General features: G+C 38.7%; 2 protein-coding genes across 2 annotated transcripts; both read right to left on the reverse strand.

Annotated features, from left to right (window-relative positions):
- Nucleotides 1-2451: 2451 nt before the first annotated feature.
- TWIST1 (twist family bHLH transcription factor 1) lies at nucleotides 2452-4434 on the reverse strand. The gene is made up of 2 exons (XM_069586641.1): nucleotides 3660-4434; nucleotides 2452-3135 (listed from the first exon to the last, which is right to left on the reverse strand). Exon 1 carries the CDS (start codon nucleotides 4302-4304, stop codon nucleotides 3702-3704), a length of 603 nt encoding a protein of 200 aa, XP_069442742.1. The 5' UTR covers nucleotides 4305-4434; the 3' UTR covers nucleotides 2452-3135; nucleotides 3660-3701.
- A 34221-nt stretch (nucleotides 4435-38655) lies between these two features.
- Nucleotides 38656-39150, reverse strand: FERD3L (Fer3 like bHLH transcription factor). Its single transcript, XM_069587288.1, has one exon. The coding sequence runs from the start codon at nucleotides 39148-39150 to the stop codon at nucleotides 38656-38658; it is 495 nt and encodes a 164-aa protein (XP_069443389.1).
- Between the last annotated feature and the right edge of the window lie 32939 nt (nucleotides 39151-72089).

The raw sequence follows: 72089 nt of genomic DNA on the forward strand, positions 1-72089 counted from the left end.
TATGAATATGAGCCTGAGGACCGAAGGAGCAAGAAGCTAGTGTCCTTGCTGAGTGTGGGGGGAAAGGACACAGGTTGTAAGAGTTTCTGCTCTTTAACGTTTATTAAAATGTTCCACTTTGGGGAGGGTACCTGCAACTGTGCATGAATTATCATTTGTGCATGTGTTTATTAGCAAGTGTGTGCATAAAGAGGGGAAATGTGTGTAACGGGGAACACAAATGTACTGCTTTCTTATGATTGAAGCCTATCAATCCAACGAAATTAAAACCATGATTAAAAGATCATGTGCACAGCAGAGAAAACATTCTTAGTCAGTTATTTAGAATTCATCCAAGACAATCTAATAGAATACCTTGCCTTCACTGAATATCTTCTGGCTAAAGGGTAAAGACTCCTGGGTCCAGACACCACATTGAATTCTCACTTCTGAAACAGGTAATTCATCTTAAATGCCCTTTAAATAAGAATAGGTAATAAAAATGAAATGAGATGAAAATAGGAAACATGGATAGAAACACAGGTGCTTCACTTCTGTTATGAAGTAGAATTGGCATTGTGGTGTGTAAGGGATGGGGAAAGATGGGTATACAGAAATAGTCTGGCAAGCTGAAAACTGGATTCTTATAGTTAATATTTTCCACTGTGAATCCTTCTCACTCAAAGCAAAACTATTCACCACATTTCTTTCATTCATTTATCTGAAAATCTCAAGAAAAATATTAGCTTGTTTAGTATTTTGTATTACTCAACATAAATGTGACATTTGCTTTTCTCCCAAGTTGAGTACTCTCTCACACACACACACACAAGAAAAAAAGAAAAAAGGCAAATGGAAGGCTACCTTTTTGAAACTTTTAGTTTCTACATCATCAGAGATAAGATCGGAATTACCTTCTCAGCCAGATGGTCAGCTCCATTCTGATGTACATCAAGAAATCTGAAATATCAAATAGTCAGACCAAGCTAGTAACAAGATTCCTCCATGAACAATTTAGAAAATGGAGGTGGTTCGATGACACAAAAGAGAAAATCACCTTCTAGATGCCCTCCCTCATTTTCTAGGGCATCCTCTTTACAATTCTATTTTACACACACATACACACACACACACACATGCACTCCACAAATAATCAGTTTCTGTCCTGTTATTTTATAAAGAACTATAAAAATGTAAAAAAGCATTTCCTGAAGCTTTCACTAATCTTTTGGTATAAGTAAATTCTACAGGCTCCTTATTGCAAAACATGGTCTAAAATACTTACAATAATAAATTTACAATATTGTTATGTCAGCATTCTATGATGATGTGTGAAAAAGAGGGGAAACCTTCAGGTAATACAATAACCTCAACCAGAGCTGAGCAAACACTGTTTCGAGTCATACATTTATTTGCCATAGTCATTATTTGAATTAGGCAGCAAAATTATTTTCCAGTTCGAATACATCCCTAATTATACTTGAAAGCAATAAGCTGGATATAACTTAAGAACTTAGTGATACAAACTCACTATTTCTAATGGTATTCATTATAAAAGCTAGTATTTTTCCGGCCCAGAAATAACTAGAATGAAATAAAAAGTCAAGTGCCATTTGTCCATGTTAACTCTTTTACTTAACTGAATCAGATTTTGTATTCATGTAAGTAACCAGGGAAAAATTCTATGGATAAACTTTACAAAATATAGTTGCTAGTGAACTGACTAGAAAATGAACAGCTATAGCATTTAAAATTGTAACTGTTCCAATAATTACTGAAGATACTGAAAATTCAGCTTCTTTAATTGTTTTCTGTGTAGTTGTATGGAGCAGCTTATAAGCAGCTTGCTTTCCAAATGGAGATCAATATGGGAAAATATTAACTTTGACTTTTTGTTTTAGCAAACAACATTAAATGTCATTCTTGTTCGTGAGAGAAAGTCAAGCAAAGTATAAGTGGAATCCTCTTTCATGTGGAACTAAACTTTATTTTCTATACATTTGTAGTCATTTACATGTGTGTATACACATCTATCTATAGATAGGTAATTTTGATAACACTTTATGCATACTTTCACTGAAATAAACCTATTACTTAAAAATCCTCATAAAGTGTGGAGAGTATGACAAAAACACACAGTAACAAGAGAAAATAGTGCTGACTTCCACTGCTTATTTGCTTAACTGTTTTACAACTGCATTCTCAAAATATAAGCAAGAGAGGTGAATAACTTAAGTTTTTGCTGTCTGGGGACCTGATAAGAGATGAAGGAGAGATGCTAAGTTCACTGAACACCAAATGGGAATAATGACTCTTTCTACATAACATGCCCCACCTGTCAATAACTAGTTTGAGTTTTTCACTGCTTTGTTTATGTTAATGCCCTCTCACCCTCCTGGGTGTCTCCAGAGTTAAACAAGCAGGTATTTACTGCCAACTTAGTCCTTTAAAAATATAGACCAAACTTTAAGGTTCTTACAATTTTCAATCATATTTATTTATTGCAGAAAAATAATGTACAAAGATATTTACAAAACAATCATAAAAATATGAATGCATTTAGACACCGGATCTATTTGCATTTTACCGTGGGTCATCAATAAATAAATAGAATGTTGTTTTTTGTTATTTTAAGTTTTTTTTTTTCCCTCAGAGGAAGAATGAAAAAAGGAATTAACTGACTGTGATTTTGTGAGTCAGTTTGATTCCAGTATTTTTATTTCTAAAGGTGTTCTTAAAATTCCTCTGATCGTTACCATTTTAAAATGGAGAAAGTCCATAATGATGCCTTTCCTTTCAGTGGCTGATTGGCACGACCTCTTGAGAATGCATGCATGAAAAAATAAAAACATTCTTCGTCAAAAAAAAAAAAAACCAAAAAATAAAAAAAAAAAAAGAGGAGGAACACAAACAACTGTTCAAACTTCTATCAGAATGTAGAGGTGTGAGGATGGTGCCGCTGCCCGTCTGGAAATCACTGTCCACGGGCCTGTCTCGCTTTCTCTTTTAAAAGTGCGCCCCACGCCCTGTTTCTTTGAATTTGGGTTCTGCTCTTCTAATTTCCAAGAAAATGTTTGGCAAATATATTTATTTTTAGTTATCCAGCTCCAGAGTCTCTAGACTGTCCATTTTCTCCTTCTCTGGAAACAATGACATCTGCAAAAACCCAGAGGGGGGGGAAAGTTGGTTATTGTTTAGGTCTCTGTGGCTGTTTTGTAAAACTAGTGAGCACGGTTCTTATCACCACCACGGAGAAATTGCGCTGAACAACCTGGAAGGATTTCAGCCCAAGGGCAAGAGGAAGTGGGTGGGCGGAAAGACGGAGGAGGTGGAATTTGGAAACATTTGTTTTAAGGAGAACGAAAACTTAAAAGCCAAAAGAAAGACAGGCGCTGGCAAGGCTGTCCTTACCCGTGACCCTCGAATCTTTTTCAGTCTTCCCTCCTGTCACGCACACTCACGCACACGCACACCCCTCACCAGGGCGCATCCTCCTCTCCCTAGCGGGGACTGAGCTCCCTTCCAGGAACGCGCGGGGGGATGAGGTGGCAGTGCCAGGTTGGGTGTGAAAGGGGAGTGGGAGACGGGGAGGAAGGCCAGGTGGACCGGGAGCCGCACCCCAGCCTTCAATCTGTCTGCCACCTGAGCGGCGACGGGGCGCAGAGGCGCCGGGTCCTTACCTAGGTCTCCGGCCCTGCCGAGGGGGTGGGGAGCTCCGCCTGCTAGTGGGACGCGGACATGGACCAGGCCCCCTCCATCCTCCAGACCGAGAAGGCGTAGCTGAGCCGCTCGTGGGCCACATAGCTGCAGCTTGCCATCTTGGAGTCCAGCTCGTCGCTCTGTAGGACCTGGTAGAGGAAGTCGATGTACCTGGCCGCCAACTTGAGGGTCTGGATCTTGCTCAGCTTGTCAGAGGGCAGCGTGGGGATGATCTTCCGCAGCGCGGCGAACGCCTCGTTCAGTGACTGCGTGCGCTGGCGCTCCCGCACGTTGGCCATGACCCGCTGCGTCTGCAGCTCCTCGTAGGACTGCGGACTCCCGCCGCCGCTGCTGCTGCCGCCGCCGCCCGCGCCGCCGCCGCCGCAGCCCGCAGACTTCTTGCCACGCTTGCCTTGGGCCGGGCTGCCAGGCTCCTCGCCGCCTCCGACGCCCCCGCCCGCGGCCCCGCCGGGCCCCGCGCCGCCCCCCGCGCTGCGCCGGCTGCTGCGCCGCTTGCGCCCCCCGCGCTTGCCGCTCGGGGGCTGCTGCCGGTCCGGCTCCTCCTCGCTGTTGCTCAGGCTGTCGTCGGCCGGCGAGACTGGCGAGCTGGACACGTCCTGCATCATCTCTTGGGCGGCGACGTGCGGCCTCGCGGGCCCGGGGCAGAAGGGCGGCCCGGGGAAGAGGAGGAGAGCGGGGCGCCTCAGCCCGCCAGCTTCCCCCGCGCGCGGCGCCGGCCCGGGCGGTGCGGCCCGCGGAGGAGGGAGCGGGAGGAGGGACAGGGAGGATCTCCGCGGGGAGGGCGCGCGGGGGAGGCGGGGAGGAAGGCGGGAGGGGGAGGGGACGGTGTGGATGGCCCCGAGGTCCAAAAAGAAGGCGCCCAACGGCCGCACGCACACCCCGCTCGGCCTCCTGGAAACGATGCCGGTGTCGGCGAGCCCGCGAGGTGTCTGGGAGCTGGGCGAAAGCTGCAGGCTTGGAGGCTCTTATACCTCCCGTGCAAGCGGAAAGTTTGGGGGCAGCAGTGTCATTGGCCTGACGTGGGGAGGAGGGACTTTTCGAAGTTTTATAGGAAAGTTTCCGCTTTCCAGCCCCCCTTTCTCCGTCCCCACCCCCCTTCCTCGGGGTCTAACAATTCGTCCTCCCAAACCATTCAAAAACGACCTGGCCCAGGCGGCCGGCCCCTCTGCCCGCCTCCTTGCTGCCCTCCCCCTTTCTTCCCCGCCGCCCTCCGCCCGCGGGCGCGGGGCGATTTCCTTCCGCGCCGCAGCGCGCGGGCCGCACCCCCGCACCCGGGCGCAGCCCGGGGAAGCGACCGGAGGGGACGGTCCCCGCCGCCTTGTCGGTCCCTCCTGGAGCGGCTGTGACAGCAGCGGCGACAACAGTTTCTACACAGTGGGTGGAAGTCTCAGCTCGCCCCAGTACGCTTTAGGTCCGTGGCGCGGTTTGGGATTGCTGGGGCGGGGGTTCTGGCAAGAATACCTGCGACGGCTGAGCCCACCCGATGGTCAGGTAAACCAGGCCCTGGAGTCCCAAGGGCCAAAACACCGTGGCTGGTCCTGAGGTCGTGGGCGTTTCTGAAGACGTGGCCGCGCCAGGGACTGTAGATCTGCTCCTCGGCCTGTTCTCTCATCCTTCCTCGAGAAGCAGCTGGGCCTTTCTTTTCCCTCCACAGTGACCCAATCTGACGTTTCCCAACACCCAAAGGACTACACCTCCGAAGGTGCTAGAAAAATGCAGAAGTTCATTCCCCCGAAGAAGGCAGTCCTGTTCTTGGAGAAGGCAGCAGGGCAGGAGGTGGCAGCGCAGTGTCTTCGCCGCGGCCCTGATTGCCTGTGCTGCTAGCCCAAGGTGGAGTGCCTGTGGCCACTTCAGCCTCATCCCCTTCCCAGATAAGGCCCCACGTTATGACTGTAAATGTCGGCTCTGCGAGGGTGAGATGGGAACTCAACATTGCCTGGACACGCGAGGCTGAGGGCAGCGAGGGCCCCCTTCCCCACCCTCCTTCTCCACTCCTAGGAGATTCAGTAAGCAATTCTGTTCCGCGTGCCACAAACGCACCGCAATTATTTGGACACTTTAACATTTTAAGCGTTTCTATTTAATAAGTCACAATGAAGAGGCCCAGAAGAAGGTGTTAATGTAGATTCTGGCAAGTCGGAAGCAACAAAAGTTGGTGAGCTGGCAAGGAAAGGATGCTGCTGTGAAAGAGAAGCCCATTTTTGCAATGCTAGGCTTTTCTTTTCTTTTTTTAACGAGTCGGGAGAGAATAACCGTTCTATGTTCATTTCTTTAAGTTACAAAGCAAACCAGCAGTCAAAAGCAGTAGTTGGTTTTCGGGGCACATTTGGGGGTGCGGAAGTTGCGTGCCCCTGTGTTCTGGTACCCTGCGCAGGCCGAGGTCTGCTCACCCTCTCCATCGTCTGGACTCTAAGCAGCGAATTAACTCAAAGAAGCTTCCTTTTCTGGGCCAGACGGAGGGTCTCGGCCCACAGTGTCCGGAGGAGCAGGCGGGAGCCCAGGCGAGGCGCGGGCAGGCCACGTGGCTGTGCCCCGCTGAGGCTCGCGGCTGCAGTCCGGTCCTAGAAACCCTGGGGTCTGGAGCGCCGGGGACCGGTTGAAGGGTTCAGCCTTCTAGGGAAGTGAGGACAAGAAGGAACCATTCCGCGGAGGGCGAAGGAGGCTAAACTTTCGTGGGAGGGGCGACCTGTAGGGTTCCTCTATCACTATTTTTTACAAATATTCATAGACAATGACCACAGCGTGCCAACATGCCCGCTTCTCGGGTCGCTGACATATTTTTAAATGAATGCCTGTCTGAAAATCAGATTCTACTTGACCTCCACTTAATAGTTTACAGCCGGGTCTTCTTAAAACAAAGCACATTCAGATAAGTCCTGTGAGTGCATCTTCTGCCTACAGTATATGATTTCTTGGAGCAGTTAGAGAATAGGCAGAAATTGTTTTCTTGACTTTTGATCTCTGAGTATTCCGCAGTTCTTATTTGAACATCACCTATGTCTGTGGGTGGTGGTGGTGGTTGTTTTAAGATCAATCTCAAGTGTTATTTTCTCCCCCTTTCAGCAGAATACTCGAAAATAAAGAGATCAAATAATTGGACTCTTTCCTTTGTGGCTATGGGTAAGCAAGACAGGCAAGTGTGGGCAAGGTAAAGGAAACCTTACCTGCCCAAGGGGAGTTGGCTGGGTGGGTTGGGTACTGGGATGAAAATAGGGGGAGAGAAGCCGAAGGAGAAACCAAGTCCACAACAGCGCAGCATTAGCTGGCCCGATTTGCAAAATCATCAATCTCTAAGACTAGTTCCGTTTAAAATGAGCCCAGCCCCTCTCTGGGCACTCAACTTCAGGAGATAAAGAGCTCCTAGCCACTGCCTACAGGGATCCCCGGGAGTGAGGCCATGCTATGGATGCCAGAATGCTTAAAATAGGGTTTAACATGAATGAACTAAACCAGAACTATCCCAGGCACGGAGTCTTCTTGACCGAGTCACACTGAATGACTTTAGTTCTGGGGGGAAAAAAAAGAAACAAAAAACATTCTCTCCTACTCTTCAAAGGAATGAAAAATGAGGATAAAAGTTCTTGAGTGTTTAAAAGTTAGTTTTTAAACAGAAGGTTGTAGCTTGACTAACCAGTTAACCTCTCAAAAGGTCGGAGGCTTGATGCTCCTGCTTTGCAAACTGGAACCTTTCCTGGCCCATTGTCCCATCTGTATTCTACTTAACATTTATGTAACAAATTTCTTATCGACACTTGCTGGGAAAAGAATAAAGGCAAACTCTCTTTTTATGTCCTTAAGAGTTGAATATAATTCTGGATATTTTGTATGTGCAACAATAATGATGACTTCTGCAATATTTGGTTTACCATATGAAAACTTATGTAGTTCTAAAATCCCAATTTCAGGCTCTTTAAAAAGGGTCTTAGGAATTTCCCTTTGGGGCTGAACTCAGTCTGACTTCAAGGATGTCAGTGGAAGACTACCTTCTTTGGGAATTCTGAATGCATTGGAATTAAATCATTTAATCTACTTCTAAAATAAATGCCCTAAAAAATTAACTGAAAACAAAAAGTTTTTCTCTTGCAATTGGATAATTCAAAATGAGCTTTGTTTTCAAACTGCAAACTTGGCATGTTCACAGTCCTTCCTGAGGAATGTGTACTGTGTTAAAATGTGAAAAAAAGAAGTAATAGAGTTACGAATCTCATACTCAGCATCTGCAAAAAATATGTATCTATATTCTTAAAGTTTGAATCTGCACTGGCATTCTCCTAGCAACCTTTATAAATACTTTCAGAGAAGGAAAAGAAACATACATACACTATAACATTAGCAAGATGGTACAGTTTGGAGTTGGGATTTGCACAAAAGGTGAGCACTTGAGTATGGTCCTACTCTTTCCCCTCAGGTTTTGGATGACCTACCTACCACCTGTTTGTTGGCTTAAGAGTTCTGTGAAATAATTTCTCTGGATTGCATGAATGAAGCACAGAAACATTCACACAGAAGGGGGCGCAGATTGGAAAAGCCTGCATTTGAGTACATCTCAGATGAGAATGTACACATTAGATTTCATCTTGTTTTGAATACTTCACAGGGATTGGGATTGCCTGCTTCACTATTTAAGTGAGGAAATTTTAAGTGGAATATAAGGGTCTGTGTCAGCACAAGTGACCTGAATAATTGTGTGAAAGCAGATTCTTTTTCAGTGACACTGGTAGTTTTCAGGATGTTTTACCTTCTCCCAAAGAGGTCATTCTCTTTCTCCTTTAATGATAGTTTAATTCATAAATTTGACCGATTCTACCTCTTTCTCGATCTTCTTTAAGAATAGGATAAAAAAATTATGAAATTTGAAGCTTCCAATTCAGAAATAAAACGGAAAAGTATAAAGCAAAGGAAATTGAGTTGCCAACAGCACCTCAAATGAGCAAATCAAATTTTCAGTAAATATTAATCTTTAAAATATCTGACATTCTGCACTGAAAATTAGGATGGGATTCGGAGACATAATACAACAGACTTGTAGGGAGAGAAGGATCAGTGTGGAAAAGTATAGAATCTTGAGGAGTCTCCCCTCATCCCTTTTATCACCTTACTGTGTTTGCATGCTAGAAAGTTTATGTCCCAGCTTTGCTGCTACTTAAACTGGTTGAAATATGCTCTCACTTATTTCAGAGTTGCTGGAATGACTGAAGAAATAATGTAAGAAATACACAGTTATCCATAGCGGCTTTTATCATGGCCACAATTTTCCTACATAGTAATCATTTTTATCTCTTCTTTTTAATCATCTGATGATCAAATAATTTAAATATAAGTTGAATGATTTACATTCTGTGTTTTTCCTGCTAAAGTTCCCTTTCTGATTACTCACAACTTTCATCTCTCTCTTCACTTCAAGGGATTTCCTTTTTTCACAAGTGGCTTTTCCTGAAGCCTTAAATCCTATTTCCATTGTTTGGATTAATTCTTCCTGCAAAAACATGTTGTTTTTGCCAGTGACCACAAGAGGACACAATTTCCCAGAGAACTTTGTTGAAAAGGAAACTTACAGAAGAGGAAAGCTATCAAAATACTAAAAATATTACACATCAAAGAATGTCATTTGTGGAATGCCTATTTGATTTATGTTACTTTTATTAATTTTTAAAAGCATAAAAATGAGTTGGCATTCAGCTTTTAGATTTTGGAGGAAGATTTTATCTTTTTTCTTTATTGGAGAGCATACAAGAAAAGCATACATTTAGGAAAATACACTATAACCCTATCATTCTAAGGGAAAATACTACAGCAAAATTTTTTATGAAACAATTTTGTTCAAAGGTAAAATTATTTTTATATTAGCAAATTTTGTACAAAATTCTCAGTGACCTGAAATTCTACTTTTTAAAGTTTTACAGCCATGTTTGACAGTGCAAAACAATTTTTTAAATATATTGCTATTCCAAAATGCCTTTGAAAGTTTGAATTTTCTGCCTGGGCACTTGGGATGTCTTTACAAGACAAATTAATGGAAATTGTTTTATGGTTTGTCAGTTATACTTTAATGCACATGTAGCTTAAGACTGAAAATTATTTTTCCAAGGTATGGCAAAACAGGATATTTAAATGTATTGACTTATAACACTTGCAAGTGTTATGCTATATAATGTTTGATGTAATTTAAAATCACCTTGCTCTTTCTTACTACTTTTTAATCAAAACAAGTTTTCAGAGTATTTGATTACTTGCTAAGTTAAGGTAAATTCAAATAAGTTATGTTCTGATATTTTTCTGGATGAATTTTGTATCTGGTGAAGTGCCATGACAACCAGGTGGATAAATCCCTGCTTCGGTTAGAACTCAGTGCTTTTGCTTTTCATTCGTGTCTTTTGGTAGATAATTCCCAGTCACATTCTCTGAGACCCCAGTGGAGGGACTGAGGAATGGACCCAAAGACCTGGAAAAGGAAGAAGAAGGAAACACAAGAGAGAAGGAACAGAGTGAAAATAAGGAGATCAAGAGAGACAGAGCAGAGTGCGGAGAGAGGTGAAAGAGGCACTGGGCCATGTGAATAAGAACGAGAGAGAAAACGAGAGAACCAGGAGCAGCATGTGGGGGCACTAACAGGCTTACAAGACAAGAGAAAGAAAGAAATCAGTGCCCTTCCCGGGAGACAGAAAAACACTGGGATTATTTGCCTTGGTTTCTGCTCAAAGAGACTGTTGCAGGTGGTTGCCTGTCCCTTTGTATAGGCATTTTGTTTTAAAAATCTCTGTCATTTTCAACCCACTAAGGACAAAAAGTAAGAAATAGGGTGGAGGGTGTGACACTTTTAAAGTTGACACAATTAAAGTTGTTGTTCATCTGATAGGTGAATGCTCATCTATTTAGAATGACAATAAAGATAGTAACATCCTGTGACTATGAATCTCAAGATGGTGGCAGGAAGGTGTTTGGGGCAATACTGGAGCTGTTAACTCCTTGAAACATGCTATGAACCTTGACAGGATTTCAGAAATCTTACATGCTTGCTAAGGTTCCTAGCTCTTTAGTTATTTTTCCATTTGACTTTCCACAATGAATATCAAACTGGGTGTTTTCCCCTGTGGTTATCCAGGATCAATGCCTTTGCCCTCCCCACCTCAGATAGCTTAGGGAAAGATATAGCTCTAAGTGATGAAGTCTTATTTTCACTCACCACCACTCAAGACTTTGAGAAATTGTAAGGTTCTGGTTCTGCCTAATAATCCATTTGGGACACTTGAATTCTGGTTTCAACTGACCCTAATTAATTGCAACACATTTATTGATTCTTTCATAATTTAACCAAAATGCATCAGAGGTTCTATTTTAGGTGCGCTGAATAAGAAAATTTTAGTCCTTGACATCAAACATGTTCACAGTCTAATGAGAAATAAAATAGGGATAAATATTGGACATCACCAAATGGAGCCTATTTAAGACCTGAGAGCTTCATGACAATCTGATGCTTAAATAGTCTTTCTGTCCCTTCCTACATCCTTTAGTGATGTCTAAGAAGTCTCTTGGGTTACTTAATTCCATACTTAATATTATCAGTTCTCCTTGTTTCTGTTATTCTTTTTAGCAGAATTGGGTATTCATAAATAATACAGCAAGCATATAGTACACTTTTCCTGAAATGCACTTTATTTTAGCTTTAGTCTTGAAGGATGACGGGGCGAACCAAGGGAGTAGAACGGGTAGGAGGAAAGACACACTGGCATGGGCAAAGCCTGTACACATGGGCATCCATGGCCCTCTCACGGATGCGGAAAGAACTGTGTGTGTTTGGAGGCAGGATACTTGTGGGAGCAGTCAGACATGACACAAAGTTGAGATCACAGCAACATTGTGTGCCATGCTAAGGAATTTGGATTTTATTCTAAATGCAACCCGGAAAACTGAAGAATGTTAAGCAGTGAGAGGATTTGATCAAATGTATATTTTAAGTATCAGTCTGTAGACAATGCAGGGAATGAAATAAACAGTCATGTTATTAGATTTAGAAAGTTCCTGCATCAACTCACAATGTACCTAATGTAAATACATTATTTTATTATGAGAACTTACACCATTGTAGTACCTGGGAGGATGTGGACGGGATATTGAGAGAAAATGACTGGATTTAGGGAGATTTGGAGGCATCAGTTTCCTCATCTGTAAAATGAAGTAATTGGATAGATAATTTGAAAAAGTTGAAAAATATGTAAAGGATATTAGAAATTAGTCTGACTAGTTAGTATCACAGATGAGAAAGTTTTCTCTATGACTGTTTATAACTCTACTATTCAACAGTATCTGGAACTTGAAAGCATTTTCCTAAGTGATGAGAAGGAATTTCCTTCTAGTTCTGGAAACCACTTGTGGCCAACTGTGGGCCTAAATTTTTGTGCCAAAAATGAGTAAAATAGGCAGTGAAGTGGTTTGTAGGGGGCCAGAAGGAGCGCCCTCCAAAAACTACCTTCTGTTTCCCATAGTCATGCTTTAAATCTATCACTGGTAACTCATTAAATTGGGGCCTGGCATTGTCCTCTCCAGGCTCCTCTTTTAATTGGCAAAGTCCCCAAAGTGAGGTAACTCATTAGATCACTAACACTTTCGAGTGAATTATATTGTATGATGTTTTTCTCAAGAAGGGCGAGGTTCAGGGTAGCAGAAGGACACTGGACATACTGGACAGGACAGAATGAAACCAGAGAAAATTGTGAAAAAAGGAAAGTTGTGGCACTAAGGCTTTTGCGATTTTTCCGAGTGTGGGCCTTGGCCTGACACCATGGACTTGCCCTAGCATTCCATGCCTGTTATTCAGTGTGACTGAAGCTATCCACCTCTGTCTTTTGGATTCTACTCCATCTAACTAACTAGAGTACAATGAGATAGTGGGGAAGCCAGAGCCTAAAGGCTTTGACTCATCACCTCCTTTTCTGTCCAGGTCTTGTGTCTATTAAAGGTCTCAGTGCCTTGAACTCTTCTACTTCACTGTCAAATATGTGTTAAGAGCAAACAGTAATCCATGATCTATTTGTTTTAATTACAGATAATCAGTCCATTTAAATATGGTTGTATTCAACAGGAGAAACATTTCCAGGGAATAGGAAATGTATGTAATGACTGAGAAAACAAAAAAATCTAGTAATAGTTAGCAGCAGCCTTAATGACAATGTTAATTTCACAGACTAGTGTTTGGGTCTGAGAAGAAACAATTGTCTATAACACACTGAAAAGGACTTCCCTGGTGGTCCAATGGCTGGGAGTCTGCCTTCCAGTAATACAGGGGACAGGTTCCATCTCTGGTAGGGGAAATAAGATCCTACGTGCCCTGGGGCACCTACAGAGAACTCCTGGCATCAAAACAAAAGATCCCACAATTCAGACCCACTTCAGTCAAAAATTAATTAAATAAATAAATATTAAAACCAATGTTTTAAAATGCACAGAAGAGAAAGACAAAGATGTTTACACTGAAGCATATCAGCAGGCTTGGACCATCTGAAGAGCAAATTAAATTTGATTTAATTTATTTTTAAGTGAATAATTTTTCAAAATAGACTATAGTCTGATATAATTATTAGGAAAAATAAACTGTACTTCTAGATTTATATAACATTTATATTCATTATATTGATTCTTATATGAAAACTTATTTTCATAATATTGAGATATTTTACATAAATTCATTAAAATATTTTACAGTATTTTCTTTAAAATTTAAATGGGAGAGTGAGAGAGAATTTCATCACAAGCTTCAGTAAAACTTCTATGGTGGCTCAGATGGTAAAAGCATCTGCTCTACTTGCAATGCGGGCGATCCAGGTTTGATCCCTGGGTGGGGAAGATCCCCTGGAGACGGAAATGGCAACCCACTCCAGTATTCTTGCCTGGAAAATTCCATGGATGGAGGAGCCTCTTAGGCTACAGTCCATGGGGTTGCACAGAGTCGGACACAAGTGAGTGACTTCACTTTCTTTTCACTTCAGTAAAACAGAATGACTACTGGATTTATCATGTGAATACATCAATGACCGAGACTGAATCACAATGACAAAAGCTAAATCATTCCATTTAGCTTTTGTTATTTCTGTGAGTTAATAGGTATGGCAGAGGATCATGTCAATAGAAATAAATGGAGTAATTTCATAGAATGAAAGTAGAATAAAAATAGAAATCTAGGTAATTTTCCTAGATTAAATTAGTTGATTTTACTTAAATTTATTATAAAATTCTTAAAACAGTACAGCTGCAGAAGCAGAGAAATGGTTTCTAAAAAAATAATAATAACTTCAATAAAAATCATAGACCACTAGGGCTAAATGAAGTTTTAGAAGTCCAAAGCACTTCTTCCTTTTCTGAAAAGATAGAGTGGCCAGAGACCAGGAGAGTGAATGATGGCCCAGATTCTGGAGCCAGTCAGCCTAGGCTCCAATACGACTCAACTTCTCAATACCTATGTTCCTTCGATGTGTTACTTACCCCTCTGCATTTCTTGTGCAAGGGAGATGCATATCACTAGGTTACTGTGATGATAAAGCCATAAGTCCTAACCATTTTAAGTGGTGCCTTGCACTTGATATGTATTTGATATGATTATTAACACCATACACAAAAAATCAACTCAAAATGCATTAGAGATCTACATGTGAGACTAGAAATTATAAAACTTAGAGGAAAACATAGGCAGAACATTCTTTGACATAAATCACAGCAAGATCCTCTATGATCCACCTCCTGGAGTAATGGAAATAAGAACAAAATGAATGCTGCTAAGTCACTTCCGTTGTGTCCGACTCTGTGCGACCCCAGAGACGGCAGCCCACCAGGCTCCCCCGTCCCTGGGATTCTCCAGGCAAGAACACCGGAGTGGGTTGCCATTTCCTTCTCCAATGCATGAAACTGAAAAGTGAAAGCTTTTGCACAATGAAGGAAAGTGTAAGGTGAAAAGACATTCCTATGAATGGAAGAAAATAATAGCAAATGTAGGGTTAATCTCCAAATTATACACACAGCTCATTCAGCTCAATACCAGGAAAAAAAACAATACAATCAAAAAGTAGGCAGAATATCTAAATAGATAATTTGTCCAAAGAAGAAATACAGATGGCTAACAAACACATAAAAAGATGCTCAACATTGCCCATTATTAGAGAAATGTAAATCAAAACTACAATGAGGTATCATCACACACGAGTCAGAAGACTCATTCTGAAGTCTGTTTTATTTGTATTTAGTATTTTCTTCCCAAGTGGTCTAATTGCCATAAGAAGCCAACCTTTCCTCATATTCCTCATGGCCTCCTTAGTGTACAAGATACGTACTTCATAAATGTTTATTGATATTCTTTTAAAAATGTATAAAAAGTACAAGTACTATCATAGGTCAAATCTTGCTCAATTTACCTCAGTTCAGTTCAGTTGCTCAGTCGTGTCAGACTCTTTAAAGCCCCACAGACTGCAACATGCCAGGTTTCCCTGTCCATCACCAACTCGCAAATCTTGTTCAAACTCATGTCCAGCAAGTTGGCTATGCCATTGAACCAACTCAACCTCAGTCATCCTCTTCTCTTCCTGCCTTCAATCTTTCCAGCATCAGGGCCTTTTCCAGTGAGTTAATTCTTCCCATTAGGTGGCCAAAGTATTGGAGCTTCAGCTTCAGTATCCGTCCTTCCAGTGAATATTCAGGACTGATTTCCTTTAGGATTGACTGCTTTGATCTCTTTGCCATCCAAGGGACTCTCAAGAGCCTTCTCCAACACCACAGTTCAAAGCATCAGTTCTTCAGTGCTCAGCTTTCTTTAGTGTCCAACTCCCACATCTATACATGACTACTAGAAAAACCACAGCTTTGACTATATGGTCCTTTGTCAGTAAAGTAATGTCTCTGCTTTTTAATATGCTGTCTAGGTTGGTCATAGCTTTTCTTCCAAGGAGCAAGTGTCTTTTAATTGCATGACTGCAGTCACCATCTGTAGTGATTTTGGATCCCAAGAAAAAGTCTGTCACTGTTTCGTTTTCCCATCTATTTGCCATGAAGTGATGGGACCAGATGCCATGATTTTAGTTTCTTGAATGTTGAGTTTTAAGCCAGTGTTTTCACTCTCCTCTTTCACTTTCATCAAGAGGCTCTTTAGTTCCTCTTCACTTTCTGCCATTAGGGTGGTAACATCTGCATATCTGAGGTTATTGATATTTTTCCCGGCAGTCTTGATTCCAGCTTGTGCTTCATCCAGTCTGGCATTTTGCATGATGTACTCTGCATTTAGGTTAAATAAGCAAGGTGACAATATACAGTCTTGATGTACTCCATTCCCAATTTGGAATCAGTACATTGTTCCATGTCTGGTTCTAACTGTTGCTTTTTTACCTGCATACAGATTTCTCAGAAGGCAAGTAAGATGGTCTGGTATTCTCATCTCTTGAAGAATTTTCCACAGTTTGCTGTGACCCACACAGTCAAAGGCTTTGGTGTAGTCAATAAAGCCGAAGTAGATGTTTTTCTGGAACTTTCTTGCTTTTTATCTGATCCAACGAAAAATGGATGCTGGCAATTTGATCTCTGGTTCCTCTGCCTTTTATAAATCCAGCTTAAATATCTGGAAGTGCTCGGTTCACATACTGTTGAAGCTTCACTTGGAGAGTTTTGAGCATTACTTTCCTAGTGTGTGAGATGAGTGCAATTGTGTGGTAGTTTGAACACCCTTTGGCATTGCCTTTCTTTGGGATTGGAATGAAAATTGACCTTTTTCAGTCCTGTGGAAATTTATCAATCCTCAGTGTTATACTAACTGTACATTTTCATGAATATACTTGAATGACAGTGAAATGGAGTCATATGTATTATTTAAAATTCAAGAGATTAAAAACACTTTAAAAATATTAATTTGGAGACTGTTTCCTCCCACAAATATTCAATCAAATATCACTACTAACTTGATTCTAAAATGATTAAATAAACATATCTGGTCCTGCTCACTCAAATGCTGTAGCTAATAGTTAGGACAACGTTTCATTTTGTAAAGGAGCACCAGCAAGACATGTGCAAATATTGGTTTGGAGGGGAAAAAGAAACTATAATAAAGCAAAAATTGTCTGTAAATTCTCCATTTTGTTTTCTTGAAGAAACTGAAGCAGTTGACCCTGAGCTGAAAGAGAAGGAATGCCTTACAGCTATATAATTTCAAAGAGCCAGAGGTATGTGTACATGGGAGGAAGTACTAAGGAAAGTACCCAATCTGAGGCTGCAACAGTTAGAATAGGAAGGGTTGTTAGTTCTCTGACTACTGAATTGTCAACCCTGTCCTTTTCTTGATTTTGTAGGATGGCCCAACCACTTCAGGAGTGATCCATTCTGGTTATGATATGAAAATGTGACTCCACCATATGTGTCAGAACTCAAAAGTATTCACTTGACAACACCTCTGTGTAGCAAAAATAGTGCTGACCCAGTAATGTGGCAAGGCCAATGGCATATGGACTTCTCTTCGGGGGAAGAGAGACTAGTAAAGACGCTATTATAAAAATCTAGTGAGAGATGACTGTGACCTAACCTGGGGTGGTAGCCATGGAAGTTAAAGTGGGAAAATAAAAGTGGTCACATTATAGATATATTTAGAAGGTAGAACTAACAGGATTCACTTAAGATATGAGGTATGTGAGAGAGAAATCAATAATGAGTCTAAGGCTTTTTATTTGAGCAAAAGGAATGGAGAGTAGGCAATCACTGAGATGGAGAAGGCTGTGGTGGAGCACATTTCCAGGGAGATATAGAGTTCAATTTCAGACATGTTGAATTTGAGATGTCTGTTAGAAATTCAAGTGGAACTACTGGGCAGGCATGTGGACAATGTGAGTCTGCAGCTTTTGAGAGAGGTCTGTGATGGAGACAAATGTATCAGCATATAGTTAGCCTTTAAAAGTATGTAACTGAAGGAGATCACTATGAAAGTAAGCATGTGTGAGGAAGAGGTGAAGACTGAAAGCAAAGTGGAGGCACGGGGGAGATGGTGATCACTGTGCCAGAGAAAAATAATAAATCAGAGAAGGGGTATAGAAATTGATGGAAGGGTATAATATTTGTGAAATTAGAGATAATTTATTCTCTTAAGAAGGTGCTATGACAAATTGAGAAGAAGTAATAATCAATAATAAAACACATAGGGATTTCTCTGGTGTTTAGTGGCTAAGACTCTGCACTCCCAATGCAGGGGGCCTGGGTTCAATCCCTGGTCAGGGAACTAGATCCCAGATGCCTCCACTAAGAGTTTGCATGCCACAACTAAGACCCGGCACAGTCAAATAAATAAATAGATAGTTTTAAAATAATAAAAGATGTAAAGAAAATAGTTCTCTAGAGTAGGAAAACAAATTAACAGAATTCATAGACTGGAATGGCAAACCGTATTCCAGGCAAAGTGAATGAAAGTGGGTTCATACCCAAAAATGTTCATAGACAAATTTTAAATATTGAAGATACAGAAATTATCCTGTAGGCATCCAGGAAGGGAACATGGATTACTTATCTAGGAGTAAAAATTGGACTACTTAGGTGTTCTCCATAAGAACACATGCCAAAATATATTGTAGTCCAAGAAATTCATACTTGGTCAAAGTCACATTTACACACAAAAACGCGTATAGAAGCACTCGGAAAATAGCATTTTTGTCTTCTTAAAAACAACCGAAAGTCAAGTATACTCTTAGCTTACTGAGAGCTACACAAGAACTGTGGTGAACGGTGATATAAGGAAACCCAGCAATTTGAGCATAATCAATTGTTATAAAAAAGACAACAAAAGTAAACAAAAATTTCTTAAAGGAGAACTTCTAATAAAACATATTATGTACTTATAAATATACAATTAATTCCAGAAAAATATTTGAGGTAAATGACATATTAAAAAAAACAGCAAGATGAAATATGTTAAAAATAAGATAAATGAATCAAAGGGAAAAAAAAAGAAAACAAGATATATAAAGGAAAACTTAGTTAAGTTAGCAGCAGAATGTATATTTCATATCCTATTCTTTTTTTTTTATTTTTTGGGAACATTTATAGCTTATATTTAAGAGGCCTGGGACTCGAGGAAGCTAGCTATCTTTCTGTTCTATGGTATTTTTAATGGTGGGTTAGACAGTTGGCTCTAAGATTAGTATACAATGTGACCAGGTATCACAAACAATTGTAGGTCTACAGGGTCCATGAGGAAACGCAGACACTCACACACACACACAGAGTCCAGAAGTCCAACTATTCCTGGTACTGTGACCTAAAAGGTGTTTTTTCCACTTAAATTCACTGGAGAAGAAAGTATTTGGTATCATAAAGGACAATATCCTTGACAACATCTGTATATTAAACTCAACAAATTTCATAGAACTGTTCTTTCTTTTTTAAAAAAAATATCATTTCAAATAGGTTTTATGATGCTATGGTGGCAAAAGTGATTTACTAAAAGTAATTTTTGCAAAGGCTAATGATATCTTTCTGACTGTATGGTTTAAACCTTTTACTAATTTTAGGGACCTTAAATACTACGTATACTTCTGGCTATCTTCAGTAAATATTGTCTTTCTTAGCCAATATATTGAGAAATGATTTTGAGATTGTGCTCCTTGAAATTTGGTACTAAAATGTGATAATACAGCTTACCAGTGAAGTAATATTTTCTCAAGAAAACCATTGAGCCAAACAAATCTTAAGTGAAAGATTTTCACTTAATCTGAAAGCTTTTTTACCCCTAGTAGGAGGCAACAGAATAGCAATTAAAAATGATAAATTTTGTGCTTTGGTGCTGTTAGCCTTATATTGTCAGAGAAAGTCATAGCAGCGGATGAACTAAAAATATGCTAAATTTCTTATAATTAAAAATTTTGAATTTAGATTAGATACATTTGAACTGTTTTTTGAAAACTATTATTGCATTCAAATTTAGATTGTTTCTACTGTCATAGAACGAAAATAACTTTGAGTTCTGTTTTATAATATATACAGCTGATTTTTATTTTATCACATTTCACGTTCTCTTTCATTTTATATAGTTAGACTGTTTTATCCCCTGAAGGGCTTCCCAGGTGACTCATTGGTAAAGAATCTGGCTGCCAGTGCAGGAGACACAGTGAGTTTGATCCCTGGGTTGGGCAGATTCCCTGGAAAAGGAAATGGCAAACCACTCCAGTATTCTTGTCTGGGAAATCCCATAGACAGAGGAGCCAGGTCGGCTCCCATGGGGTTGCAAATAGTTGGGACATGACTGAGCGACTAAGCACACACGCCTTCTGAAATATTAGAATTGTACCTTGTGAGATGAGGCTAGAGTATGCAAAATTGAGGTATGTTTTAAACTGGGATGGGGAAAAGGCATAGTTTGCAGCTTGTCCTCCCTCACGTCAAACTAATATGCTCACAACAATTTCAGTTTGGCCTCTGCCTATCTACTCTGGCTTTAGGTTTAAATACCTTCTGTGCAATCTAAGGTCATTCTGTCCCTTTGTGGTAGTCCACAATATTAATAAGATCTTATTATGTATCAGGAACTGTCCCAATGCAGCTGGGAGGAGGAGATATATTAAATGGGATATGGCACTATAATCAAGTGATCAGAAAGACAGTAGATTAAATAAGGCAGTTTGTTTTATAAAGGTTTTGGACAGATGTTACAGGTGCGGCTCAGTACCTCAGCCAAATTGGAGATTTAATTTCTTACTTTACTATCCTCAAAATGTGACCTTTCATTTCATGGACCAAAGAGTTACTCCAGGTCTTGTTTCCATTGTGCATTCCAGTCAATGGAAAAGGAGAAAAGCAAGGGGAAGACATATTCCTCTTTTAATGGCCCCATCTCGAAATTATTTGTGACTTCTACTAATGTTTCATTCCTAGATCTTAGTCACATAGCCATAACTAACTGCAAGTGAAACTGTGAAGTGTAGTCAGGGCTTCCTGGGTACTACTGTTAAAGGAAGGATGGGAGAATGGATATTGTTAGATAACTAGGTTCTTTATCAAGCAGTGACCCAAGCAGTCATGATCTTTGGCTTCAACCTGGCTCTGAGCTTAGAATTTCTTCCTTTGGATCTAGACGTAGTCATAGTCTGCATGCTAGGTAAAGGGCTATTTCACACATTATGCCAACACTGTTTTTTTTCCTGGGGCCTCAACTCAAGACCATTTATATACAGAATAACATGGAACTTACAATATCTTAACTATATTTCTTCTAATTCATCCCAATAGCTACTATTTCTAATGCCTCCACATATCTGATCCAGAATGGGATGCACAGTTTGGTAAAGAGCATGTCCCTCATTTCTTCTATGAACTCTTCGTAGGCAAGATATCTTAAACTAGAAAATTATGGTGAGAACAGAGCCAAGTCCATGGTAAGCATCCAATAAATATTTGATAGATTTCTGTTGAATTGGTAATGAAAGTTAGCATGAGAACTGGATGCTGATTGGAGAAAGAAAACTCAATCTGATCCAGCTCAATTTAAATGTAAACTGAGCTTACATTATTGCTACTTTTCACTCTCTCCTCACTATGACATTTATATGCTTGTTCTGTTTAGGGCTACACATAAGAATAATCATGAACATTTGACTTGGGAAAGGGAGTCAGGAAATTGTTCACCATCTTGATCATTTTGTCAACCCCTCTTTCCCTAAGGAGATATTTAGGTAGCCCAAAAACTTCACTAAACTGTAATAAAATATATCTTTTTGTTTTCTTTCTCTGTAATTTCTGTAGAAAACATATAATTTGCATGCATTTTGCAAAAGGATCTTAAAAAGAAAATTTATATGCTACTGTATAAAATATAGTCAATTAATCCAACAGACAGTGACAGCATTAATGGAAAAAAAGAGACAGGAGAAAAAGAGAGGGGAAAGGAAGCAGGAGAGATCTGTAATAATTATTATGCTGATGACTTTGTTATATAAAGCCACTTATCCTGTGACATGAATGATAAATGGGCAACTAGTACAACTGTAATACAGTACAATACATTGGAAGTCAATTGCTAATGATACATGAGCATTAAAAGGCAACTACAACTAAATCATAGAAAATCAGAGTATGAAGGAAAAACATTAGATTTATGAAAGACTGAAGTAGTCTAAAGAATATCCACCAAATCAGAGACATAATAATAGCATTATACTTTAAGCTGATGAAGAAAATGTTATAAATCATATCTCTGACTTGGAAATTCCCCCAATGGTTGGAATATTATTTCAAGAGGACCTTTATTTCTGAATTAAATGCCATAAATCTGAGAATTGTATTCACTTTTGTCACTTGATCCATTTGGTACTAAATTTATGGTAAGCCTCCATGAAAAGTTTCCAGCCGCCTTCAGATTCATAGCTAAGGTTAGTCTGAGTAGCACTCTTTTCTCGTAAAAGATGTTTCCTTGAAGTTTGTCTACATTTTTCCTTTTGAAGCTAAGACTCATAGCATGTCTGATCTCAGTGCTGCTTTTGACATTGTTTTGGGTTCTTTGGCTGTGACATTATAACTGTATTATTTCCTCTACTAGCATTGCTCCAACCACTTGGGTCCAAAAGTTGTGCTGTTTTTTTTTTTTGAGATAATAAACATCTTTAGAGACAAATTTTTCTCTATTTTAATGTTAACGTTTCACATTTAGAAGTTCATCTCAATTTAATTTTAATTTTGTTAAACAGCAGGAAAATAAAGTGAGTAAAAAGAAGAAAAAAAAAAAAAAGAAACCCTGAAAGTAAATTTAACCAGTAGCCCAAGTATAGTTATATCCCACTTGACTAGTAGGATGGGCTTGGCCAAAACACAGGATAGATATATCTAATAGTTACATATTTTTCTCACCTCCCCACTTTTACTTTGCTGATTCAGGCATCATAAATATGATAAATATCATATAGGGTCTTTAGCTGACAGAATACATTATGATTAATTATAAAACAGAGACTCTAATGAAATGCATTGCCTGACAGACATACCAAAGATTACATGGTTTCTTGAGGTGGTATCCTTTTTATTATAGCATCTGGCAGTAGGAAGCTATAATGTATGTCTCTCTCTCTCTCTTACACACACACACACACACACACACACACACACACACACGAGACATGTATTTCTGAATCATTTAGAAAATAGCCCAGTTTAGATGCAAGGAATTATTTCTTTCACATGCTATGAACATAAAGTAATAATATAGAAAGTGACAGTATCAGAACATATCCAGATGGCATGAAATAAAAATCATCCCAGTAGCAACAAGTATATTGTTTTAAAGATGGTATAAATCAAAACCATAGAAACTAATAGAAACTCTTATAGGAGTCCTTTGGTTTATGCTTTAATAAGTGCCTTACTGAGATGAACACCTAAACAACGTTGGGCTGTCTTTGCAAGGAACATATGCAAGCCTCCAACTAATTGACAAACACATGGAGCTACATTATGGCAACATTTGTCACCCTCAACTCTACAGAAGGAGGCAACTGGTTCTGTATCGGGCTACACTGTTAAATTTAAGCTTGGACAAGATATTTTAACTAATTTGAACCTGTTTGCTAATTTGTAAAGTGTATATATAAATATTCATTGTAGTATTTTGTAAGGACTGGATGACACAGCTTATGTGAACAGCTAGTGCATAGTAGTTGTTCAGTTAACTAACTCCTGTCTTGGTGGGCCTTGTGGTTCCTCACTTAGCACTGGCTGCAGTAGAGTGGGAGTGGGGTCAGAATTTAGTTGAGCAGGACACAGGAAAGAAGGTGTTCATGAAAGCTGAGGCAAAAAAAAAAAAAAGCCAAACAAATCAATTTGGATTTATCACTCATTTTCAGTTTTCTCTGTGTGTTCCTTTTGACTCAGTTCAGTTCAGTTCAGTTGCTCAGTCGTGTCCGACTCTTTGCGACCCCATGAATTGCAGCACGCCAGGACTCCCTGCCCATCACCAACTCCCGGAGTTCACTCAGACTCACGTCCATCGAGTCAGTGATGCCATCCAGCCATCTCAACCTCTGTCGTCCCCTTCTCCTCCTGCCCCCAACCCCTCCCAGCATCAGAGTCTTTTCCAATGAGTTAACTCTTCGCATGAGGTGGCCAAAGTACTGCAGCAGTGAAGATAATGGAGATGGGAAAGAGTAAGTAAACAGGGTCATTTTGGGTGGTCTTTTCTCTTTAAAATTCACCCAAATTTTCAGTCTTGATGACTGATTAATTTTTGACAGTTAAATGAGAAGAAGAATTGTATCAATAAATGCTATGTAACATGCATGAATCAGTGGATTGGGTTTTATTTCGTATGAGTTGGCTCTCTAGAGGCTAATAGGGTCATATTCCAGGTATTAATTAGCTTAAGTAGCTCCCACCAAAACTGTTTTGGTTTCTATGGAGACTTTTTCTCTGGTTTACTGGTATATAACTGTTTCCTCACCTTTTCATTTCCTGAAATAGCACCAAGTACAGTATCTAAATTTTGACTAATATAAATCAAAGCACATGCTTTCCTTTCAGTAAAGTCCTGTATTTCAACACATGTGCAGGATTTTCCTTTTTAATGCATTATACATCTGTTATTGCTAATGGGGATAAAATGTCACATGTTAAAAACAATAAAAGTTATTAAAAGCAGTGCAGGTTTTAAATATTTTGAAATTATGTTAGAAGTGTAGTTTTTTTCTTTAGTTATATGATAGAGTTTTCAAACCATTAGTATAGAAAGCATGTGAAAATGAATATGTGTATGAACATGCAAATATGATAATATAAAGCTTTTATAGATCACATTTTCAGGTTATGATGTATACTTTTAAAAATAAATATTAAGTGTTACACAATCTCCATGTACATTTTACACACGTGAGCACATGCACATTCATGCACACAAATAAACACACATTGTGTTCCCATGGGCTAAAATGAAGCAAAGCTATGATGTGCATGCATGCACATCAGTCGCTTCAGTCATGTCCGACTCTTTGCAACCCTATCGACTGTAGCCTGCCAGCCTCCTCTGTCCATGGGATTCTCCAGGCAAGAATACTGAAGTGGGTTGCTATGCCCTCCTCCAGGGGATCTTTCCAACACAGGGATGGAACCAACATCTCCTGCCTCTCCTGCATGGCAGGCAGACTCTTTATTGCTGAGCCACCAGGGAAGCCTCCAAAGCTATGATACTAATTGTTTAAAAGTCAGCAATTTCATTAGATATTTGAAGTGTATTCCTGACTAATCAAAAATGTCTTAGAATTAGCATAGATTATTGTAGCTATTTTAATTGGATGTGTCTATGTGTGCACATGTAATTATGATAGAACTCAACCGTGTTTAAGAAGGAATACCTCAACATTTTGACTGAATTTTCCATGTCAGTGTCAATGAAATTAAAGTTCATACTTTAACTTTGTATTTAATTAATTTCAACTTCTCTTTTGAGGAGCCTTTGGGAATACTTGGCCTATTGAAAAAATATTTATAAGTGAAAATCAATAATTTCTCAAGACCCAGTGATTTTATTTACATAAAATAATACAAAAATGAGGAAGCAAATTGAAGTTGTTTGAGGTCAAGATCTGGTTTCCTTGCAGGAAGGGAAGAGCAATAACTGGAAGAAATCATGAGAGGGACCCTAATATGCTGCTGATACTTTGCTCTCTAGTATCTAAAGAAAACTATTACAGAATTTTACTCCTAAGCATGTCAGGTACCTAGTTTAAATGTTTTAAGTTTAGAAAGGCAAGAATTCTCATGTAAGTAACAGCATTCTGTCCTTCAAATAAAAGTAGAATTCATAAATTGTATTGTTGTGTGGCTATTTTTAACTAAAAATAATTGTATTATTTTTCTCCTTCATTTCTTTGTGGTGATAACATTCTATGGGATTAGAAAGATCCCATAATCTTTCTATGGGATTACCAGCTGGTGCTTGTGGTAAAGAATCCACCTGCCAAGACAGGAGACCCAAGAGATACGGGTTTGATCCCTGGGTTAGGGAGATCCCCTGGAGTAGGAAATGGAAACCCACTACAGTATTCTTGCCTGGAAAATTCCATGGACAGAGGAGCCTGGCAGGCTACTGTCCACGGGGTCACGAAGAGTCAGATACACCTGAACACACACACACACACACACACACACACATACACAGCAACTTTCTAATACCTAAAACAGTATTGTAAACTATAGTCATCATGCTATATATTTGACCCTCAGAACTTACCCATCTCATAAATGGAAGTTTGTATTCTTTGATCTACAGTTCTTCATTTCCTCGCCCACAGCCTCTGGAAACCACCACTCCACTCTATTTCTATGAGTTTGGCTTTTTTCGGTTCCACACGTAAGTGAAGACATATGTTTGTCTTTCTTTGTCTGACTTATTTTACTTAGCATGTTGCCCTCAAAGTCTATCCGTCTTGTTACAAAAGGCAGGACTTTCTTCTTTTTATGGCTGAATAATATTCCACTTTATGTGTATTCCTCATCTCCTTCATCCATTCATCTGTGGATGGAAATTTGTTTGTTTCCATCTTGACTACTGTGAATAATGCTGCAATGAACATGGGGGATGCAGATATCTGTTCCAAATAATGATTTAATTTCCTTCAGATATATACCCAGAAGTGGGATTACTGGATCATACTGTAATTTTATTTTGATGTTTTTTGGAGGAAGCTTCATACTGTTTTCCATAGTGGCTGCACCTATGTACATTCTTGCCAACAGTGCATAGGGTTCTCTTCTTCACATCCTTGCCAACACTTGCCATTGTAACAGGTGGAATATTATAACTCATTGTGGTTTTGATTTGCAACTACCTGATGATTAATGACATTGAACATCTTTCCATGTACCTGTTGGCTATCCACTTGTCTTCTTGGGAAAAAATGTTTATTCAGGTCTTTTGCCCATTTAAAAATTGGATTATTTGTATTTTTGCTATCTACTTGTATGAGTTCCTTATGTATTTTGGATAGTAACCGTTTGTTGGTTAGACAGTTCACAAATATTTTCTCCCATTCCATAGGCTGCCTTTTCATTTTCTTAGTTTCTTTTGCCATGAAGAAGTTTTTTAGTTTTATGTATTCATACTTTTCTTAAAATAATTTTATTGTTTTTATTCTGTCTAAAAAATAGTAATAGAAACTGCAAAAATACAAACAAGTATAAAAATGACCAGTTCTTTTACAGTATATATATAAAAAATTTATACTTATATATGGAGAAGACAATGGCAGCCCACTCCAGTGTTCTTGCCTGGAAAATCCCATGGATGGAGGAGCCTGGTAGGCTGCAGTCCATAGGGTCGCTAGGAGTCAGACATGACTGAGCAACTTCACTTTCACTTTTTACTTTCATGCATTGGAGAAGGAAATGGCAACCCACTCCAGTGTTCTTGCCTGGAGAATCCCAGGGACGGGGGAGCCTGGATGGCTGCTGTCTATGGGGTTGCACAGGGTCGGATATGACTGAAGGGACTTAGCAGCAGCAGCATAATTATATATATAAAAGCATGTATACGCACACATATATTTACACAAATTTCCATATAAAAATCATGCCTCAAGTATTACTTTCTTTATAAAATACTTAAAAAAATTCATTCCAGAATTTTAATCATCTTTCCAGAGCACAAACTATTTTGTATATCATCTTTTCAACCACTGCAATAATTTAAGTACTCACATTTTTAGACATCTAGGCTAGTTTCTGTATTCTGATACTAAAAACAATGTTGAGATGCATATTTTGTAGTCTAGTCTTTGTACATAGTGAGTGAAAGTCGCTCAATCATGACTATACAGTCCATGGAATTCTCCAGGCCAGAATACTGGAGTGGGTAGCCTTTCCCTTCTCCAGGGGATCTTCCCAACCCAGGGTTTGAACCCATGTCTTCTGCATTGCAGGTGGATTCTTTACCAGCTGAGCCACAAGGGAAGCCTATTTGTACATAGTTTCTGATTCCTTCCTAATGAAATTTCTGTAGGCAAGTCATAAGAATCCACGAAATGGCCTAATATTGTAAAATATGGCTTAGATCTTCCTAACCAGTGCCAAGGTTCAGAGAGTATTCTTGAATCATTCTTAACCCCTTTCTTGATATGGTAAATTGCCTGAACTTCAGATACTCTTGAATCATTCCAAGAGGAAGTGGCTCTGCTCCCAGGGAAAATTCTGTTTTTCTCATTGAGTCAATGACCCTCATCTAATCAATGAATGGTCTGTAGGTTTCCTGAATGGCAATTCCAGACACTTCGTTTTCTACAATTGGCTGGCAGCTGGTCTTAGTAATTATATTCAGGCCTGATAGTCTTATGTGGGGGCCAATGCTCAGTCAAAATCTGGAGTAATTCCTGGGCTTGTTTTCAATATATGCAAAGACACTGATACTCATTTAAATACATGTTTTAGTGATAAGTGATGGAAACATTAAACAATCATTAATGTTATAACATATGAAGTATTCAAGAAAGATGCTAATTAATAAAAAAAATGTTAAACGATGGAAGTACAGAGGAAAAGAAAAACTCTTTAGAGATTTGAGCTAAGAGTAAAAGAATTTCACATGTGTAGCATCCATTCTAAAATACATATGAAGGTATTCTGATAAAAATAATTTTCATGTATGCCTGTTTTTATGTATGTGAGTCATACAATGGAAGGAGGAGTTATTGGTATGGAAGTAGAAATTGTGAGGTGTCCAGGCAAAGGTCCATGAGGTATGCTATATATTTTCATGTGGATGTAATTTTGGAAGATTTTTGTTGTGTTTTCTTGTGTCATGCTTTGAGTTCTGGTCATTTTTCAGCCTGTTTCATGTTAACTTTAGTAGTATAGTTTATTGAATTTAATGAAATATAGTACACTAAAGTTTAACTTATGGTTGTGTCATCTTGAAAGAAAGTGGCACCCAATATATATATTTTAAATGAGCTCATCTGCTTTAATTTTAATGGGCTTCAGTGAGATTAGACAAATGAATAGTGATGAAAGAAATGGTGTGGCATGTTCAATAAGATCTACAATTAACAAAACCACTACTTGTCAAATGCTTGTAAACTATAGTCACCACATTTTTTAGGTCAAAAATATGACCCCATGGTGAGATTATTTGAAACTGGGTATGTTTCCCAAGTTGGAAAAATTTTAGTAAAGTTCAGGAGGCCCCCCAAAGAAGGCTTTTGAAATTGAATCAAAGCTTTTAAAAGAAACAAGATATTTAATAATTACTGTGTTAACTTTGTATGCAAGGAGGAGCTTTTTTCATATAAACTAGATATTAAAGAGTTACTATTTTTAAATGTTGAGAAAATATGTGTAAGTTAAGGCCAACTTTATCTTTTCAAAAACTGATGTTTAAATTACAAATAAATCTAGGCCAAAGAATACAACATTTTTCAGAGTTTTTTTAATAAATCTACTAGTGTCAGAGTAAAAAGGAACCTATGTGAATAAAAAGAAGTCCAGGTACCACATTTTCAAAGACTTTAAATGGCAGAAATAACACAGGAGGTTCAAGGATGCACTTTGGAACCTGATGTTCCCCTTCATTGCTCCAAAGAGGGATATTTTTTCTTCCAAATTCCTTTCTGTGGCAGATGGTAGCCATTTAACATCCTGGGACTCCTATGTTCCTCAGAAAACCTAAGACAAAGCATGGCCGTGCCATCTCATTCTGGTTGGCTACCTGAGCAAGTCTCAGGATTTCAGATTTCACATCAGCCAACATCAGGCATGTATAAATGCTTAATACTTGAGACAGTCCTCCTTCTCAATTACTTTCACCAATACAGCAGCTTTCAAGACGAATTTGCTCAAAAATAAATTACCAGAGGATTTACCAACTGAGCTATTGCTTTTTCACATAAAAGCTTTTTATACAAATTTTAGAAATTATTTTAGGAATGTAAGTTTTACAGTGACCTTCCTGGCAGACTAAAAATTATGATTACATATATCATGAACCAGCAGCCTTATCCTTAAATTGTTATGTTTTTTTAAACAAAACTAAACAAAAACACTTTATTACGGCAGCAATTTAAATTGGGCACAAAATTGCCACACTACTTAAAAGACTCTGATTCACATGGAGAGGTTGTTATTGTTCTGTGACTCAGTGGTGTCCCACTCTTTGTGACCCCATAGACTGCAGCATACCAGGCTTCCCTGTCCTTCACTATCTCCTGGAGTCTGCTCAAACTCATGTCCATTGAGTCTGGGATGCCATCCAGCCATCTCCTCTGTCACCCCCTTCTCCTCCTGCCCTCAATCTTTCCCAGTATCAGGGTCTTTTCCAATGAGTTGGGCAACTGTTTAATTCTGCTTTTATAGGTGTTCTCATGAGTCCTTCTAAAAGCCTAAATTGTCATTTTGCTCTGCATACACATTCAACATTGAAAGGACATAACAATTACAATATTGGCTAAATATCTGTTGTACATGAGGCATTTTACTAAGCACTTTACAGGATCTGTTATATGACAATTTTAATAACTTTGTGTTACTTATTTCTACTTTACAGATCAAAATAAGAAATTCTAAGTGAATTATCTAATTTAGTAAGTAGCACAATTAAAATGTGAAGCTCCTCATTACTATAAATCCATACTTGAGAATGTTATTGGGCCAAGAATGTCAACATGGGCCAAGGACATAGAATCAAATATGTACTCAGTTCTTGATGATGTCCTTTAGGAATACAGTACTGATTTTTATTCCAGGACCCACAGAGTACCATACACAGACTTGATTTCACTTTATGAAACACTTGAAGAAAAATTGTAAAACATGATGTGAATGAAGTGAATGTGAATATCTCCTTATATTATTGATAATTTACATTCATAAGGTGCTTTATATATGAAAACAACATCAATTTTTTTTTCACTTTATTTGAAATATGTACTTATGGACTCACAGGCCATTACAAAGATGGCACAGAGGTTCTGTGTACCCTTCACTCACTTTCCTCCATTAGTTAGATCTTATATAACTACAGTGGAATATCAAAACCAGGAAGCTGACACTGTATGAACTGCTATGGTTCTATGTCATTCTATCACATGTGCGTACTAATGTAACCACCACTGCAGTTAAGACACAGAACTAGTCCACCAGGAACCAGCTAATTTGAATAAATTCACACTGATTTGAAGAGCAATATTTACTATAATGTCTTGGATGCTGATAAAATAGAACTTTTGTCAATAAATGTAGATCTTTTTTTTTTTTGTCAAATTTAAAGTCATTTGCTTGCTAAGTTGCTCAGTCCTGTCCGACTCTTTGTGACTCTATGGACCGTGGTCGGCCAGGCTTCTCTGTCCATGAGATTCTCCAGGCAAGAATACGGGAGTGGGTTGCCTTACCCTCCTTTAGAGGGTTTTCCCAATGCAAGGATAGAACTCACAGCTATTATGTCGTCTCCTGCATTGGCAGGCGGGTTCTTTACCACTAGTGCTACCAGGGAAGCCTTAAAGTCACTTACCTACTCTTTTAAAAAATATATGTTCTATTATAGTAGTAGATTACTTTGGGAGTTTTGGGGGTGTATTTGGGATATACTGCTCCACTTGGAAAATGTGTAGTCTAGGGCTAAATGCTGACATTCAAATATTCTAGGAATAAGAAATTTGGGAGGATTAAAAACAATTATTTTATTTTTTCAGCCTATAAAGCATTACATAATGAGTCCTGCTCTTTGTGTATTTTATGCTTTCACGTTAAACCATGGGTGGTGAAGTTGATGCCTTATTCATTGTGTTTTCATTGCCATAGAATTGGAAGGGATATAATAATATATAATATAGTATAATAATTATAGTGATGATGACGTGCATTTTAATAGTAGTTACCACCTACTGAGTGCTCACTCTGCACCATTTACTCTGCATACATATTTCAATCAACTCTCATAAGAGCCCTATGAGATGATTGTTATTAATCTTTACTTTAAACATGAAGAAACTGAGGTTCAACAAGGTTAAGTTGTACTAGCTTTTGCAGCATTATGCTAGGTACTTGTGATTCAAACCCAGCTCTGTCACATTCCAAAGCTTGTGTTTATAACCATTATTTTCATCAAAAGAGTTTATTTTCTCCATTTTTGGCAAGATTGCACTAAAGCCACATGAGGAAAGTTGTAGCTTTAAAATATCCATAGAAGATTAGTTCAGGACCTCTTCCAAAATTTCTATCAGTAGTCCACCTTCCCTATTCCATTGCAGAGACTAAATCCCTGTGCATAAATATGTCCATGATATGCCCATGCTTACATTTCTGATCATCAGTAACAATGAAGAATAGTTTCTGATTTTTACCACATTGCATGCATGCTAAGTTGTTTCGGTCCTGTCCCACTCTTTGTGACCCTATAGACTGTAGCCCATCAGTCTCCTCTGTCCATGGGATTCTCCAGGCAAGAATACTGGAGTGAGTTGCCATGCCCTCCTCCAGGGGATCTTCCCAACCTAGGGATTGAACCCATGTCTCTGATGTCTCCTGCATTGGCAGGCGGGTTCTTTACTACCACCTGGGAAGTGGCACCTAGCACCACCTGGGAAGCCTTTTTGCCACATTATTTCTACTTAAATAGAACGATCATATTCACAAATAAACTCACATCTTGAGAATTCAGCCTTTGAAATCCTTAACTGAATGTAAATCTTGGCATTACTCATTGTTAGCTGATTAAGTTTGGGCAAGTTATTTAACTTCTTTATTCCAAAGTGTCTTCATCCCTAAGAGAGTAATAATAGTGTCGATAGCCTAAAATTATTATGAGAACTTTAATAGTAATCAACATGTGCTGTCATATAAGTAAGCAACATAGTAATGAAAGACATTACTAGTTATTATAGACATTATTACTTCATTCACATCTAAGAATCCAATTATTCTCTTGTTCTCCTTTAGACCATTTCCAGTTCCTCCAACATTTCACTAAACTATGAAATTAGATGTAACAAACACTTAACTAAACTCTAAGACTAAAGATAGTCAACCAGTTTCAGATCTGATCAGTCGTAAATATAGCTTGTGAAATTCTGAAGAAGTGACAGAATTATCTGCAGTAAAGTAACTGTGTAATCATATTCCTTAATTCAGATACATTTATATGACATTATTGTCTTCTATTGTTCACCAACTGTTTGTTCTATTTCCATATTCTCATAGATGTTTTCCTCACTTTTGAAGACTGGAAATCATAAAAAGTTGTCCATAACAGCTGCTTTGAGGTCACCTACATTTGCTGGCTGCAGGTGGAAATCTCTTTCCCAGAGCCCCAGATAGAGGGCTGTAAAATTTGGCCTTTGAGGGAGTCAGACTGCACCAGCCTTTTGTATAATTTATCATCCACAGAGTGTGTTAAGGTGCTTTTGATCTTGAAGGCAATATCTTTCAAAGAAATGTGTTGCTTATATGTGACCATTGATGCTTTATAGGAATCTCAGTATCATGCCGATTTCAATGAGTGAATGAATTTTTAAGATGGTAAACTGATGACAATTTAATTGAGAGACTCTAGATCTTGTTTAAATCCAGAGGATCAAATGAGAGAAAGTATGGCAAGAGTGTATTCACATAAGAAGTATGTGAATACAATAATGCACTAAATAAGCATTTTATTATAATAATAGTAACATTTTATTGTGATAATTCACAGCATTATTTGTCAAACTCTTGGCTTCACTGAATGTCAAGTGCTTTTTGCCTTCTGTAAAACTGAGTGGAATTCTATGAAATATTAGCCACAAAGAATATTTAAAAATACATGCATAATGTTCTTTGCAATTACTTACATTTCTTTATGGAATGTGTTTTAGGCACAGAACTGAAATTTGGTATCATAGAGAAAGTTGTGGATATTTATAGGCTTTGGTTTATGGAGACTTGAAGAAGTTTTTCCATCTTTCTGGTATTTCATCCCTGTCAGTTTGCATTGCTTCTTTCCTTTCCTTCTCCTCCTTCGCCAGGTTTGGTTTTGAGCATTGGATTCAAAGAAACCCCAAAGTCAAAACAAAATGGTCAGAACTGCTGACTCTTGTTTTGTAACCTTTTTTAGTCCAGCATTCACAAGGAAGAGAGGGTACTGACCAGAAAAAAACTGGGCCTAACTTCCCCCAAAATGCTGGCAAACTTCAGGAGCCTGTGACTGAACTTGGGCCAAGACACAGATATATCATTTAAACTGTAAGTTAATCAAGTAATACCCAATAAGAAGTAGATTTAGTACTTAAAATTCAGTATTAATCTGCCAATTATTTTTTAACTTGCCTCTGTTGGCTGGAATTTAATTATTAAAAGTTAAATCTGTGCTAAGATATGCCAATATGTATCACAAACAAAATAGAAAGCAATGCTACGTGATTGGGTTGGGATTCTATATTCAGGGCTGAAAAGCAAGGTCTCACTAATTGCACAGGGATGTCTACTCCATGGGTATAGACACAGTTGCTGGCAAGCTAACAGGAGAGGAGAGGTGCAGAGAATGTTCAAAGCAAAATCTGCCAGCTATTTTTGATAAAAATATATAAAAATAAAAATGGTGGTGGTTTCGTCCCTAAGTCATGTTTGACTCTTTTGACCCCATAGATTAGGGCTTGCCAGGCTCCTCTGTCCATGAGATTTCCCAGGCAAGGACACTGGAGTGGGTCAAACCTGTGACTCCTGCATTGCAAATGGTTTCTTTACCACTGAGCCACCAGAGAAGCAAAATAAAAATAATTTTATATTTTGTATTAAGTAGAATCTCTTGTAAAGTTGCAGGTACATTTGAGAAACTCACACATGAAGTGTACTTAAATGTCTTCATTAACTTTGGAATTTTCTTTGAAGATTTAAAATTATAAAAAAGTTACACTGAACTGTGCTTTATCAAGTTTCATTTCAGAATTTTGGTAGTTGTTATAAACATTCCACAATAGTGTTTTTATAATGGAAATACTGACAAATGCAATAATAAACACGAAAATCCTAGGGTCTTAATTATATGTTCGTGCAGGAATTACACATACAAGCATAATATCTGGTTCATTTTCCAGTGCTAATTTTGTCAAAATCTGTTTTCATATTGGGCAACGGTAAAAGATGATAGGCCTGAATGACTGCCTGTAGATGGAAAAGGCTTTTGATTATTTTTACTTTCCCTGGAGAGCCTGATTATGTCTTTCAAATATGATTCATTTAGATCTTTTCCTGGTTTACATGTCTGAATTCTAATAGTAACCTGATAGTGATGGGGAACTTAGTTTGAGACCAAAAGGCAGTTTTCTGTCAGTAAAGAGTGTGTAAATAAATCGCCGCCAAGCAACGTCTAAACTAGTATTAATATTCCAAATGCCCAAATAACTTTAAGATTTCAAAAACTGATTATTACAATTTTCCAGAAGTACTTGATATATTTAGCATCTTTTTTTTTTTTTTTTACTGTTGGAAGGTATTGAAAAACCAATATTGACTGATATTACTATCAATGTTGGTTTATAAGACAATCAAGAATAAGACAATTTTAACACAGGATGTGATAATACTAAAAAGCCAAAAATACTTGCATTAAAATCACACTGGATTTACAGATCTAACATGGGAAAACTAAAACTATCATGTTGCTTAGAAAAATTGAGTGGCGAGATGTGGAAGTACCTGGATTAATGTTTGAAATACAGACAATTTGGTCTTATCTCTACGGATGATTTGATACAAAGAATAAGTCAATCTATTTCTCTGTATTTCTGATCCTTATTTGGCTTCATATTATTCTATGAGTACAATGATTAAGAAGAAGCCTTAAGACACTTCACATTAGAATAGCTTCTAGACATAGAAAAACTTACAAAGAAAGCATTTATAAACTTAAAAGTTTTAATAATTGTTGAATAATTCTAATAATAATTGGAAAAACCTTTTGTATTTAGAGTTTCTTTGGCTGTTATTTACTTCAGAGGAAATATTCACCTGTAGGATATCATCAGATTACTAAGAATACCACAGAGTGGTTCAGAATATGAGGGAGAGTACTAAGGATAATAGATGGTTGTATTTATGCTACAGGACCTGAGGATTTTTAGGAACTTTGTCTACACAGTTTCTTTTTTAATTTCTTATTTTCAAAATCTGTTCTCTCAACAAAATATTAATGATTCCTAAAGTTGACTCTTTTTAGAAAAATTTATCACTTGCAGATTTTTTTTAAAAAATGATGTTTAGTTGTCAGGAGAACTTTAGGTGGGAGAAGGAACACAGCCTCTGTAAGCCCTTTCGATTTTGAACACATTCACCCTATATGTAAAATGTCGACACACTTTGTAAATTGAATAAATAAATAACTGGATAAATGAGGGCTTGATGGCGCCACTAGCACTACATAAGACGTTGGGAAGCTGAGTACAGTCTGATGATGAGTTGAGATACAGTTACATTTGACATACTGAATTGAGCAATTTTAAATTTATCTTTTAAAATACAGGTATGCTAGTTTTAGTAGCCAAAAAGTTATCTAGAAAAAGAGAAAGTGAGTAATTTTATTTTATAAAAGTGATATAGGAGCCACGGTCCAAATTTCAGTTTAAGTAAAAGTGCTAGAGGGGAAAAAAACAAAAAACCACTCCCTGGTTTTGTTCTTGTTTGGTTTAGTTGGTTACGTTTTTTCTGTTACGTATTTATCCTAATGTTCTTATGGTAGAGGTAGAAACAATACTCAAAAAAAGGTCATCTTTGGGAAAGTGGTCATTTCAGAACTAATTCAGTTCCCATAGATAAGAGAACTAGGAACACTTTTAAATGAAGGCACAAGACAAGCAAATCCCTATAATGCTGGTGGGAGGGTATGTGAACTGGCAGATCTGCTTGGAAGGCAATCTGGCCCTTAGTTACAAAGTTAAACGTTCACTTGGTGCAGAAATTTCACTTCTAGTTACTTAGTGTCAGGAAACTATCATAGGCAGAGAAGATATTTATAAGAGTACTCTTGCATCATCATTTCCTTTTTAAAAGAAAATAGCCATCCACTTGTAAAGGACTGGAGTGAAGTTGTGATACATGGATATAATAATAAAATACAGTGATCACAATTACGTTTGAGTAATACTTACAGTCAAGGAAAGAGTGCTCATTTTATAATGCTGAGTGGACAAATTCCAAAAGTATCCCAAATATGTTTAACACATTGAATTTATATCTGTATAAAAAGACTAAAGGAAACAGATAAAAACGCTATGTGGTAACATGAAGTGATTTAAATTTATTCTTAAATTTTAATTTTCTAAACTTTTTAGGATGAGTATATATTACTTCTTAATAAAATGAAACACATTTCTAAAAGGCTAATAGGGAGACCTGTGTGTGTCTGTGCACATCCGCCCAAGGATTTGCGAGGTGAGAGCAAAATATAGTGTTGGAACAATAGGATTTATTCACTTTACAGTAGATGGGGATAACTCATTCTGATTCCTCTCCTCATTTACCTACTGCTATCTTAAGAACCCCATTTCAGTTGTTGGCAGAAGTTCTTCCCGAGCACAAAAGGAAGAACTGTGGAATGGCAGACCGTCCAAACTGGAGGGAGCCCCTCAGCACAATCTTGCTTCAAACTCATCTCCATCGCACACTTTCTAGCAAAGTGGAAGAATGAATTTCCTCCTCTCACGTTTTCTCTCCCTTATCCCAAGATGCAACTGGAATGAAAACTATCTTTCCCTGCTGCTGCTGCTGCTAAGTCGCTTCAGTCGTGTCCGACTCTGTGCGACCCCAGAGACGGCAGCCCACCAGGCTCCCCCTCCCCTGGGATTCTCCAGGCAAGAACACTGGAGTGGGTTGCCATTTCCTTCTCCAATGCATGAAAGTGAAAAGTGAAAGTGAAGTCCCTCAGTCGTGTCCGACCCTCAGCGACCCCATGGACTGCAGCCTACCAGGCTCCTCCGTCCATGGGTTTTGCCAGGCGAGAGTACTGGAGTGGGGTGCCATTGCCTTCTCCATCTTTCCCTACCTACAGCTAAAAGTTTGAACGTGCGCGCTCTGGAGGGGCTGCCCCTGGGAAGACCCGGCCATTTTCCCCCGTAGGCGACCAGGGAAAACAACTGCAGGTGGTAAGAGCTCCGGGGGCTCGAGACGCCTTGTAAGCCCAGCTGCACCCCCAGCGCGTGAACTGAAGCTGTCCCCAGTTCCCTCCCGGTTCAAGCATCCTACTCCGGGAGGGGCCACACCAGGGTTGCTGTTTAGAGCCTAAGCGGAGGGGAAGGTAAGGGGAGGGAGAGGAGGCGAGGGGAGGAGAATAGTGTCTCCTGCTTTCTCATCTCCTTCATTCTGCCTCTCGACAAGACCAAGAGGACCGCCGGAGCGCCCTCGGCCTCTCAGAAGACCCAGTAACCCTCACTCCTCACCGGACTAGGACCACCCTCTCCGCCCCTCTCCCTTCCCCCCGCCGCAAGAGCACGGGTCGGAGCGGAGCGCCTGCCAGGGATGCCTTAGCGCCGATTCTAGAGGCAAAAAAAAAAAAAAAAAAAAGTAGGCATATCTCCTTATAGTTAGAAAGAAAGAAAGAAAGAAAGAAAGAAAGAAAGAAAGAAAGAAAGAAAGAAAGAAAAGTTAAAAGCTAGGACTGCACAGACGCTCCCGAAGTCTCCAGTCTGCGGGGAGGGTTAGCCTCCCACCCGCCCGACAGACGCTGCTTTGGGACGTGGGCCTCGGCTGCCCCAACTCGGTTTTAACTCGTCCTCACTCGCCCCTCCCGCTCCTGCCCCATACTCCATCGACAGCGACCGCATATATATTAACTCTACGGCTTCCACGCCTCTCGAGGACTGGGGACGTTTTATAATCCAGAAGCGAGCTCCTGCGAAGGCCAGACGTTCTGTCTGGGAGGGCCCCTCCAGGCCTTTCAGTCGCACCCACTGCTGGGTCTTCAAACACCTCAAACCCGCGCGCGCCCAGGCAAGGCGTGGGCAGACACTTCCACCCCACCCCGGCTCAGTCGGTTTCCTTCTCCAAGCTCTCCAAGAGCTCAGTCATGAAGGAGATGTACACAATGGCCAGGCGTAGAGTCTCGATCCGGGAGAGCCTCTTCTCGTAAGCAAAAGTGGGCACCTTCCTCCGCAGCTGATCGAAGGCCTCGTTGAGGTTGAACATCCGCTTCCTCTCGCGGATGTTGGCTGCTTGGCGCTGGGCGTAGGTGATCACCCTTTTCCTCTTGGGGCGGCCCAGCAGGGAGGCGCCTCTCCCGTGCTCCTCTTCCTCCTCGTTTTCCCCCTCTTCTCCTTCCCCTTCCTCTTCCTCTGGATCCTCTTCCTCAAAACGCGCCAGACTCCTGGGTCTTCCATCTCGGAGCACAAGGTCCTGGTGGCTCCCATAGGGGACCCTAGGTGTCAAGTCGCAGAGGAGAGGGTGCCCCGGGGAGGCTAGGGATAGGTCTGCGACGAAGTCCAGGACGGTGGCGTCCACGCAGCTCTCGGGAAAGGCTGCCATCGCGTCTGCTGGGCCCTGCGTCTCATAGGTTTCTCGAAGGGAGGGGCAAGCCTGGTGACGGCCTTCCTAACAGCCCTGAATCTGACGGGTCACCATCACCGAAGGGTCAGGGACATTAACATGTATAACCAAGCCGATAACAGGATTAGCTGCACCGAAAGGGAAGGCTCTGACAATGTCCCTCCTCTCGAAACTGATGGAAGAAGACAAGCTTGAGAACGCCGGGAAGACTCAAAGGAATAGGCCTCCGGTTCTGCGATCCTTTCCGCCCTGCCACCTGGGACAGTTCCTTCTTGGCAACAACTTCCAGGTCTTACCTGCTGTGCTTTTTGTGTGTCTCCACACTCCCGCAGCCAACTAATATTCTTCAAGCGCCTTGTCTCATGTAGTTCTTTAATTTAGCTTTGGGTTTTCAAAGCAAGGATGTTTTCCACCGCTCTGGCTTCTCCCTGGCTTCAGGGTGGGAGTTCCGAATCTTGCCACTCTCTGCTGCCAGTGGGTGTGAAACAAGGGCATGTGCTTTTAATGATGTCCAGAAGAGGGGCCCTGTCTGCCAAGGGTCGAGGGGAGCTGTTTGTCTGGTATCCCAGTGCAGCGGCTACTGAAAGGCAAGATCTTCCATTAGCTTAAGTAAGCATCGTAGGAGGGGCGAGGGGGCATTCCCCAGAGTCGCTCTTGGAATCCTCTTTCTCTTTCCACTGCAAGGTAAACAGCTCTCCTGCAGCTTTACGAACCCTGGCTTCTAAAATCTGTTTCGCTATAATCAATCTAACAATTGAGATACTTGACTTTCCTTTCCTAACCTTTATCCCTCACCCACGTAAAAGATTTTACTTAGAGGGCAAAAAGTGATGATGGCAATAACATGAAAAAGAGAAGCTCAGAGTGTTTCTCCCAGCGTGCTTTACTGTATAATCCCCGTGTGGGAGGAAAGCAAACCCTCCCCCCAAACAAAACAACTGCAGTCTCCTTTCAAAATTTCGATTCACCTTTTGATAAACTAATTGGTCGATCAGCTCACCCTCCGCGGAGAATTCTTTCAAACTTTAAATTGCTGATTGGTATTCCTGAACAAAGAATAATCTTTACACTTCTATCTGGTTAACATTTCCTCATTACTGCCCTACAAGATTTAAGCCTAGAAACTATACTGCATTGTAAGAGGGGGTTTTTTTTGAGGTGAAAAAAGATTATAAATTTGGTATAACAAAAATAAAATTTTACTGATTTCAAATATATCTCATGTATGTATTTTTTTTTTTTAACATAGAAGAGTTCAGTTTTCTTTTTTGCCGATAGCTATATTTAATTATTCAATGTAAAGATTTTTAAGAGACAGGGCGGGGCAAAACAACACCTAAGAAAATCATTTTGAAGATGTATTAAAAGAAAGCTTAAAAAGATGAGTGCAGAGACGCCTTGGTTCAAGGGAGAAATACGAAGACATCAATTCCTATTGAGGTAAGTAGTGACTGGGATGCTTAAGTTAGTACATTGGACAGCTCCCAGAAACTGCCTGCTTCTAACAGGTAAGCATAATTTTTTTTCTTTTTCTAGCCTGCCATTCTGTGAGTACTCCCAGATCCTATTAAAGCAATATAATCTTGGAGTCTTCTTTTGGCTTTCTACTATTTTTTTAAAAAACAATTTGTGTCTGGGTTCTCTCCCTTGCTCTTTTGTCCTTAATTAGTTTTCTTTTCCCCTGCTTGTGTTTACTTTTCACTCTCCAATTTACATTGTGATAACTCAAGTAGAAAAGAATAAAAAATTAATGTCCCTGAAAGATGAAATGAGAATATCTCCGACTGTGATTACCTATTTGGCTTTTACTAAACTTCTCTCAAAGACTGAAAAATAAAAAAGAATTGGAATTTCAACCGTGGCTAAAGAATAAGTACACCAGAGGATTAATTTTTGTTTTGACAAGCAGTAACATGCCTTCTAACTCCTGTTTAACTTAATGCATTATTAAGCATTTGGATAAATTTTATAGTTTATTTTTAGCTACTGAATGTTTCACATGATTTATTCTTTCCCTTTTAAACACATGCATGAGTGGAATGAATATCTCACTTAGTGAGAATCTAGTTCTACATCAAACATACATTGGGACATTTAATGAAGGGAAACATGATAGAATTTTAAATTTTAAATTTACTAAAATCAATGTCAGAAACTATCCTGAGACTCTAAAAGACACTTTCCTTAGATTAAGTACTTCCCCAAAATCAGATAAGATTGGATGGTATGTCTGTAGACAGACTAAAATTCTTTGATTTTATCCAAGGGAATGAATATTTCAACCATCACATCACAAAAAAATGTGTAGAAAAATGAAAGGAATCAATGCACAGTATTGATTGAAATATTAAGATACTACTGAATTTTTAAAAATGTCTTACTAAAAATAAAATAAAATAAAATGTCTTACTATGTATACCTGTAACATTTGTGATATTCTGTTTATCCACAATAATTTGTTTATCTTACAGGGTTCTAATCATGGTGACATAGAGAAAAATGTTAAAATCTAAGTTATCATGATTAACTCTTTTTTGTTTGTAAATGAAATTAATTATAGAACAGTAATAAATGAAATCACTTTCTCTGCTTATTTTGAAACATCCACTTTATTTTAAAAAATGGTTTTGTGGCTATCTGGTTCCACAACAAACAAACAGTAAATGTAGTAAATTTGTAGAGTAATGTGGTTTAAAACAGATCATCTTGTTGGAAAGAAACATTATTTTCATCTCTAGAGTTGAAAGTTAAGAGAGAAACATTTTTAAAAACCCCAACTGAGGCTTAAAGGAAGTTCAATTCAAACTTGATTCCTTTGGGTTCTAGGCCTATAGACAGCTTATAAATTATTCAGTGATCTACATGGAGGCTTTTGGAAAGAGTTTGATAAGCCCTCAACAAATTCTGCTCATGACCATTTCAGGAAATGGTTATGAAATGACAGTCAGTTCTGCTTAGTTTATTACCTACTTTACACCTATTGGCCATCATTAAACATTTTGTGTATACAGATGGTCCCTGATTTACTATGGTTCGACTCAAATGAGTTTTTGACTACTATGGTGCAAAAGCAATATACATTTAGTAGGAACTATACTTTAGATTTTGAATTTTGATCTTTTCTCTGGCTAGTGAGATGCAGTAAGACATGACTTTTGTAATGCTGGGCAGTGGATGCAAGCTATGGCTCCCAATCACCTGTGCTATGGTGAGGGCATACAATCCACTCATTTAAAAACCAATCTGTACCCATACAATCATTCTGTTTTTCACTCTCAGTACAGAATTAAATAAATTACACAAAATATTCAACACTTTATTATAAAGTGAGTTTTGTGTTGGATGATTTTGCTCAACTCTGAGCATATTTAAAGCAGGCTAGGCTAAACTAGCCTAACCTATAATTTGATTTTCAATATCTGGATATTATCTAGATGTAACCCCATCACAAGCTGAAGAAGAGCTGTACTCTTACATTGTATTTAGAATCAAAGCAGGAAAAACAAATGACCAAGAATAACTTGAGCAATAATTGCCAAGGGTGCTGGAGTGTGGGATTAAGGGTGTTAAGGAGAGAAAAGTAGATAAAAAAGTATCCAGGGAGTAAAGGCAAAAAAACCTTAACTCTCCAAAATGTATTAAAACTCTTCCTTTTCTTCCCTTTTTCATGCCCCTTCTCTTATTATTACAGATTCATTAAGCAATTTTAGGGGAAATGATAAAATAGAACAAAGACTGATGTTTGTCATGATTGAAGGGAGGAAAGTCTAACAAACACTCCTTTAGCTGACCTAGAGAAGGGGCCTGCATTCTCTTCTGACTCCATTCAAATTATGCATGGTTTACGGCCTTCACTGATTTGAGAGTTAGAAGAATGTATATGCATCTATTTAATTTTCTATCTTAGGTAAACTTTTTTTGAAGTTTAATACATATACTTAAAAATTCACAAGCTGTATATGTGCAGCTTAATGAATTTTCACAAAGTAAGCATACTCGTGAAACCAGTGCCCGAATTGAGAACTATCAATAGAATGCATCACTGAAATTAGAGATTATGTAAAAACAGGAAGTATGTGACTTGACACTATTTCAACCACTCCTACAATGTCCTAACTATATCCAGTCACAGAACACTCTCCAAAGTATTACTCTTGACTTCTAAGATTAATGTTGCTAATTTTTGAGTATATAAAAATAAACTATATGTACTCTTTTGTGTCTTTCACTCAACATTTTAAAATGAGATTCATGTACATTATTTTTGTTGCTGAATAGTAATCCGTTGTGTGTATATATCTTCTACTGTCTATAAACATTTTGGTAATTTCTAGTTTTTACCTGTTACAAACAGCCATGCTATAGATATTTTTGTACGTAACTTTGATGAGAATATTTATGCCTTTCTATTTGGTATCCCTGATAGCTCCGTTGGTAAAGAATCCGCTGCAATGCAGGAGACCCTAGTTTGATTCCTGGGTTGGGAAGATTCACTGCAGAAGAGATAGGCTACCCACTCCAGTGGGAAGTCCACTTCTTGGGCTTCCCTGTGGCTCAGCTGGTAAAGAATCTGCCTGCAATGTGGGAGACCTGGATTCAATCCTTGGGTTGGGAAGATCTCCTGGAGAAGGGAAAGGCTACTCACTTCAGTATTCTGGCCTGGAGAATTCCATGGACTGTATAGTCCATGGGGTCACAAAGAGTCGGACACAACTGAGCAACTTTCATTTTTTCAGACACCAAAGTAGAATAAGTTGTATTTATTTAGTAGTTAACGATAAATTGTTTTCCAAAATGGTTGTAACAATTTATGCTGTCATCAGTGATGTATCAGAATTTCAATTCCTTCACATCCTTGTCAACAGTTGGCATTTTCAAGCTACTGAAGATGTGCCTGCATGTCATACTGTGGGTTTGATTTGCATTTCCCTGATGACAAATGATATTGAAAATCATTTTGTTTTGGCTAGTTGGGTACTGCTCCTTAGTAAAGTACTCACTTTAACTGGTTTTGCTAATTTTTATAATCTATGTATAATTATATATGTAAATTATACATACATATATAATTTATATAATTTATTGTGTATCTATTCAGCTATGAGTCCTATGTCAATATATGTAATACAAGTATTTTCTCCCTACTCTGTGGCTTTCTTTTTCACTTGCTTAATGATTGTCTTTTAATGAAAGTAAGTTTTACTTTATTTTTGTTAAGACAACGTTTTTTAGAGCATTTAAGGATTTGAGCTAAACTGAAGAAAAGGTACAAAGATTTCCCATATACATCCTGCTCCTACACATGAATAGCCTTCCTCATTATCAATACCTCCCACCAGGGTGGTACTTTTGTTATAACTGATGAATCTATACTGACATATCATTACCAAAGTCCACAGTTCTATCTGGGGATTCACTCTTGGTGTACATTTTATGGGTTTGAATAAATGTGTAATGATCTATATCCATCATTATAATACAGAGTATTTTCACTGCCCTAGAGCTTCTCTGTGTTCTGCATATTTAACCTGCAGCAATCACGGATCTCTTCATTGACTCTATAGTTTTGTTCTTTCAAAATGTTATACAGATGGAATCATACAGTATGTAACTGTTTCAGATTGGTTTCTTTCACTTAATAATATATGTTTAAGTTTCCTCCATTTGTTTTCATGGCTTTAAAGCTCATTTCTTTTTAGCACTGAAAAATATTTCCTCGTTTAGATATTTATTTATCCATTCACCTACTGAAGGACATTTTGGCTGCTTCCAAGTGTTGGCAATTGTGAATATAGCTGTCATAAATATTCATGTGCAGGTTTTGTGTAGAGCTAAAACTTCTTTCAGCTTCTTTGGATAAATACCAAAGAGCATGACTGTTGCACTGTATGCCAAAAGTATATTTAACTTTTATAGAAAGTGAAAGTGAAGTCGCTCAGTCATGTCCGACTCTTTGCCACCCCATGAACTGTAGCCTATCAGGCTCCTCCGTCCATGGGATTTTCCAGCCAAGAGTGCTGGAGTGAATTGCCATTTCCTTCTCCAGGGGATCTTCTCGACACAGGAATTGAACCCGGGTCTCCCGCATTGCAGGCAGATGCTTTATGGCCCTATATTTAGCTTTATAAGTAACCACTAAATTGTCTTCTAGAGTGACTGTACCACTTTGCATTCCCATCAACAATGAATGAAAGTTCCTATTCTCCATATCCTCACCAGCACTCGGTATTACCACTGTTTGGATTTGTCAGAAGATTCTAGCTTTAATATAGTCCACTAAATTATCATTTTTTCCTTCATAGTATTCTTTATGTCATGTTTAAGAAGTCTTAATATATTCCAAATGAAGAAAACATTCTTTTTTGTTTTCATCATCTCACACTTAGAACTCTAATCAACCTACAAGTGATTTTTGTATGTTGAGAGTAACAGAGGTGGGGGCCAAGATTTATTTGTTTTCCTTCTGGATATCTAATTAATACAGCAACATTATGGAAAAGTCTACCCTTTCCACATCAAACTTATTCTTTATATGAAAATATTTCCAAATAAAATGAATACCTTTTCTGTCTTCTCAGGAAAGTTCAAGGAAAAAAATTCAAGAAATGTAAAAGAAAATCAGTTCTATAGTTTGGACATATTTAGAGATAAGAAAGTCTTGCTTACGCTCAAATGAACACCTTGCTATTCTAATTAAAATCCTGAGTTCAAATGAAAGTAAAGATACTCAGAATGCTGTAGTTTAGGAATTGGCAAACTTTCTCATTTATGGAAAGATAACAAATAATTTAGGATTTTAATAGATTACACAGTCTCTGTTAAACTAGTCAACTTTACCTTAATAGCATAAAAGTAGTCATAGACAATATGGGAATGAATATAAATAACCATGTTCTCTAAAACTTTCAGTTCAGTTCAGTTCAGTCACTCAGTCGTATCCAACTCTTTGTGACCCCATGAGCTGCAGCACGCCAGGCCTCCCTGTCAATCACCAACTCCCAGAGCCTACCCAAACTCATGTCCATTAAGTTGGTGATGCCGTCCAACCATCTCATCCTCGGTCGTCCCCTTTTCCTCCTGCCCTCAATCTTTCCTAGCACCAGGGTCTTTTCAAATGAGTCAACTCTTCTCATCAAGTGGCCAAAGTATTGGAGTTTCAGCTTCAACATCAGTCCTTCCAATGAACACTCAGGACCCTTCTCCTGTAGGATGGACTGGATGGATCTCCTTACAGTCCAAGGGACTCTCAAGAGTCTTCTCCAACAGCACAGTTCAAAAGCATCAATTCTTCAGTGCACAGTTTTCTTTATAGTCCAAAGCTCACATCCATATGTGACTACTGGAAAAACCATAGCTGTGACTAGATGGACTTTTGTTGGCAAAGTAATGTCTCTGCTTTTGAATATGTTGTCTAGATTGGTCATAACTTTCCTTCCAAAGAGTAAGCATCGTTTAATTTCATGGTGGCAATCACCATCTGCACTGATTTTGGAGCCCCTAAAAATAAAGTCAGCCACTGTTTCCACTGTTTCCCCATCTATTTGCCATGAAGTGATGGGACCAGATGCCATGATCTTAGTTTTCTGGATGTTGAGCTTTAAGCCAACTTTTTCACTCTCCTCTTTCACTTTCATCAAGAGGCTTTTTAGTTTTTCTTCACTTTCTGCCATAAGGGTGGTATCATCTGCATATCTGAGGTTATTGATATTTCTCCCAGCAATCTTAATTCCAGCTTGTGCTTCCTCCAGCCCAGCGTTTCTCATGATGTACTCTGCATATAAGTTAAATAAGCAGGGTGACAATATACAGCCTTGACGTACTCCTTTTCCTATTTGGAACCAGTCTGTTGTTCCATGTCCAGTTTTAACTGTTTCTTCCTGACCTGCATACAGATTTCTCAAGACGCAGGTCAGGTGGTCTGGTATTCCCATCTCTTTCAGAATTTTCCACAGATTATTGTGATCCACACAGTCAAAGGCTTTGGCATAGTCAATAAAGCAGAAATAGATGTTTTTCTGGAACTCTCTTGCTTTTTTGATGATCCAGCGGATGTTGGCAATTTGATCTCTGGTTCCTCTGCCTTTTCTAAAACCAACTTGAACATCTGGAAGTTCATGGTTAATGTATTGTTCAAGCCTGGCTTGGAGAATTTTGAGCATTACTTTACTAGCATGTGAGATGAGTGCAATTGTGTGGTAGTTTGAGCATTCTTTGGCATTGCTTTTCTTTGGGATTGGAATGAAAACTGACCTTTTCCAGTCCTGTGGCCAATGCTGAGTTTTCCTAATTTGCTGACATATTGGGTGCAGCACTTTCAAAGCACCATCTTTCAGGATTTGAAATAGCTCAACTGGAATTTCATCACTTCCAGTAGCTTTGTTTGTAGTGATGCTTCCTAAGGCCCACTTGACTTCACGTTCCAGGATGTCTGGCTCTAGGTGAGTAATCACACCATCATGATTAACGGTCATGAAGATCTTTTCTGTACAGTTCTTCTGTGTATTCTTGCCACCTCTTCTTAACATCTTCTGCTTCTGTCAGATCCATACCATTTCTGTCCTTTATTATGCCCATCTTTGCATGAAATATTCCCTTGGTATCTCTAATTTTCTTGAAGAGATCTCTAGTCTTTTCCATTCTATCGTTTTCCTCTATTTTTTTGCATTGATATCTGAGAAAGGCTTTCTTATCTCTCATTGCTATCCTTTGGAACTCCGCATTCAAATGGATATATCTTTCCTTTTCTCCTTTGCTTTTCACTTCTCTTCTTTTCACAGCTATTTGTAAGGCCTCCTCAGATAGCCATTTTGCTTTTCTACATTTCTTTTTCCTGGGGATGGTCTTGATCCCTGTCCCCTGTATAATGTCCCAAACCTCTATCCATAGTTTCTTAGGCACTCTGTCTATCAGATCTAGTCCCTTAAATCTATTTCTCACTTCCACTGTATAATCATAAGGGATTTGATTTAGGTCATACCTGAATGGTTTAGTGGTTTTCCCCACTTTCTTCAATTTAAGTTTGAATTTGGTGATAAGGAGTTCATGATCTGAGCCACAGTCAGCTCCCAGTCTTGTTTTTGCTGACTATATAGAGCTTCTCCATTTTGGCTGCAAAGAATATAATCGATCTGATTTCACTATTGGCCATCTGGTGATGTCCACGTGTAGAGTCTTCTCCTGTGTTGTTGGAAGAGGGTGTTTGCTATGACCAGTGTGTTCTCTTGGCAAAACTCTATTAGCCTTTGCCCTGCTTCATTCTGTATTTCAAGGCCAAATTTGCCTGTTACTCCAGGTGTTTCCTGACTTCCTACTTTTACATTCCAGTCCTCTATATTGAAAAGGACATCTTTTTGGGGTGTTAGTTCTAAAAGGTCTTGTAGGTCTTCATAGAACCATTCAACTTCAGCTTCTTCAGCGTTACTGGTCGGGGCATAGATTTGGATTACCATGTTATTGAATGGTTTGCCTTGGAAACGAACAAAGATCATTCTGTCTTTTTTGAGATTGCATCCAAGTACTGCCTTTTGGACTGTTTTGTTGACTATGATGACTACTCCCTTTCTTCTAAGGGATTCCTGCCTGCAGTAGTAGATTAAATGGTCATCTGAGTTAAATTCACCCATTCCAGTCCAATTTAGTTCGCTGATTCCCAGAATGTCAATGTTCACCCTTGCCATCTTCTGTTTGACCACTTCCAGTTTGCCTTGATTCATGGATCTAATATGAAAACTTTATGTACAATATTTGGCAGTGGGCTGGATTTATCCCATGGACTTCGATTTGCTGATCCTCATTCTATTTAATAAGTCTATTTCCATATTCCCTCAGGCTCCTAATATGGAGACTTGCTACGATAAGGCATTCAGAAATATAAGTGACTCTAAGATTTTTGAGCACATACCTTGCTTATGTGTGCATATGTGTGCTGAGTAAAAATACTCCCAAAGCAATGGAATTTGTAGCTACTGTCTTGGAAATTATACTGAGGTGCTATAGAGTAACCAGAATAGGCTGAAAGGGAAGCATCCATACCACATTAAAGTCACCACCACAGTGACTAAGGGCTTATCTCTAGTCACTGAAAACAAATGCTCTGCTGATGAACTGCTCTTTAAAATATTAGTATTACTAGGCTCTGGGAGAATTACATTTAACCAGCAATAAGTAAGGAGGAGCCAAATTTCCCAGACAGAGCTGGCTTCTACTTTGCGAATTGTTTCTCATTGTAAAAATTCATTCATTCAGTGAAGAGTGCAGCTGTTTTAAGAGGCTTCTTCTCTCCATCCTTATTTCTACCTGCAAACCCTCTTTTTGCCATAGATTGCTGTGGCAGAAACTACTCACTGTTCTCCAGTATCTTTGTAACCTTTTTCCTTTTAGTAAAAGACCCATCCACACATATTTCAGCTGAGCTCCACTAAATTTATGCCAACAGGATACATGAGAAGTGATATGTCCAAGTTCAAGTTGGTCTCTCGAAACCTTTGCTTACTACTTGGCCCTTTGCCTTCTTCCCACAGCCTAGAATGGGGTGCTTTGATCATGAACTAGTGTTGGCCATACAGACGAGAACATCACCCTATGACAGAGGTTGGGAAACTTTTTCTCTAGAAGGCCAGATAGTACATATTTTAGGCTTTGCTGATCTCTGTCATACCACTCAACTCTACCATTATAGGGTGAAAACAACCATAGATAACATGTAAATGAATGGGGGTAGCTGAGGTCCAGTAGAATTTTATTTACAAAAGTAGGTGCCAGGCAGAATTTGATTCTCAGGCTGTAGTTTGCTGACTCCTGCCCTAGAGGATGGCAAAGCAACAGGAAACTGGGACTTCAAAAGATTCAGTGAAGTAGAGCTAAACCTCTCAAATATGGATTGATAGGTGAGAAAAAAGTATACTTTCAGTGTATCTCAGATCTCTTTACTATAGTAGCACGCTTTATTAAATGATAGATATCTCTATTTTAAAAATATATATAAAGATTGCTTAAAATCAGTTATTATTTTTCCCTCAGGTTGTTCCACTTCATAGGAAGCAATTCCATTTCAGTTAGTCATTGGAATAAATCTATTTTCCAGATTTTTGATTATATTAGTTCTTACATTGGTTGTTGTTTGAACCCTCTCCAACTTCTTCACTTCTTTTTGAGGAACATGTGGAAAATTAGAGAGGTGTGAAGGCAAAAATATCCCTCAGGATGCTATAAAATACTACCCCCAAATAATTTCCTTTTCCCCCCATTTCCTATACTGTATTTTTACACATTATTTTTAATAGTGACTTTCCTTTGTAAGAAATGTTAGGAGTTTGACACTCATCCTTAAGTCCATAAGTTCTGTAATTTGGAGATTAACACTGTATGGTTAGCTTTGCAATTTTAATACTTTTTCAGTTTTTTCCACTATACTATTCATTTATGATACAAGGAAATATTAGCATTAAGTTGAAACATATGTAACTGACAAAAGTCAAACAATTTTTAACCTACCTAAAAATGTGGGCAATTTAAGTTGGTTCAATGTGATATATTCAAAGACACTCATACTTACTAAGAAAATGAAATTAAATATATTAATATATACAAATGTACTAATTGAATCAGTGCATACAAATTATAACCTGTCAATTTATTGTGTACTAAACCTTACTGTACACTAAATTTATATACAATGTTTTCCAAAACAAATTTTTTGAAAGCCTGAGATGTACCTGATCCTTGTGGTACTGATCTAAGGATCTGGAATACATAAGTGAACAAGATAGGAAACAAAAAAAATGTTCTTTACTGTGTTGAAGGAGGCAAGTACCATGGAACAAACTGCTTAGTATAAGTGGGATCAGGAGTGCCGAAAACCAGAGGGAGATTGCTCTTTTAAATATGGTTATCATGTAAAAGTCTGGCTGGAAGGTGATATTTGAATAAATACTTGAAGGTACTAGGGAGGTACTTAAGTGCATATCAAGTGAGAGAACTGACATTTCAGACAATAAGGTAGAAGGGTGCCTAGGGTATTGGAGGAACATCCCAGAGGCCACTAGACAGAATCAAGAGAAGGAAGAAAAGTAGGAGCTGAGGTCAGTGTGGTAGTATGAGGAAGGGTTGTATCATGTAGGACCTTTTTAACTATTTAAGGGCCTTGGCTTCTACTTTGAGTAAGATGGGTATCTGATAGAGCCTTTCAAGATTTCCTTACTGTTTAAAAGAATAGCCCTTTGGATAATTTGTTGAGGATAAATTCTACAGAGAACAAGAAGGAAACAGGGAGACCTGATCAGAGAGTCTTGTAATAGCCCAGGTTAGTAGTGGCCACTGTAATGTGCAGTAGCTATGTTCAGGATATATTTTGAATAAAATTCAACAAGATTTGCTGATGGACTGTATGTGGAGTATGAAGGAAAGAAGAGAGTCAGGGTGAACCTAAGGTTTTAGCTGGAACAACTAAAAGTGACGTGATAACTGAAATGAAAAAGACTCCAGGAAAAGTAGATCTGGGGGAGGGTGAAGATCAGGAGATGAGCTTTGAACATCTTAAATTTAATGTATTTATTAGCCAGTCAAATGGAGACACTGAGTAAATTTCTGTCTCTCTCAGGGTAAAAGTCATCACTGTGTCTTAAAAGGCATTATTTTACATGATATACTGTTGTCTCACCCCAACACCTATAAGAACCCATCTTTTGTTATTTCCCCTTCCCTCGCACTGTTAGCTATACCAGTCTCTCTGCTGCTCCTCACACATCCAGGCACACAATCTGCCTCAGTGCCTTTGGATTTCTGTTGCCTCTGACTGCAAAACTCTTCTCTCAGACATCTGCAGAGCTCACCCCATCTCTTCATTCAGGTCACTGGGTAATGCCAGCTTATCAAGAAGCGTGCCCTGACCACCCTATATAAACTAGTACCCCCCACCCCACGTGTTGTACTCCCTAACCTTCTCACCTTGCTTTACCCATCTCCATGTATACAAAGTGTCTGACACAGTACTTTGTGACTTGTTTTATTTTCAGTTTCCCTCATTAGTTAGTAGTGGTCGCCGTAATGTGCAGTAGCTATATTCAGGATATATTTAGTTTCCATTTCAGTTATATATATAATTAGTTTCAGTTGCCCTTGTCTTCTTTGTCACTTGTTTTATTTTCAGTTTCCCTCATTAGAATATGAACCGCAAGTGGTAACCAGAGAAATGAACTGCTTAGATTTCTCTCTCAACAGTTGAAAGTTAGTTGAAAGTTAAGGGGTTGCAATTAGCCAACATTATCCAAAAGCAATGCCTTAGGGATCCACTGTAGCATTCGAGCTGAGGCCATACTCTTTCTGCCCTGCCTCAGCATATAAAGGGTACTAGGGCTTGGCCATTTCCGCCCAATGAGGGATGTCTTCAATAGACAACTATTTGTCCCAGAACTCCCTATTGTGTTTGCTGAGCTTTTGTCAGCCCTACACCATAGTTTGAAGTTCTTCTTGTACAGCCCTCATTCCTCTTCTTTTTTCCATAGATGTCAGATCAGTGGGCTTCCCAGGCAGCGCTCATGGTAAAGAACCCACCTGCCAATGCAAGAGATGTAGAGACGCAGGTTTGATCCCTGGGTTGGGAAGATACCTTGGAGACGGGCATGGCAACCCACTCCAGTACTCTTGTCTAGAGAATTCCATGGACAGAGCAGCCTGGCAGTGTACAGGCCATGGAGCTCCACACAGAGTCAGACACAACCGAAGTGACTTAGCACACACACATGCATAGATCAGTATTACGGTCTTAAGCTTTTCTCAGAACCATTTTTATTTTCCCCCTTTATATTTTACAGGAGTTATGACCCTCCTCCTCCAAAACCCAACAACAACAACAACCACCCTCTTGCACTTCGAACTCAATTTCAGTATTGCCTTTCTAGAGGATCTAAACTGGCAGTTGCTAAGAGTGTCCTGAACACCTGGTAAGTGGGATTGGAATCTGAGGAGTGGATCGGTTGCCATTCTGAGTAGTATGTGAGACACAGTTCCTGTAAAAAGTGGTGCTTAAACTCCCTGGTGGAGAGTAGGAAGGATATTCTACTCGAAGGGATTACCCTGGGTAGGATAATGATGCAAACTTTCAATAAATATGAAAGATGAAACACATTGAAGGACAATGAAATTGACTGGCTATTATTAAGTTGCAAAGATGTTGCAGTGCAAAAAGAATAATAAAAAATTCAAGCAGGTTACACATGACATAAAATGGAATGTAAAGGCAAGAACTTCTTATCTCCATCAGTGGGAGAGCAGGAAAATTTGGAAACCAAAATTAGCACTCAATACTTAGAGTTGTTGCACTTCAAAGACAGCAAAGGTCTTACTGAACTGCAAGCTTTGGTGCTATGCGGACCTTTGGCGTGCTCAGAGATCAACAGATAGGAAGAGGAGTCACTGTCCTTTGAGGAGTAGGAGGAAAATATATGCAATCAAGGTGACAGCCTTTGGTACCTCTTGGCAAACCCTTATAATTTTGAGTGCGGAGGATGAGATTACCAGACTCAGACTGCTAAAAAAAAGAGAGTTTGAGTTATGTCACTAGATAAACCTCCAAGACTAGCAGAGATGACAGCTGAGGATGGGAGGAATTTATAACAGAGAGTAGTAAAGTAAGGAAAAGAGTGACAGTTGTAACCACAAGAACTGCAGTGATGGAATTATCGTTGGTTCTACTAATCTCTCTCTTCCAAATTTATGCTCAAAAAGAGATCAACTAGGGACTTCCCTGGTGATCCAGTGGGTAAGACTATGCATCCAATGCAGGGGTCCAATGCTCACATCAAGGGTTCAACTGCTGGTCAGGGAACTAGATCCCATACAATCTAGTTTGGGATACAAGCAATGAAGAGCTCACATGCTGTAACTGAGACCCAGCACAACCAAATAACTATTTAAAACAGAAAAGAAAAACTGGCACTCTGGAGGAGCCACCGCCCAACACATGTAAGGAGAGATGAATCCATGTGGCCCAGAGTGAAATGTGGTATCCGAGGAGCTGCACCGCTCAGATTTCCCTTCTAGACGGAACACATTCAGCTCTGAGGGGTGCAGTCAGCTCACCATCTCCCTTTGCACTGCAGCTCCCACCTACTGACCGAGACACTGTCACACGCGCATCACAGGCTGTGCCCTCTCTGCCCAGTTCTGCTTCCTCACCTCTCTCCTTTCACCAGTGTCACACACACAGTCTGAAAGCTTTCTTGACAGTTCTGCCTCCTCTGTCCTTTGATCTCACAGGCATTACATCACACTTCTTAAACCTGCACATATACACATTAACCTCTTTCATTCTCAGTTGGGCCTCAGGGCATCTGTTCCTGAAGGGTCCAAACCAACTTATTCCATGAGGACAGGATCTTACCTTTTTTTGATTCTCAGCTGAATTCCCCAGTGCCTTGATTAGTATCTTTCAAGTTGTAGGCATTAAATAAGCAGGATTTTGAAAGCTGTCATCTGAATTACACACGATAATTATCTCTCTTCTCATTAGACTGTGGACTTCTTCAAGACAACAACAACAACAACAACAATAATAAAATGTTGAGACTTCCCTGGTAGACCAGTGGCTAAAACTCAGCACTTCTAATGCAGGGGCCTGCGTTCTGTTCCTGTTCAGGGAACTAGATCCCACATGCTGCAACTAAGCGTTCGCATGACACAACTGAAGATTCAGAATTTTGCAACTAAAGATCCTGCATGCCACGATGAAGATGGAAAAGCATGCGTGCTGCAACTAAGATGTAATACAGACAAATAAATACATAACAAATAATAAATTTATTGAATACTCTGTGTGAAGTGCTCTGCAGGTATTATTTCGTTTAATACCATGACCTTATGCAGAAGATTCTCTCAATTTTTCCATTTTCCAAATGTCTTAAAAATTATTGAGATCACAAATGTGTGAATGCTTATATCAACATCAAACACAGGTCAGAGCCCAAGGGTTTGATTATCAACTTACAGTACTTCCCATTAACTCATGTTGCAATCTTTCTGAAATCAGCACCTTGCAGAGTCCAACTTAATATTTCTTCAACAATTTTCAGAGTCTTTCTATGAAATATATGCATTTAATTTTATTTGCATTTTGTTTGAAAGCTTTTTATCACTTTTTCTTCAATGAAGATCAGTGTATTGAGCTCACTAGATATTTTCATTAAATAAATTTCTTAAAGTAAAGATACAAAGAGTATCATTTAGATTTATTTCTGTCCTATATTATCTCTTCTAAATTTAAGTGATTTAGTTAAGCTTAAAAATGCTGGCTGTATCCGAACCAACAACTTTGAAGTGAAAGGCTCCCTAATCATTTTCCTGCTTCTTGACTCACCAACCATCCTCGGGCAGAGTTCTCTGGTTATCCTACCACTGTCTTTAACCTCTTTGTGGCTTCTTATGGCTATCATTTGAGGATTATGGAATCTCCATATTGGTTAGTGTCATGAATGGAGAAAACCATCATCTTGGTGGAAGCCATTACTGTCATTATCTCTGTGGGTACTGAAAGATGATGACCCTCCAGAGCACTCTCACAAGTGTTGGTCCATGCCACGACGAAATTCTAATTTTCAAAACAAGTTTCCCCTCATCCCATCCAAGTGGCAATTATATCAGACATTTTATCTGGGAAAGTTGTTTGTTACACACTTTTGCTCTTCTTAGACTTTTTAAAATACATTTCCTCAGGATATCACATACTTTTCCCATCAAAATGTGAGCCTATCCTGTTTCCCTCTTTTAGAGCCGTGCTGGCTCACCCACATGCATTAACTTAGAGGATCTTTAAATGTAAGTTGCCACACCCACCAACCGCTACCTCAAGAGAACTATTCTTAAGTCTCCCTACATTTTTTTCCCATAAAAGTACTATCTCATTTTATTTCTCTATCTCTGCAGGTTTCAAAATGTAGTATCTGTAATACCTACCTGGATATATGATTATGTTCTGTGGATATGATGTTATTCTTCTCCATGGTCCTTTGAGGTAGCTCTTGGGATCACTGTCTCCAGATCCATTATTTTCAGTCAAAATTCACTAGGGAGAACATGAGAAATTTCTTTCCGTTCATTACAAGGTATAGTTACAATATGGTAGACACATTGAAGATAGCAGAAATGATTGGATACTATACTTACAGTTTTAAGATTCTAGAGAAGAAGAAATGGTCAAATGGTCTTTAAAGTTTGTCTTTATTGTTCTGAATTTATTATTAAATTAAACTTACCATGAATTTATCTGCATTTTATAGTTAAAACAAGGCTTGTAGGATTTGTTTTGTCCTAACACTGGGCTTCTTTGGCGACTCAGCACTAAAGAATTCGCCTGCAATGCCGGAGCCTCAAGAGATACAGGTTCTGTCTCTGGGTTGGGAAGGTCCCCTGGAGGAGGGGATGACAACACACTCCATTCTTGTCTGGAGAATCCCATGCAAAGAGGAGCCTGGTGGGCCAGAGTCCATAGGGTCGCAAAGAGTCGGACATGACTGAAGCGATTTAACGTGCAGGCTCGCAACACTAGCTCACAATCTGGTGCCTCTGACCTTGTTTGGATATCAGGTTTGGAGCTGGCATGCTATGGAAACCAAAAACTGTGTTTTGGGGAAACAGCTCACAGGGAAACTGTGAGCTGGTTCAGTGCTGCCCTCGGAATTACTATAGTGAACCTCATTTAAAGCAATGCAGTACCACCATTGTTAGCCATTGCCAATTTGCTTTCTCTTATCTAAGTATAAACATCCCAAACACAAACAATATAATAATAGAGTGGGCCTCTGGGGCTTAGCCTTTTTCAGAGTTCCACACTGGGCCTTTTCTCTTGCTTATTTTGTTTTCATCTTCTTGCCATAGTTTATTCATTGACCCTCAGATCTCATAATAATCTCCTTTTCAAAAAGCCATGGCTCTATCCTAACTGTTGCTATAATATTAAACTTAAAAGGGGGCCACTTGGAGATTACAACCCACAACTGCTTGCGGGCAGCAGCAAGTTCGGCCGCACTGTGCATGCTCTCTTCCTGGAGCTCCTCTAGCCCTTGATAAGAGCGGCGCTCTCGCCCACACCCATGCTCCCGCGTGAAGAGCTCCTCTTCCCCCGCCCTCCGTCCCCCCCCCCCCCCCCGCCCCGTGCAGGTAGGCAAGTGGCTGCAGGTAACCTGGCTCGCTCTGGGCGCTGAGTGGCTGACTGGGTCAGCCCCACCGGTTTGCCCCTTGGTTTTGGCCTCAGTCTCCGGAGTGGCTTTGGGGTTGATAGTGCTGGGATTCAGGCAGGCCGGGAAGGCCTTTCCTTATGGTACAACTCTCACATCCATACATGACTCCTGGAAAAACCATAGCTTTGACTAGACGGACCTTTGTTGGCAAAGAAATGTCTCTGCTTTTAGTGTGCTGCCTAGGTTGGTCATAGCTTTTCTTCCAAGGAGCAAGCGTCTTTTAATTTCATGGCTGCAGTCACCATCTGCTGAGCCCCAAAGAACTGATGCTTTTGAATTATGGTGTTGGAGAAGCCTCTTTTTTTTAATTTTTATTTTTAAATATAAATTCATTTATTTTAATTGGAGGTTAATTACTGATGCTTGGGGCTGGTGCACTGAGACGACCCACAGGGATGGAGAAGCCTCTTGAGAGTCCCTTGGACTGCAAGGGAATCCAACCAGTCTATCCTAAAGGAGATCAGTCCTGAGTGTTCATTGGAAGGACTAATTTTGAAGCTGAAACTCCAATACTTTGGCCACCTGATGCGAAAAGCTGACTCATTTGAAAAGAGCCTGATGCTGGGAAAGATTGAAGGTGGAATAAGAAGGGGATGACAGAGGATGAGATGGTTGGATGGTATCACCGACTCAATAGACATGAGTGTGGGTAAACTCGGGGAGTGGGTTATGGACAGGGAGGCCTGACATGCTGCAGTCCATGGGGTTGCAGAGAGTCAGACACGAGTGAGGACTGGACTGAGCTGAACTGGAAGGCTGAGGCCTTCCATTAGTGGGGCCTGTCGGTGGGGCGGTGTGATTGGCAACATTTTGAGGGCCACCATATGCACATGCTGGGTGGAGTGGGCAGCAGGAGGATGTGATGGGACTTGTGGAGGTTGTCCACCAGTCGTGACGAGGGACCCCAAAGCTCTCCATGTCCGTGGTGCTGGGAGCGACAGGCACTGACAGGGTCTGAGTCAGGTGGAGTGGCTGTAGTATTACCTCTTTGCTGTCTGTTCTATCCACAGGCATCTATTTCAGACCAAATATTTCTTCTAGTATGTCTTGGGCCAGACCAAGACATTTTGTTGCATTGAAATAACCAGTTTTACTTCTTATCATGAATACCCAGAAGGAGTCACTCCTTTGTCCAATAGGATGTGGTTATGGTTAATATCTGACTAAAGCAGTGGTTTACTTGTATTATCTCAGTAAAATATTGGCCTGGAATGTTTCATTTCACAGTTTTCTAAGGAGAGCAGGTTGATTTTGATGAATGTTGTAATCATTGTGGGATGAAGTTTTACATTTTACATCCTAAAATATGTCACCTTTAGGATTTTAGTTTAAATTTATGAAGAATTAAAGTTCATGGCTTGCTACTACAGTTCTGAAGAAATCAACTGAGATTTTATTTTTTCAGTTACAGTAATTACACTGGCCTTTAGAAGTACACAGGGCCTCTCTTTAGTCCTCCTCTTATTTCATACCCTATGAGAAGTAATTTCTGGTGCAACGGTTCTAGGACATTTTATTGGATTACAGTCCCAGTGGGTAAAACTTGCACAGGTGGATCTTCTGCTCATCTGGGTATCTTCTTTTCTTATTTCTCTTCATTAGGTTATATGAAAGTTACGAGAGTGCTGGAGTCCTCCCATGTCAACCACTCTCTAATCTCCCTCTCCTTCCTGACTCTCTCTTTTTACCCCTCTGGTACTGGAGTGAGGGAATGGTGTACTTTAGATAGGCCTTGATAAACAGAGATTGGAAAAAAATGCAAAGCTTGGTCTTAAATTTAGGACAGCCATTCTCATTTGACCTGTAGAACACCTATCTCAGAATGACCTCTTGGCTAAAAAGTAGATTCTTAGACCATTCCTAGAATTATGGAATCAGAATATCTGAGGGTAGTAGACTAAGGGTACCCTATCCAGGATACTGTGTATGCTAAATATTTTGATTCATGGTTTAAGTCTGGCTGTGTATTAGAATTATCTGTGAGTTGAAAAACTCTTGATAGTGGTATAATAGTACAAAAAAACTAAATCTGCATTTAAGTTGAATTTGTCAAGTGACTCTAGTGTGCAATTACAGTAGAAACTTATTAATTAGGAGAGTAATATTGCCTAAGTAGTAAACTTTTACTTTGATTTTCCTTTCTTTCTAACCTCATAGTATGTGGTTTAAACAAAGTTAGATTCCATAGAATCAAAGATGAAAGATGTTACTCTATTAGCCTGTGAAACTTTGTTTTATATAAATTATAAAAATAAAAACATGGTGATATTGAATTTGGATAAATTTTATACTAGAAAATGGAATAGATTTTTAAACATGTTTCACCAAAGATTGCTCCCTGAGTTTTGAAAGATAATGATTAAAGTATCACTTTCATTGAAAAGAAAAATCTTTTCCATCCATCTTCTCTATATTGTGGAAATTCATTTTGTAGCAAGTGATGGAAATCTGATGTGTACTGGTCTGATTACTGCAGCTGATGTTGAATGTTTTCTTAGCACCCTGATGTTGTCAGGATATAGTCAATGCAGAGAACTGTGTTCTAAGTTTGTGTATAGGTGATCTCCTAAATGACTCCTGAGGTTCTGAGATATGGTGCATCATTTATTTTTTTTTCTATTCTTGTTTTTTTGAATTAGAGGATAATTGCTTTACAATATTATCATGCTTTCCGCCATACATCATCACAAATTGGCCACAGGTATACATATGTCTCATCCCTCCTGAACCCTCCTCCCACCTCTCTCCCCGCTCCACCCCTCTAGGTTGTCACAGACCACTGGCTTTGGGTTCCCTGTATCATACAGCAAACTCTCACTGGTTATCTGTTTTATATATGGTAATATGTATGTTTCAGTGCTTTTCTCTCAAATCATTCCACCCTCTCCTTCCCCCACGGTGTCTAAAAATCTGTTCTTTATGTCTGTATCTCCTTTGCTGCCCTGCAAGTAGGATCATTGGTACTATCTTTCTAGATTCCATACATATATATATATATATATATATATATATATATATACCTTAATATAAATGTTTGTCTTTCTTATTCTGACTTACTTCCCTCTGTATAATAGGCTCTAGGTTCATCCATCTCATTAGAATTGACTCAAATGCATTTCTCTTTATAGCTGAGTAATATTCCATTGGGCTTCCCTGGTGGCTCAAATGGTAAAGAATCTGCCAGCAATGTAGGAGTCCTGGGTTCAATCCCTGGGTCAGAAAGAAATGGAGAAGGAAATATCTACCCATTCCAGCATTCTTGCCTGGAAAAGTCCATGGACAGAGGAGCCTGGCGGGCCACAGTCCGTGGGGTCGCAGAGTCAGTCATGACTGAGCGATAAACACTTTCATTTCACTTTCACTTTTAATATTCCATTATTTAAATGTACCAAAAGTTCCTTATCCATTCACCTGTCAATGGACAGGTCGCTTCCACATCCTAGCTGTTGTAAATAGTGCTGCAGTGAACACTGGGGTGCACTGTCTTTTTCAGTTATGGTTTCCTCGGTGTATTGGTGCATTATTTCTTAATGGATTCTAGCTGCAGTCGTCTCTCACACATATATGCACATTCACACACATCCACACACACTGTGCTGAAGAATGTATTGATATATTTACTTATACAGTTACTGAATCGTCTTTTATGAATTTTCAGTCTATGATGATAATTTCATTGAACCAGAGTATTCATTTCATTGAACCTGAGTATTCATTTCATTGATGTGTTTTAGCTTTTTGGCTTTGAAAACAATAATGATAATTTAGACAGTTTAGAGGGAAAATTGATAGTCATTTTTATAATACAGTTTTTTGAACAAGTGGCTAAAACCAAATCTGAAATTATAGCACATATATTTTCTTCATTTCAGAGCTTAATTTCCTAAGAATGTTTTCTATAAATGGAAGGGGAAATGCACATACATCACTCTTATCATCCTGCCTTTATTGATAAATAATGATAGTCATGAAAATGTTAATTTGACTACTAATCTTTTTATTGCCATGAATCTGTTAAATACTTAAACAGGCTAGGATAGAAATCAATAGATAGGTATGGTTTTTATAATCAAAATGCTAAACTTAATTAAAATTATATGGGCTGAAATAATGCTAAATGTAGTCAGAAATGATTTGCATAATACAGAAAATATTACAAATGCTACTAAAAATTTAGTAACTCTGGAAAAGGTCTTCATATCATAATTTTAAATCATTATTTTAATGGATCGCACATACTGAGCATGCCTTTAAAAATGTCTTGGTTACATTTATCTTCAGTATATAACCTAATGCAATTCTTATTCTGCACTTTGATGAAATTTAATGTTGATTCTATTATTTTTAAAGCTTGGAAAACATCTCTATGTGGTGAGCAATGAAGTGTAGGAACAGTGGTTTTAGTAAATAGACTAAAAAATATGAAAACCACATAACCGAAGTAGTTACATAATACTAAATAAACTTTCTGAAATGTATTTTTTCAGGCTATATTCAGTCCCCAAAGCATGGAATCAGCAGTTTTCTCATGGATTATTTTTTGATGGTTTAATATCCTGGTCCTTACGTGACGGAAATTATAGTTGGAGTTTGTTGAAATTGACTTTTCTGTGAAAGTCCTTTCCTTTTCTAGTCAATGAGTATTGTTTTTTATTAATATCATGGTCTTTAATCTATTTGCATGTTAGGGAGATCATTATTATTGATGTGGAAAAATCAAAATAATTGCATTTTTAGACACATAGAAGAAAATTAATTAGTATTTTTTGACAGTGATATCATTGTTTCCCATAAAACATGAAATCAACGTTATTATAACATTACTCATTTAGGCAGTGTTAGATATTGTCTTAACAATAATGAGGTGTTCTTTGTAGAGAATGAAAGTATGGATACCAGTGGAAAGGGGAGGTTGGGAAGAATTGAGAGATGGGATTAACACATGTGTACTGCTGATACTATGTTTAAACTAGAGAATTAATGAGAACGTACTGTTTAGCACAGGGAACTCTAGTCAGTGCTCTGTGGTGACCAAAATGGGGAGGAAGTCCAAAAAGAAGGGATGTGTGTGTATCTGATTCACTTTTCTGTTTAGCAGAAACTAACTACTATATAGCACAGGGAACTCTACTCAGTATTCTGTACTAACCTATGTGGGAAAAGAATCTGAAAAGGAATGAATATATGTATAACCAGACCATTTAGCTGTGCACCTAAAGCTAATGCAGCCTTGTCAATCAGCTATACTCCAATATAAAATAAAAATTAAATTAAAAAAATGAGATTCTTTCTAACTTTTAATTATTTGGTGGGGGCCATTCTTGATAGGCTATAATGATTAGTTCTTTTTCTAAGGAGTATAATAGATTTCTAAGCAGTGCTTTTTTTTATCTGAAGATTTAGGTTGCTTACCTAAATTCACATTATAAAGTTAAAATATGGTTTTATTTTATGGTTTAACTTGTGCTCATTTATGCTACTTGAATCCATGACTAGCAGTTTGTAAGGAGTAAACAAATAAACCATTTTCCCATCCAAATATTCATATTTGAGCATAACTGCTTACTTGTACTGGAGAAGGCAATGGCACCCCACTCCAGTACTCTTGCCTGGAAAATCCCATGGACAGAGGAGCCTGGAAGGCTGCAGTCCATGGGGTCGATGAGGGTCAGACATGACTGAGTGACTTCACTTTCACTTTTCACTTTAATGCATTGGAGAGGGAAATGGCAACCCACTCTAGTGTTCTTGCCTGGAGAATCCCAGGGACGGGGGAGCCTGGTGGGCTGCCATCTCTGGGGTCGCACAGAGTCGGACACGACTGAAGTGACTTAGCAGCAGCAGCAGCTTACTTGTGCAAATTGGTATAATTTTCAGTATTACATTGGCCTTTTCAAGCATATTTGTTTTGGATAAAGAATAACTTGTCAGTTTTATTCTCAATTATTTTGGGGGGCATATCTACCTCTTTATCTTCATTCTTCTCTTTAGTTGAGGTGTAGAAATTAAATCACCTTTCAGTGGAATAAATACTATAATCAATCTAGTAAGTCTTCCCAGAATTTTCCAACAAAAATTTTGGATCTTAGTAGTAAATCATATTTCATTATCATCCGGAATTTCCAGTTTAAGCATTTCATCTGTCTCTTTAAACTTGAAATTGCTTTCAATTCTTAATTTTATTTAAATTTTAATAATTGTTTTCAGGATTTTTATACTACTTGCTCTCTCCTTGTCTTTGCTATTTGTATGCTCTGCTGCTGCTAAGTCGCTTCAGTTGTGTCCGACTCTATGGAACCCCATAGATGGCAGCCCACCAGGCTCCGCGTCCCTGGGATTCTCCAGGCAAGAACACTGGAGTGGGTTGCCATTTCCTTCTCCAATGCATGAACGTGAAAAGTGAAAGTGAAGTCGCTCAGGTCTCTGACTCTTAGCAACCCCATGGACGGCAGCCTACCAGGCTCCTCCGTCCATGGGATTTTCCAGGCAAGAGTACTGGAGTGGGTTGCCATAAAATCAATGTAATGCAAGCCATATTTATACCTATAACAGTTTGAGTCCAAACAGGAGATTAAAATCACATAGTGATTTAAACAGGGAAAATTTAATATAAATAATTGTCAAGCTAAGAAAGGAGAGTAAATATGAAGGTATAAAGAACTTTAAAAGGTATCCTAGAGCTGAGAGAGTACTCAAGGAAGGATAAACTTTGGAAGGGGAGCCCTATTCCAAGAGTGAGTTTCAGACTCCTCTGGAGCTGTGTGGTTTCAGCCACTGGATGGCCGAGAAGTTTCCTGGGTTGCCTGGATCAGAGATGGTCCAGTGTTCCTGAGCAGCAAGAAACAATCCTTGGAAGTGTGATGGAGCCACAGTTGGTAGGCAGATACTCAGAAAAGGTTGAGGCACTCTTAACAGTTGTGAGACTGGAAGTATGCAGTGTCTCTATCCGAAAGGAGGGGCTTCCTCCCATGGTTCAGCGGTAAAGAATCCATGGGCAATGCAGGAGACCCGGGTTCATACCTGGATGGGGAAGATCCCCTGGAGGAGAGCAGGGACAACCCACTCCAGTCTTCTTACCTGGAGAATCCCAAGGACAGAGAAGCCTGATGGGCTGAGTCCATAGGGTCTCAAAGAGTCAGACACGGCTGAAGCGGCTTAGCACCCATGCACACACACAGTATCTGAAGGGAAGATGATTGCTCGGCCCAGGGTGGAGCTGTAAGTTTGTTCAGCGACTGTGCTCTGAATATCTGGCTAGAGCAGAGTGCCACCAGATGTCCTCAAACATCCACTTTGCTGATGACTGTTCATGGACTTTAGCCCTCCAGGCTCTTCTGTCTGTGAGTTCTCCAGGCAAGAATACTAGAGTGAGTTGCTATTCCCTTCTGCAGAGGATGTTGCCAACCCAAGGATGGAACCTGGGTCTCCTGCAGCCCTTTACTGTTCAGCGAGAGCAAGATGAAAACCAAAATCTCAGCAATCAGAGTCAAGAGGCAGTTCCCTTCATCCTGCAGTGTCCAACACCCTCAACTTAAAAGTATGTGGGCAGGAAAGACAAAATGCTCTAAAAGTTCAGTCCAGTATCACAGAACAAGTACTGAGAGTGAATTTGAAGCTCAGAAACATTAAGCTGATAACTGACACCTAGCCACATATAGAAAGAAAGGTGAAATTAGTTTAAATAATGTATTGAATGTGATATATCAAAATATTATCATTTTAACAGTTAATATAAAAATCAATGAACTTTTATATTACTTTAGTGCCAAGTATTCAAAATCCAATGTATATTTTGCACTCACAGGGCATCTCAATTTGGGTACTGAATTTTCACTGAATGAATTTGATCCAAATCTAACTTTCATAAAATCTGTGGTTGAAAAAGAATTCATATAACCAAATTGTTCCAGATATACTTATGTTTTCAAAAAAGCTTGAGAACCCCAAATCATTTTCCTTTAACATTCACATTTGTGAAACTCATCTGTTTTAGAGAAATTGATATGAACACACATGGGTTTCAAACCCATGTCTAAGTTAAGTTCACTAATTGTTGTGTTAACTCAGAATTATCAATATTGAATTCAAGAATATTACAAAATTGAAAATTATCTAAATTTATCACTATCAACAAAATGTTCTTCAAATTTTCTTATAGATAGGCAGCCAATTTATATAATACTATCAAAATGATTTAAAATTTTCTGCATTTAGAAAACTGTATAAAAGAATTGTTAGTGATTGAATTATTCAGTTTTCAAATATTCTCATACTTGTCTAGTTAGATCATGAATAAGGTTTTCCTTTCCTTGGTAATTCAACTCTCATTCATTCATATACAGTGTGATATGGATTATAATTTGATAAGAAAGAAACCCACTAGACTTTTAAAGATACTGTACTAACTCGAATTTAAGAAACAGAGTCATCTTGTAATGAAAGTTCTCTGGGTCTTCAGCCTTCTGTAAACTTCAATCAGACAGAAAGTTCTTCAGCTTTAAACACAAGCCAGAAGGCGGAGCCAATGATCACGGTAAATCACTCTCAGTCAGCTCATCTCACTTTTATCAAGGAATTGGAAATATGCTATATTATTGCTGTATTTTAGAATTGTAATAGATCTGGGACTTCCATGAGCTTTTCTTTCCCCCTTCTCCCTTTCTTTCCTCAATTTTTTTTTATTGTGATGCAATGCACATGACATAAAAATTACCATCTTAACCACTTAAAATATGCAGTTCCGTGGTATGTTCCCATTTTTGTGCACCCATCACCAGTACCTTCAGAAGTCTTTGCATCTTGCAGAACTAAAGCTCTATACCTGTTAAACAATAATTCCTTATTCCAGTCCACCAACAAGCTCATGGTAACTACTATTATACTTTGTGTCTCTAGGATTTTGACTACTCAAAGTACTTCATATAAGTGGAACTGTATAGCGTTTGTCTTTTGTGACTGGTTTATTTCACTTCACTTGATGTTCTCAAGGTCCACCCATATTTTAGCATATATAAGAATTTTCTTCCCATATAGGAAGGCTGAATAATATTCCATTGTATGTATATACCACATTTTATTTACTCATTGGCCTACCAATGAATACTTGGGTTGTTTCCATGTTTAAGCTATTGTGCATAATGCTGCTATAAACATGCACGTATGGCTATCTCCTCAATTTCTTGCTTTCAATTCTTTTGAGTACATGCAACGAAGTGGAATGGCTGAATCAAAGGGTAATTCAGTTTTTATTTTTTGAGGAACCACCATATGGTTTTCTGCAGCTATTCTATTTTATATTCCCACCAGCTGTGTATAGGGATTCCAATTTTTCTACATCCTTAACAGTACTTGTTATCTTCTATATTTATGATAGTAGCCATCCTAACACATATGAGGTGACATCTCATTGTAGTTTTGATTTGTATTTTCCTAATGATTAGTGATGTTCAGTATCTTAAATGTGCTTATTCACCATTTGTATATCTTTAGTGACATGTCTTTTGAACTCCTTTGTCCATCTTCAAATTGATCTTTTTGTTTGTGTTTTGAGTTTTAGGACTTCTCTGTATATATTTTGGGTGTTAATAAATTATCAGATATGTAATTTTCAAATATTTTATCCTATTCTGTGAATTTAATTTTTAATCTGCTGATAGTTTCTTTTGATGTGCACTATTTTAAAATTTTCACTAAGTCCAGTTGGCCCATTTTCCCTTTTGCTCTCTGTGCCTTTGGTGTCAAATCCAAAAAGTCATTGCCTAATCCAATGCCATGAAGCTTGCATTGTTTCTTCTAAGAGTTTCATAGGTCCGGGGCATGCAATAATGGGCAGAAACACTACAAAATGACCACCCACCTCTTTGCGTCTCTTAGATTAGAAGCAGTAATCAGTGATCAGAGCACAGATCCCCAATATTTTCAGGAAAAGGTCCTTTTTTACCCACTGTGGTTCCTGCGAACTGTGTCCAAGCTGCTTCTGGAAAGTCTGCATGGCTGTTGGCTATGGAGCTCAGGAGTAGGACTGGGTAAGCACGGGTAGCTGCTATTATGCTAAGAGCTGAAACCAATAAAAATTAACTACAATTTACCCTCCAGCCCTTCTCCTAGGAGTTACAAACCCTCATTAGACTTTGGAGTTTCAGAATAGTTATGTCAGACAGATTCTACTAGTGCAGTTGTTGCCTAGATAAGGAGACAGATTTCTTATGCTTCCTACCCACCATCTTTTCTAAGTTAATATGACTTCTTGATCAATCTCTTGAAGTGGTCATTTGGACTTAGGTCTATATTTAAAATATGTTTTAAAGCATCCATTAACTTGAGCTGGAGAGGTGAATAAATCATGGAAGACTAGCAGGTGCTTTTGATTCCCTATTAGAAACAATTACTCTGATACAGCTAGTTTTATGTATAATGATCTAATAGTTTCATTTGCCCAACATGACATTTAATCAATACCTAGTTGTCTATATCAGTGTCTATAGTGGAATCTGTAAGATCTAGTTGTGTTTAATTTTATAATTGACAGTAATTGAATGACATTTTATTTCATGAAGAGAGCCAAGTCAAACATAACTAGTCAGTTTATGACAAATCATTGCCATTGGTCTGTGCAAAGTTTCTCTACTTATGAAAATTATTCCATTTTATCTGCAGTTTCCCTCTTGTGTCTTCACCTTTATGGGCAGCCTTAGAGTGTGTTTGCGGTGTATCCTTCTGTTTGTAATTATTCTTGTAAAAACTATATTGTTGTATGGTTTGTTGGTTTACATGTTATATTATTATATAAATCTAATTTAGTTTCTTGTTTTTTTTTCTATTCAGCATTTTTAAAAAGATCAATGTTCCTCTTTTTATATCTATTCAGAATTTTCCTGTTGCCACGCAGTAGTTTATAGTATGCATTTACGCACTTTATCCTCTTTCCCAGTGGTGAGCTAACAGATCTCCTATTTATCACAAACATTCCTCATGCTATTACCCTTATGGACTGGGACATAGGTTTTATTCAGCATAAAACAGCACTGTTAATGCTACATTTGAGATAGTCTTCATTCATGTATGTAACTTTAAAGACTCATATCCTATGTTTCTCCCTGGGAATTTAAATTAAAGGCCAGAGGAAGAAACCTTTTAATCCCAAATTAAGGGGCCACTGATTTTCCCACAGACTTGTTAATGAAGTGAATCAAACCATTATAGTGTGGTCTAAATTCTGTGTGAATATTGAGTATTGTTTAAATAGTCATTAAAAAATACTTATGGAAAGAAAAATTCTCCCATGGAAGTATATGAAAATTGTTGCTATCATTATAAAGTCATTTAAAAGGAGCATTTTTTCCTTGCTATCACAGAATCTTACTTTAAAGGATAATTTTAAGTACTGTGGAAAGACTGACATTTTCTTCTCTATAGTCTTGAACCCTGGTATCATTGCCAGTTCATCTGGACCAAGTTGAAGTTATGATCCATAAATAAAACCATCCATCAGATTTTCATACTACTGGCTAACATAAATAAGGACCACTGGTCACCATTATGTACTCTAGGGTCTTCCCTGGTAGCTCAGTTGGTAAAGAATCTGCCTGCAGTGCAGGAGACCCTGGTTCAGTTCCTTGGTTGGGATGATCCACTGGAGGAGGAATAGGTTACCCACTCCAGTATTCTTGGGCTTCCTTGGTGGCTCAGCTGGTAAAGAATCCACCTGCAGTGCGGGAGACCTGGGCTTGATCTTGATATCTTTGCCAATTCACCTGGACTGAGTTGAATTTATGATCCATAAATAACCACTATCAGATTTTCATACTAGAGGCTACCATAAAAAATGACCACTAGTCAATATTATGTACTCTAATTAAATTCAATTAAAATTTGAATTTCTAATGGAAAATAAATTTCTTCCTGTGAACATGATTGGGTGAGTGAGTGAGTGAAAGTCACTCAGTTGTGTCCGACTCTTTGCTACCCCATAGACTATACAGTCCATGGAATTCTCCAGGCCAGAAAACTCGAGTGGGTGGCCTTTCCCTTCTCCAGGGGATCTTCTCAGCCCAGGGATTGAACCTAGGTCTCCTGCATTGCAGGCAGATTCTTTACCAGCTGAGCCACAGGGAAGCCCATGAACATGATTAAGCATATTGAATTTCACTGCCTTTAAACTTTTCTTCTTTTAGAAATTTGGAAAGTAATTAAAAAAAAAATAAAGTTCAAGATTAAGGATTCATTTCCAGCCAGGAGCTCACAGGTTATTTGACCTTTCTCCTATTGAAAGGTAAGATCTTTTCCCCACCTCTGTGACTTCTTTGATTAATGCAATATGACAGTGTGACCTTGTGTCTGTTTCCAAGCCTAGCTTTTAAGTAACTGGCTGTTTCCAATGATAATTTCTTGGAATGTTCATTGTGAGGGGAGCCAGCTTCCATGTAAAAAGAAAACCAAGTGTGTTGTGAGCCTTGCTTAGAAGCCTAGGTGACCACATGGAGAGCGCAGTGAATGTTTAGTTCACCTGGAGCTGTTCCAGCTACATTAACACAGGCATCAGGAACATGGTGAAGAAGTCTTCAGATGCTCTGACTGTAATCCAGTGTGTGTGTGTGTTTATGTATGTATATGTATGTGTGTTCAGTCGCTCAGTTTTGTCTGACTCGGTGTGACCCCATGCACTGTAGCCCACCAGGCTCCTCTGTCTATGGGATTCTCCAGGAAAGAACACTGGAGTGGGTTGCCATGCCCTCCTCCAGGGAATCTTCCTCATTCAGAGATTGACCCCTCGTCTCTTATGTCTGCTGTGTTGGCAGGTGGATTTTTACCACTAGTGCCACCTGGGAAGCCACAAATTGTGTCAAATAAAAACATATTTTAGGCATTACATTTTTGAGCTGATTGATATGCAGCATTAGACAATCAGAATACTTTCTGATTGTTTCTCAGGCTTGTGGGATGTTATGGCAATTGTGTGAAAATCAAATGTTCAATGGGATCGTGTGTGCCCTCTCTTTACTAAAATGATTTATAATTATCTATGATAATTAGGATAAGAATCAGGAAATAATGAATAGTTTCTGAATAGTAAGGACTGGACAAAGCTTGAAACTTATTATTGCAGTGATCCGTTGGTCAAAAAAGACCTGAAAGAAAAGGAGCCAAGTGTGTTTGCAGTTGCAGATAAATTTGATGAACCTGAAAATGATTTAATTCTTATAATGTTAAAGAGTGTATTTCTCAGAAATTCTTTCATCACCCTCCAGAGCATGTTGAGCATTTCTCTGTGGGACTCTAGAGTAATATTTTGTGAGACATATTTTTATTCCTTTCTCTTTTGGGGACTATGTATACGTTGTTAGAATATGAGAAATTTTAACCCAGCCTGTTTGTATATTTTCAAATGATTGAATTTATTTTTGCAGTAACTCTGGTATTGATTTCCATTGCAAAACATGGATGTTCCCTTAACACACATTAAGGCCATGTCACACTCCGTGGTATTCCAAAAAGGAAGGTGAACTGTTTTCATAGGTAATAAATAGCTTTAACCACAAAGGATGTAAACACCTCATGAAACAAAAAGTCTCTAGTCATGTGAATAACTGTGGCTAAATATTTCAATAGGATCAGCCTTTGTTTCTTTGATCTTTATGTTTTTACTTTTGAATGTCCACACCTGGCATCTGCAGTAAAATACACAGCATCTGGATTGCAGAATGCAAATAACATCCACTCAGGCAAACCTTCAAGACTAGCTGCTGTGGTATCTGCCTGAGAAATAAATTGATTTGGACTGGAGTGGACACATTATGATTTGGGGGGTCAACTTCCAACAATTTTTGGATGGACCCATTATGTCTCCCCTCTTGGTATTGAATAAAATGTTTTACTCTTCTGAATATCAATTTAGCACTAAATAATATTAACCTAATGTATTTAGTAAGACTTACTAGTTTTGCTTAAATTTCTGGGTATATTTTCTGCTTTAAACAGATTTCTAAAACTCGAGAGCATCGTTCATTGGCAAGCTTCTTAAACATTTCCCTTATTTATTGTTTGCAAGTTTTAGGTAGCTTGGAAAAATGTAAAAATTTGAAACAAGCCAACAGATTTTTTTTCCCAACTGTATACAATTATGACTATTTCCCCCAAAAGTTTAATGAGTAGGGTTAGAAAAGGGCAGGGACTGGCAAAAAAAAAAAAAAAAGAGGAAAGCTAATATTAATTGTTGTGCATAATTGAGCAGTATGCCTCAGAGGTAAAATGTTACTGGACAGGTTTTATGTTAAATAGACAACACTGTGACTTAGTGCTTCTGGAAAACTTTTAGGTCATGTTCTTTTTAAATGGATTGTTAAGCTTGCTTTTATACATAATAAAAGTGATTTTAGGTTACTCAAGCAATTTATAGCAATAACTCTAAGGTCTTTTTTACTAAAAACTATTTGGTTATTATGCCTTAACATATGACTGATACAGTTGGGTTATGAATATTTATTTCTGTTCTAACCTGGCCATTGTTTAAAGAAGGTATGTTAAGAAAGTATTATATTCAAAGTGAATAATATGATATACAATTAAAAACTATTCATTCAGATAGTGCTTTAGGTCTTGTTAACTTTCCCCCATCCCTATTCATCTAAATATCCAGATGTTTGATGTTACATGTGATTGTATGAAAGCTCTGATCTGAAATCCTATGGC

Source organism: Ovis canadensis, chromosome 4 (genome assembly GCF_042477335.2).
Source record: "Ovis canadensis isolate MfBH-ARS-UI-01 breed Bighorn chromosome 4, ARS-UI_OviCan_v2, whole genome shotgun sequence".
In the NCBI taxonomy this organism is placed as follows: domain Eukaryota; kingdom Metazoa; phylum Chordata; class Mammalia; order Artiodactyla; family Bovidae; genus Ovis; species Ovis canadensis.

Excerpts from the sequence above, each read along its gene's own strand:
- TWIST1 (XM_069586641.1), bottom strand. The coding sequence starts at position 4,304 with ATGATGCAGGACGTGTCCAGCTCGCCAGTCTCGCCGGCCGACGACAGC.
- FERD3L (XM_069587288.1), bottom strand. The coding sequence starts at position 39,150 with ATGGCAGCCTTTCCCGAGAGCTGCGTGGACGCCACCGTCCTGGACTTC.